The sequence below is a fragment of the Schistocerca americana genome, chromosome 7 (genome assembly GCF_021461395.2).
Source record: "Schistocerca americana isolate TAMUIC-IGC-003095 chromosome 7, iqSchAmer2.1, whole genome shotgun sequence".
Classification (NCBI taxonomy): domain Eukaryota; kingdom Metazoa; phylum Arthropoda; class Insecta; order Orthoptera; family Acrididae; genus Schistocerca; species Schistocerca americana.
In genome coordinates, this window is record NC_060125.1 from 423,092,645 (window position 1) to 423,164,733 (window position 72,089).

A 72,089-nucleotide genomic window follows, 5' to 3' on the forward strand; every position below is an offset into this window, starting at 1 on the left:
TTCATTCGGCCAACCTTTCAGTTTTCAGGAGCAGACCCACGCGCCGCCTTCCAGACGGGATACAAAACCCTCTATAGCTGCTTCTAGTAGCGTGGAGGTCACTGCCTGATGTCTTAACAGATGCCCTATCATTCTGTCCCTTCTCCTCGTCATTGTTTTCCACATATTCCTTTCCTCTCCAATTCTGCGCAGAACCTACCCATTCCTCACCTTATCAGTCCACTTAAATTTTAGCATTCTTCTGTAGCACCACATCTCAAATGCCGCGATTCTCGTGTGTTCCAGTTATCTCACAGTCTATGTCTCGCTACCACAGAATGGTATGCTCCAAACGTACATTCTCAGAAATTTCTTCAGCAACTTAAGCCTCATTCTCGATACCAGTAAACTCCTCTGACTGGCCAGGAGCAAAACTATCAACTGAAAAAGTCCCGGTTTCTAACCATGATAGACCAATCGGGCGACCGCTACGGTCGCAGGTTCGAATCCTGCCTCGGGCATGGATGTGTGTGATGTCCTTAGGTTAGTTAGGTTTAATTATTTCTAAATTCTAGGCGACTGATGACCTTAGAAGTTAAGTCGCATAGTGCTCAGAGCCATTTTTGAGCCAATCGAGGCCGACCGACCGTCGCGTCGTACTCTCTCAATGGTGTCAGTGAATGCGACATGGAGGTCTTGGCGTCAGCACAACGTTCTTGTGGCACTTGTCGGCTTTCTTGCCCTTGGAGCCGCTACTTCTCATTCAGCTCCACAAAAATGGTTCAAATGGCTCTGAGCACTATGGGACTTAACTTCTGAGGTCATCAGTCCCCTAGAACTTTGAACTACTTAAACCTAACTAACCTAAGGACATCACACACATCCATGCCCGAGGCAGGATTCGAACCTGCGACCGTAGTGGTCGCGCGGTTCCAGACTTTAGCGCCTAGAACCGCTCGGCCACCCCGGCCGGCTTCAGCTCCACAATTGACCCTACAAGATCAGCTCACGCTGTACCCACCGAGGAAAAATCCCTAGCAGTAACTGAAATGAACTCGCGTCATCTGTGCAGCAGCTAAACACGCTGACCTCAGTGCTATCGAGGCGGACATCAACCGAAGCGTATCGACTAAGAAAGATATCGGTATTAAGATGAAAGCACTCGACTCCTATGAGTGTCGATATTCTTCCGTGTCCGTACGTATGAGGTAGTGGAATGCAAATACTGGAACGCGATCGGCCGCACGCGGGCGCAGCTGGACGCGGGGGCCGGCCGTAGCTCTGAGAGCGACGGCGCGTACGTATGGCTGCCATTTTACGGCGACAGCCGGCGCCCCATATGGACCTGCCGAGTACGCCGTCGCTGCTTATCTGCCGGCAGGCAGCTGCGCGCCGCGGCGGGCGACTGCCGAGCGGCTGAATATTTCACGAGCTCCCCTGTCTCCTGACACGGCGCCGTACGTCGCTGCCGTCCTGCCCTGTCGTTCGGTGGAAAAGTCACTCCGCACCCGGCGGCCCGTCGGACAGCGTTTCCTGCTCTCACCGGTGCAGTATGTGTGCACGGCTACGACTCAGGCAGCCAGAAACAGGCGGCTCCAATGCACGGCGCACGGTGGCCACCATTCAAGGTTCGAAAGTTCCATCGAGCAAAGTGTGTCCCTGCTGATGACACCAACAGCGTGCCATTCGACGGAAAAAGCTAACGGTGCCATTTGGGTATGTTATATACATACACTACTGGCTATTAAAATTCCTACACCACGAAGAAGACGTGCTACAGACGCGAAATTTTACCGACAGGAAGAAGATGCTGTGATATGCAAATGATTAGCTTTCAGAGCAATCAGGCAAGGTTGGAGCCGGTGACGACACCTACAACGTGCTGATATGAGGAAAGTTTCCAAACGATTTCTCATACACAAACAGCAGTTGACCGGCGTTGCCTGGTGAAACGTTGGTGTGATGCCTCGCGTTAGGAGGAGAAATGCGTACCATCACGTTTCCGACTTTGATAAAGGTCGGATTGTAGCCTATCGCGATTGCGGTTTATCGCATCGCGACATTGCTGCTCGCGTTGGTCGAGATCCAATGACTGTTAGCAGAATGTGGAATCGGTGGGTTTAGGAGGGTAATACGGAACGCCGTGCTGGATCCCAACGGCCTCGTATCACTAGCAATCGAGATGACAGGCATCTTATCCGCATGGCTGTAAAGGATCGTGCAGCCACGTCTCGATCCCTGAGTCAACAGTTGGGCACGTTTGCAAGACAACAACCATCTGTACCAACAGTTCGACGACGTTTGCAGCAGCATGGACTATCCGCTCGGAGACCGTTGCTGCGCGGTGGTCTAGTGATTCTGGCGCTGCAGTCCGGAACCGCGGGACTACTACGGTCGCAGGTTCGAATCCTGCCTCGGGCATGGGTGTGTGTGATGTCCTTAGGTTAGTTAGGTTTAAGTAGTTCTAAGTTCTAGGGGACTTATGACCTAAGATGTTGAGTCCCATAGTGCTCAGAGCCATTTGAACCATTTTTTAGACCGTGGCTGCGCTTACCCTTGACGCTGCATCACAGACAGGAGCGCGTGCAATGGTGTACTCAACGACGAACCTGGGTGCACGAATGGCGAAACGTCATTATTTCGGATGAATCCAGGTTCTATTTACAGCATCATGATGGTCGCATCCGTGTTTGGCGACATCGCGGTGAACGCACATTGGAAGCGTGTATTCGTCATCGCCATACTGGCTTATCACCCGGAGTGATGGTATGGGGTGTCTTTGGTTACACGTCTCGGTCACCTCTTGTTCGCATTGACGGCACTTTGAACAGTGGACGTTACATTTCAGATGTGTTACGACCCGCGGGTCTACCCTTCATTCGATCCCTGCGAAACCCTACATTTCAGCAATATAATGCACAACCGCATGTTGCAGGTCCTGTATGGGCCTTTCTGGATACAGAAAATTTTCGTCTGCTACCCTGGCCAGCACATTCTCTAGATCTCTCACCAACTGAAAACGTCTGGTCAATGGTGGCCGAGCAACTGGCTCGTCACAATACGCCAGTCACTACTCTTGATGAACTGTAGTATCTTGTTGAAGCTGCATGGGCAGCTGTACCGGTACACGCCATCCGTGCTCTGTTTGACTCAATGCCCAGTCGTATCAAGGCCGGTATTACGGCCAGAGGTGGTTGTTCTAGGTACTGATTTCTCAGGATCTATGCACCCAAATTGCGTGAAAATGTAATCGCATGTGAGTTCTAGTATAACATATTTGTCCAATGAATACCCGTTTATCATCTGCATTTCTTCTTGGTGCAGCAATTTTAAAGGCCAGTAGTGTACATATATCTGAATATTAAGACCCAAATAACCTGGAACATCTGCCTAACATCGTGTAAGGCTCCACGAGGACGCAGAAATTCCGCAACACGACGTGACATGGACTCGACTAATGTCTGTCTGAAGTAGTGCAGTGCTGGAGGGGAATTGGCACCATGCATCCTGCAGGGCTGTCTGTAAATCCGTAAGATAACGAGGGGATGGAAATCTCTTCTGAAGAGAACGTTGCAAGGCATCCCAGATATGCTCAATAATGGTCATTTCTGGAGAGTCTGCTGGGCAGTGGAAGTGTTTAAACTTAGAAGAGTGTTCCTGGAGCCACTCTGTAGCAGATCTGGACATGTGGGGTGTCGCATTATCCTGCCGGAATTGCTCGAGTCCGTCGGAAGCACAATGGACATGAATGGATGGAGGTGATCAGGCAGAATACTTACGTACGTGTCACCTGTCAGAATCGTACCTAGACGCATCAGGAATCCCATATCACTCCAACTGCACGCGCCCCACACCATTACACTCCTCCACCAGCTTGAACAGTCCCCTGCTAACTGCAGGGTCCATGGATTAATGAAGTTGTTTCCATACCCGTACACGTCCATCCGCTCGATACAATTTCAAACGAAACTCGTCCGATAAGGCAAAATGATTCTAGTCTTCAACAGTCCAATGTCGGTGTTGACGGGTCTAGGCGAGGCGTAATGCTTTGTGTGGTGCAGTCATCAAGGGTACACGAGTAGGTCTTCGGCCCCGAAAGCCAATACCGATGATGTTTTGTTAAACGGTTCGCTCGCTGGCACCTGTTGATGGCCCACCATTTAAATCTGCTGCAATTTGCTGAAGGGTTGCACTTCTGTCACGTTGAATGATTCTCTTCAGTCGTCGTTGGTCACGTTCTTCAAAATGGTTCAAATGGCTCTGAGCACTATGGGACTTAACATCTAAGGTCATCAGTCCCATAGAACTTAGAACTACTTAAACCTAACTAACCTAAGGACTTCACACACATCCATGCCCGAGGCAGGATTCGAACCTGCGACCGTAGCGGTCACGCGGTTCCAGACTGTAGCGCCTAGAACAGCACGGCCACTCCGGCCAGCGGTCACGTTCTTGCACTATCTTTTTCCGGCCTCAGCGATGTCGCAGATTTGATATTTTACGGGATTACTGATATTCATGGTACACTCGTGAAATGGTCGCACGGGAAAATCCCCACTTCATCGCTGCTTCGGAGATGCTGTGTCCCATCGATCGTGCACCGTGTATAACATCATGTTCCAACGCACTTAAATCTTGATAACCTGCCACTGTAGCAGCAGTAACCGATCTAATAACTTCGCAGACACTTGTATTCTTATATAGGCGATGCCGAACGCAGCGCCGTATTCTGCCTGTTTACATATCTCTGTATTTGAATAGGCTGCCTCTACCAGCTTCTTTGGCGGTTCAGTGTATAAGGGGCGCGAACAGCGTCAGACGTTGAGTGATCACTACGAAGAACACGGAGAGATCACGTACTCGTGTGAAAAAGCATTATCACCAGCTGACAGTGAAAGGGGTGTCATTGTGAGAGTCAATTTGTCTAGCTGGTCGAATCGTGGAATTTCAGATTTGTGGGATAATTGAAAGTAAAAGTTGTCAGACGCTGGACTGCATGGGAACATAAATACAGGCACACTCGTCGCCAAGGTTACGGTCGACAACGTCTGCCCACCACAAGGCAGGATCGCCGTACTGTGCACCAACCACATCGTAAATCCTCGGTATCTGGGTTTAATATCAGAGAACTCCGGGCAACATTCTGTTTCATCCCGTACTACTAGTCGTAGACAAGCAGCAGGCAGCCAGATTAGAGAATTACCGTCCCACATAGGGGTATTTCATGTAAAAAGTTGCTTAAAATTACTGTTTGCTATTTTCTGTACTGTGAGACTCTAGAGAATATATTCGAAGCATAGTAGTCTACAGACATACTTCGTAACATGAAATAAAACAAAATTATGGTATTTTTATTAGATCCTTTATATCTTAGCTGCAGTACTATTTATTACTCCGATGATGCCTCCCAGTCTTGTCCATCTGAGCAGTCCGTTTCTATTGGGACTCCTCTTCACCACCGTTTTCAGCTTGAGGGTCCTGCCTAAAGCCGTCGGCACACGGACCGTGCATCCGAGAGTTGACCGTTGAGCGTGTCGAATTTCTGACGCCGTTGCGTGGAATAGCACGTTGGGGAGACTTTACCAACGTGCAGAGCAACATCTAGCATGTCAGATATTCTGAGTGCGCGTCTCAACGTTGACCAATGAGATGGCAGAACGCCACCTACGTCACATGCACGCCATCTCCCTTCAGTTCCTACTTGGAGTCGCGATATTGGCATTCAGTTGAAGCCTTACGAATATATGCCGTTTCTGAGTATAAGCCAATCGAGAATCGCTAGAAAACCCGTCGTTAATTGCGTGATTCGTTACAGTAAAATAATGAGAAACATCATATACGTGGCAAAAGAAAATCGTAACTTGCGTATTATGAGAATATACCATTTGAAGGCAACCAGACATTGAGGATCCATCGAAAACGTATTGTTTCTTAGTACAATTTGTCATAGTTAAATTTCAGTTAGTAACATAGCTGCGTTTAAAGCTTTTGGCAAATGGCAACATGCTAAGACTGGCCATTACAGGTTTGGTGTTGGTTTAGTGCAGTTAGTAGCGTTAGCGGTGCCCAATGTGTCGGCACGGTAGCTCAGCGTGTTAGGGCAGAGGGATAGCTGCTCTCTGGAATAATAATAATAAAAAAAACTGAGTGAATGGATCAACGATGAACTTGAAGAGGTGTCGTGGGACATCCGCCCTGAACAAATGCAAAGAACAATATGAGAGCAAGGGGGAAAAAAAAGAGGGTTAGCTGCCCTTTGTAATAAAATAACTGAGTGGACGGATCAACGATGAATTTGAACGGGTGTCATGGGACGTCCGCCCCGAACAAAAGCAACCAGCGCTAACGAACAAAAATGAGATTTGAGAAAACACTAGTGGAGGCTGTGGTTCGCGTCGCCTCCCCCCCCCCCCCCCCCCCCCCCCACGTAAAAAAAAATATTTTTCTAACGTTCGCGTTTTAATAGGATCTGTTACTTTCTTATTAATTCAGTGTAAGTATATACTATAATATTCGATGTTGTGTAAACAGAAGTGCACCTTTTTTGAGGAGTGAGTTTGCTGGATTGCGTTAATCTACAGGACACTTTGCACTACTTGTGCTAAGATGTTTTGCCCCTTTTTCCTTTTAAGTTTCGTAATTTGCATGTTGTAAAGGTTCTGCTACTCGGTACGAACAATGATCAAGTAAGAATGACCTCAGGGTTTTACCAAAATGCGGGAATGATGAAATAATGTTTATCTTATGTGGAGAACTATTGCAAATTTGTATAGCACTATTTGTGATGGACCTTTTATGAGCCTATTGATTGGTCATGGTACTTCCCTTTTTGCCTTAAAACATGTCTATGGATATTGAAGTTTTTATTTATGCATACTGCAGAGAGAAAAACGTGACTAGCACATAGGCAATGGAGGCAATGTGCGTTTTATTAGAGATAACGCGGATATTTTGCGCTCTCCCGTCTCGTAAACAGTGTGATTATGAACTAGAAGCAACCCGCAACATCCGCTGGAGCGCGTTGCGATCACGTATACCACATTGCGGCACACATCGTTTCCGAGCTTTCGGCAGCACGTCCAATTCGGCGCACTCAGCGTTGACGTTCGACACCACGGTCCGTATGCCGAGGGCTTAACTTAACCCATCCATCGCCTGAGAGCAGCACATGTGAAGCCTCTTTTACGAAAGTTTGCTGGTTGTCTTTAGCTTCGGTCTCATACCTCTTATTAATGGACCAGATGTCTGTAGTGCCCTGTTTATTATTTCCGGGTTACATTCTTATCGTGAGAATTTCCTGGAAAACGTTTGTCTGAACGTACGAAACTGCTTATTGCGCGCCTCGGCTGTATCTTCTTATACACTGCCTATTGGTAAGAGGCATGTTCAGTGACAGTTGGGCCATGCGCAAAAATCTTTTTTATAGTTGGAGACATAGGATGCCAAGGAAATAAATCAATATACAATCTTGCTGTTTCAACAGTATAAGTAACAAATTTGTCTATGTCTGTCTCATGTCCACTGGATATAGCATCTAGAATAATCCTGAATAGATGAGATGCAGATTCACATCTGGTATTTATGCTGTTTCAGGGTCTGCAAAACATCTTCTACCGGAATTTCCACCATTTCTGTTTCCATAGCCTTGTTTGGTTGGCATCATCTACAATTAATCCCACTCGAATTCTAAAAATTTCTTGTATGACTTTTTCGTCTCCTGAAGAATTTCCTTTTCCTCTTTTGAACTGATTTGTTACTTTTCGATGTTTATTTTATACGACAAATGCAACAAAATTTCTAAACATCTAATTGGGGCTAGGGCTGTAGAGAGGCCGAACTGAAGCGCTTCTGTATTTGCTACTTTGGTTTTTTGACAAGCTGTTAAAGTCTTCGGATGTAGCCTTGCAAACGTAGCATTTGAATTCAATGCTGTCTCTGTTGATGAAGTGCAGATCTTTGTATCTAATACAGTCTTCAGCAATGTGTGTTTTATGGATAAATCGCTCTCTGTTCATGAAATTTTGGTTCCTCGCAGTGTTTCAATTTGTCTGTTGATATAACTTATTTCTCGATTAGTAACATTAGCTGTTTCATGAATAAATTTTATTCGTGCGACTAGTAAGTTGGAGAGGTACCAAAGACGGCTGAAATGTGTTCGCACCAGAATCATGCTTGTTTACAGATTTTCGTTTAAACTGAATTGGTATGAACCATCGCAGCGTCATTTACAGATAAGTTCCAATGTATTTATGTCATCATTCGGAGAATCATTCGAAACCTCTTACAAACATAATGTTAATCGCCCACATGTGTGATTAAGCAAGGTCTGAAGTTGAATCTCAGCACATGTGGCAGACGCCTGATGGATTCGCCCAAAGAGTAACACTGCATTTTAGCCTCTTGAAGGATACTTTAACAGGTATGGACCTTTTCGTCAACTGTTCGGATTATTCCGTTTTGCTCCCTTGTCAGCGAGGCTTCCACAAGATTGACAAGGCCTGGATATATGAATGTAGTTATTGTGCTTCTAAGTCTCTACAACTCCGATCAAATGCTTATCTGTATTTGTCTCTTCGTGTAGAAATGCATTAATATCTTTGACCACATGGAATCTTCAACATTTCCAGATTCTTGGAACTTCATTTGTGAGCCATATGTTAATTATGTGTCTCCACATTTCTTTCTCAATAGCTGTGTCTTAGCTTTTTGCTGCGTCCACGAACGACTCTGATGGTCTATCAACTCGAGTCTTGCAACATGGAATTTTAATGGTATTTTGCGTCCAATTATGGATATTTTTTAAGAAAGTACTTTCAACTTCGTGAAAAACAATCTATCGTTTCTTTAATTGTGACTTTGCATAAGACAGTTCATGTGTAAGACCTTTCTTTTCTTCATCAAGGAAGGTAGAATCTCATTACATACAGCTTTCCATAACGTTCAATCTTTTGACAGCCATAACATACCGTAACAGTATTCTGGTTCGAGTATCAACGACAAATGCTTTTGTACACGCAGTTACATGAACAAGCACTCTTGTTTTTATCTTAACATATGTGATAATAATAGAAAGCCGAATCAGGTAATAATATGAATTATAATTATAATAAAGCGTGAATGAGGTGAACAATCATTAATACACTTCTGATATAATCCGTAACTGGAAAGAATAAAATAACTATTTAAACACAGATCTAGACAGATCTGAATTTTTTTAAATCGTGGTTAGCCCACAGCTGTTTTGTCACTTTATGAAACAATCAGTTTCGGTCAGAAACGGTCCATCCTCAGGTGTAATGGCCGATACTTGTTATTTAATAAAGTGATAACATAGCTGTGTGACAAGAATGATTTTTCATAAATTCCTACAAACTGTAAATCAGCACCTCCTCAAAAAACACAATTATGAATTATCTCGTTGTGAATATCACAGCGATATTGTTGTGACAATGTGCAAAATTGGCACATCATCCAAGGTGTATTAAAGTTTGAACTGACCTTTTTCCCATCACTGTGACAGGCAACTTTGCTTCCAGGCTGACCGTAATACCTTTCATCATCATCATCATCATCATCTTGTTCTTCTTGTTCTTCTTCTTCTTGTTATTCACTTCAAGCATTAGGCCTCTTTTCTGTTTCGCCTGTCACGGTACCCACCGCTTCCTCGGTTTTCCTTCACTTCTTCTCCCAACTGGCTTAATTTTTTTTTTTATTTGAAGAGGTAATCTTACTCCGCTCATTCTTTCCAGATGTTCATTCCAGTCTCTTCTATTTTCTTGTATTTGGGTGAGGATGTTAAGTGCACTCAGCTCTTCCCTAATTTCCGAATTTCTAAATCTGTCGGCTCTTGTGCATCCCTTTACTGCTCGTAGAAACCTCATCTCCACTGCTTGTATGCGACCTCCTTGACGTTTACTTATAACCCACAGTTAAATTCGGTAAACAAGCATTGTAACTGCCATTGTCTTATAACATTTCGATCTTGTTTCTATCCTCGTTTTATTTATTTTTACGTCTGTTTTTATTCCACATGCATTCCCAGATTTTGCTAATTTATTCTCTATGTCTTCGTCATATTCATATGTGACGTTACAACCTAAATAATTAAAATGTTTGAACTGTTCTATTCTTCTATTGTTGATCACAACTTTTGGCTGTACAGGATACTTCCCACTGAAATCCATTGATTTTATCTTCCCTTCTGAAATCGTCAAAAGGTGATCTTCACAAACCTTACATAATAAATGTATTCCCATTTGTAGGTAATACTGATTATCCGCTAACAGTGTGACGTCATCTTCAAATAAAAATAAAACAATTAAAGCGGGAATTACTGTTAATCTCAATTCCCCTGATAAATATCTCCTACAGTTTCCGAACTGTATCATCCAAATATACTTCTGGAGTAGAGCACTGTATGGTAGCGAAACATGGAATGAGAGAAAACCGAAACAGAGGAAAATCGAAGCATTTGAGATGTGGTGTTACAGATGGTTGAAAATTAGCTCGACTGATAAGGTAAGGAATGATGAGGTTCTGCGCAGAATCGGAGAGGAAAGGAATATCTGGAAAACACTGATAAGGAGAAGGGACAGGATGAGAGGACATTTGTTAAGACATGAGGGAATGACTTCTATGGTACTAGAGGGAGCTGTAAAGGGCAAAAACTATAGAGGAAGACAGAGATTGGAACACATCTAGCAAATAATTGAGGACGTAGGTTGCAAGCGCTACTCTGAGATGAAGAGGTTTGCACAGGAGAGGAATGCGTGGAGGGCCGCACCAAACCAGTCAGAACATTAATGACCAAACAAAAAAACAAAAAAAAAAAACAAAAACAAAAAAAAAAATCATCCAAATAAATGTTAAAAAGTGTTTGTGAGATACTGCACAGTAATCATACTCCTTTGTGGCTACAGGCCGTGTTAGAGTGTCATTTATACCTAAAACTACAGTCGTGTGTTTGTCCAGACATAAAACGTTTATTAGGTGCTGTTGATAACCTCTTTTGCTCATAATTCTCCACAGTTTCTCTCTGTTAACATTACTGAACGTCTTAATAAAATTAATGAACCCTAAATGGGTTTCCCTGTTATACTCTCTCTGCAATTCGATTATTTGTTTTATTATAAATACTGCATCTACCGTCAATCTGCGTTCCGAAATCCCATTTGTTCTTTGCCTAATAAACTCTCTGCTCCAGCCTTTAACCTCTTGTTCACTAGCATAAAATGTGTATGTGGTGTCGAGTAAGCTGTTTCCTCCATATTTCTCGCAGCTATTGCGGTCTGCTAGTTTTTAAATAGTGATGTCACGTTTGCTTGTAACCATACTTTTGGAACAGCTCCCTTTCTCCAGCACACATTAATAATTTTGTAATAGGGTGCCTCCACATTTCAGTAGTTCAGCGGTTTCGACATCCACACAAGTAGCTTTCTGTTTTTTGTGGATATGAGGGTGTCCCTTAATTCGCCCATCCATAAATCGTCTACACATCCTATTTCAAGTTCATCTTCGTTTTTCTCTGTGGAGCAGTTTTCTTCATAACACAAGTTTTTGTAATGTTCTAGTCATTTTGCTTGTTGGATGTTATATATTTGAGCAACTTCTTTTGTTTGATTTAGCATTTTCATTATTTTACAAGCTAGTAATGCTTTTCGAAACGTTTTTAAGATATAGTAACTGTGGTTTTACATGCTTCGCAGTTCGCCCCATACGATCCAAAGAAATTAATGTACCGGTATCTCAATGGCACACTCTGGAGCTACGTCATCAGTCTGTGTCATAATCTCATCGTGTTAGTATACAGTGGAGGAAATTTCCTTCTCAGCGCTGTTTTGCTTCACTCATTTTCGGTAAGTGCATCCTTGTACACAGCACGTACAGCACGCTTCATCTGACCCACTTCTCGGCTGAGTCAGCTCCAAGCTTTCTCAGTGACTCACACTCTTCCGAAGCGGAGAAACGATAAGATTGTGATGGCTGTCGTTCCAGCTCTGGAATGCCCGTGGCTGACAGCACGCCTCTGAGCATACAAATTTATTATCAAGGTTCTCTCAAGACGCCAGAAGTTTGGCTTGTTTCTCCTGACGAAAAGTATTCCGACGATCGCAGCACTAAATTATATGAATGACAGAGGGCGTAGCAATTTGCCTTGTTGCTGAGATTAGTCAGAGACAAGTAAGAAATAAATCATTTTGCAGAGCATAAATCTTCATATCTCGGTTTACAGTACTCTGTAGATGTTACTGTTTACTATGTAAATGATCCTGTAGATAACGTGGGAAGCTCATGAGGTTAGTCGCAGATGATGCAGTTGTCTGTAAGAAGGTTGTAACGCCAGAAGACTTAGAGAACTGCGGAATGACCAGCAGAGGTCTGACAGTTGGCCCTGAACCTGAATAAATGTGATGCGATGCGAATAAATAGGCGAAGAAACCCAGTACTGTACGATTATACTATTGATGACAAGACATCCGAAACAGTAGCTACCGTAAAACACTACGTCTAGGAATAACCATCAGGAGCGTACTAAAGCGGAATTAGTTCACAAAACAAATTGTAGGAAAAGCAGACGCCAAGCTGCGAGCCATTGGAAGGATTATAAGAAATGTAACTCATCTACAATAGAAGTTGCTTATAATACTCTTTTTCTAACGATTCTTGAGTACCGTTCTTCAGTATGCGAACCTTATCAGTTTGGATAGAGAAGATCCAACGAAGAGCGGCTCACTTCGTGAAGGGATCGTTTAGTCAGTGCGAGAGTGTTACAGAGATGCTCAAGAAACATCACTGACAGACGCTACGAAAGACGCGTTGCGCATCATGGAGAGGTTTACTATCGAAATTCTGAAAAAGTACGTTCCGGGTAAAGCTGGGTGACGTATTCTTTCTCACTCGCCCTGTCGCGATTTGAATACAACGACAGAATCCGAAAAAACACAGATCATTGGAACGATTCTTTTACCGGAATGATTTGGAGAGAAATAGTTTACAATATAAGTATACATGATTAGTGTTAAGAGTAATTAATCCTCCTCACCCAAATACACTTAAAATCACGTCGGTTTCTTCCTCCAGACATTTCCTATTATTAGGTAAATTATCAAAGATTTTTGTTCCTGCATATTGAACTTCTTTATGAGCCACTGAGAGCTTTAATAATGATGGTTCAAATGGCTCTGAGCACTATGGGACTTAACATCTTAGGTCATCAGTCCCCTAGAACTTAGAACTACTTAAACCTAACTAACCTAAGGACATCACACAACACCCAGCCATCACGAGGCAGAGAAAATCTTTAATAATGATAATAAAAGTCATTTTTTCCCTTTAATGTTGTCGTAGGTATGGACAACACCGTTCTTCTCACACTGTGAAGGATTGTTTATGAGGAATTTCATTAGCATTTTTCATTAGATGTTAATGAGCAGAAATATGCAAAATATGTCAGAAGGTTAATTCGTTTGTTTCCTAGATTAGTAATTACACAAAGAGCAAATGTGACTGAACTTATTTGCTTGAGAAGCTCAGAGATATGCTTCTTCCAGTTCGTGGTTTCATCGGTATGTAACCTAAAAGTTTGGAGCATTCTACCCTATTTACTGACTCCTTCTCATGTTCTACATCAATTGTTGGTATGACTGTTTGTTGTATAAAACTGAATACAGTGTTTTTGTTTTTCAAAATTTAGTGAGTGTCCATTTTCTGAGAACCACTTAATAATTCTTTGGAAAATATCATTTAAAGTCTCTTCTGTTGCTTTCTCTGTAATGTGATTTGTTATAACACTAGTACCGTTTGCAAAAAGTACTAGTTCTGCTTGTTGAATTTTAATTGGGAGGTCATATACACATATAAAGAATAGGAGTGGACCTAAAATTGAACCCTTTGGGTCTCCTTCCGAATTTTTCCCCAACCACTACAATTTTGTGCCATTTCGACATTGTTTGAATTATTCTGCGCAACTTCGTTTCTTAGGTATGATTCAAACCAGCCGTGTCTGAAGCCATCGAGTCCCTAAAACTCGGGTTTTTCTAAGATGGTAATTTGATGTATACAATCAAAAGCCGTGAAAGATCACAAAAATACAAAGTGGCGATATTTCATTATTTAAGGCTCGTAAAACTTGATCACTGAATGTATAGATTGCATTCTTAGTCGAGCAACGCTTCTGGAATTCAGACCGTTGTACGCTAAGTGAATCGTTTGTGCTTAGGTGTGTGCCTTCTTCCCACGCGCCATTCACGATTAGAACAGAGAAAGGAATAAAAGACAGTGGTATCAAAATACCCACCACCACAAACCATCAGGAGGCGTAGGGAACACAGATGTAGATTTTGATAGAGTTAGACAACATTGAGAAATCATTCCTCCTGGAAGTCAAATCTGCGTTTCATGATCATCAGCCATTTGACATGAACTGTGGGATAAAGGCGTTACAGTGTTACGTTGTATGCATCCATCTTGCTCTTGCCTTTTTTCTAACGTTATTTGCCATTCTGGTATCAGATTGTCATCTCCGGCTTTTCTTGTCTCCCTTAATTCATCAAATATGGTCCTTTTTCCATATATTACCAATTCGCTGGGCTACATTTCATTCCCATCTCTATTTCGTTTTCAGTGCGGTTATAATGATGCCTTTCATTCCATTCTGATCTCTATTTGTTTTCCTGTGTCTCCTATAAATTTGTAAACGCATATACCATACTTCGCTGAGTAACACTCAGTTTTTGAACGGATTGTGGAATGAGTTACAAGTTGCGGAATCATCATGATCCGTGACCGCTCAGTCACCACCCACAACTGTCGAAGATTGGACAGAACTGCGTAAAAGGCGCACCCTCACGATCCACTAGACAGCATCCCAGAAACGTTCAGTATTGTACAAGTGTCCACTGTATTGCGGAGTAGCTGTTGCGTGAACAAAAGGAAACCAGAATATTATTCCCACATATTCGTTCTTCGCGTCATAGGTACTACTAGTATAGCTTCCTACTGTGACAACCTTAAAATAAGCACAGCGTTTTGAAAATCAGTGCAAAGCTGAGGGAAAGACACAGGCCGTCATACCCGCAGATGAACATTGCTCGAAGTTTGTATATCTTCTACAGATTGTCTGGCACCACACGTCCAGATTACCGAATTAATCTCGTACATATGTATCCATTCATTAATATAAATTATCCCTGCTGTATTAAAACTTTATTATACAGTGCCTCGATATTTTGCAACTTATAAAGCGCTTCTTACTCGTATGATGATTGTCATTAAACCTTTATGGTACTTATCTATGAATAGTAACTCTTCCCACATTGACATATTTCCATTTGCATACATAGAAATAAAAATTATTCATCATTGCTGTTAATAATAAATAAATGTATAAAAGCAGGACAAATGCTCTTATTTTGAAGATACAGTAATGTTCTAGTGTGTGGAAAAAATCTGTGGTTAAGATCGCTAAAACTCTTTTTATTGATTGCTAGTTTCAGCTTACTGACGAGGCTTCTTCAGATCCAACACACAAAGCTGCATAAAAGTGGTGAACAATCGCACAATATGATGATTTTTCCTTCATGTGGAACCACAGTCATATAAAACTTACGGAAAAATATAACCGTCATTTGACTGTGTGATATACAAATGGCGATTATATTTTTCCGTAATAGCATAATACATTTTATCCTAAAACATCTATTTTACGATACATACTAACAAAAATTATTATTTAATTCCGTATGTATCAGCCACCAGGCATTACACATCGTCATTATCTGTTAAGCTGAATCGTTCTTGTTGTCATGTACAAACAGAAAATTTTTTATAGAGCTTAACAAAGACATACAAATTACATTTGGCAAGTGGTAAAAGCTATAATCTTATCTGAAGTAGGTCGTCATAGTTAAATCATGCATATGACAGGAAAAGGACGGGTGGGGGGGGGGGGGGGGGGGGCGGGATCATTGAAGGTAGATGGAGTTACTTTGAACTAACGACCCTTTTAGAACTTTTTGAACTGGATAGCTTGGACACAGTGATCCTTGAGTGGTAAGCAACTGGACGAGAGATTTACAAAATATTTATTAACATCAATTAAGGAACATAAATTGGTATTTAGAGCTTTCAACAGGATTGCTAGTATAATGATTTAAAATTCTGATTTGTTTCACTCAAATTAAAAAACAGTTAACCTTACTGATTGGCACCACTAAGCCACTTAGAACGTTCTTTAAAAAATAGCTAGCAAGGTTTCTTTAATTACGTCTAGGCAATAGCCAAACATGTTCTTTTTAAAAAAAAAATCGAGGTAATAACAACATACAATGATATGATGACCTAAAGCCAATGGATACAGTCTCAGATTTGCGAAGTGAGCACTCGCTGTATCGTCTCCAACAGTTATTAGTGCACGCGACTAGGTATAAGTATGCACTACAATGGTTTCACAACGCCTAACAGTCGCCCCTTTAAAATTTATTATTTAGCTGAGCCAAATCTGTGGACTACAAACATAGGTACTAGCCCCCTCAGTAAAGCGTAGGAAGTTTAAAGACAGTTTGCTTACGACGAATAAAATTTTTTACACCAAAATTTCATGAACACGAACACTAGTCCTTGGGAATTAACAACCTAAAATTTAAATCGCAAGTTGGGCAAGTTTTCCGTAAAGACCTTTTAAAATTACAAGACACATGATCAACACTGAACCAAGACAAATTACAACACACATTTTTATATATGAACTGTAAATGACATAAACTTCGGGTGCTAGCCCTCCTTGAAGTTTTCCCCAAAGCAGCCCAAACCTATGGCACAATGTGTTTATTCAAATTCCGGCACCAACCAATTTGAATACCGTAAGCGCTATTACGTAAGTAACAATAGTAAAGACGATTTCAGTTGAGATCACCAACCACATTGAGCAACACAACTGCCCGTTCCCTTAAAATTTAATGCCTAAATTGGTACTTTGAGTTTTTGTCATTAAAGAGAATGATCCTTCAGTTGGAGCTCAACTACCCAATTATGCAACACGACAAGTGCTTGTTCCTTTTAAAAATTTAACCACTTAAGTTTGAACATTACGCATTTGTCAACCAAGAGAACTTCGGAATCAAAATCATATTACCCATTCGGTTGCAAACTGTTTACCAGTGCGCTTTACTGTCAGCATAGAAATCGGCCGTCGGTAAGCACAAGCCATCAGCAGCTAATGTAAATCAAGCACCGCATTCAGGACGCTTCGTTGGTCACATATAGGGTTTTCCTGTTTCTATAACAGATAACAGAAGAAAACGTTAATCCACACTGGAACATGAAAGACGGCACCATTTCTCAAAGCACGAGCAAACAAAGTTTCCAATATGCAGTTAATATGGTGGATCAAAGAAGAACACAGTAGCAACTCAAAATACTCGTTGTGGACATTCAATGGAACACAAGCACCTACTGCACGCTTTCGCCGCTCTCCGGTGCATTAAAACAACTGCCGAATACCGAGGCGCGGCCACATCCACCGCTAGTGGTTCCGTAAAACCTCCTTACAGTGAACCTCTACCGTTGACGGCTCGCAGCTCACCCTTGAAGCGCACGGGCAGAGGGCTTTTTCTATGCTCGGAACGAATACGACCTCTGACTTTAGCCGCATCGATACAACTACACGGCTGACTGACAGGTCCAATCGATATGCACGTTAGCCATAGGTATCTCGAGTGCTCATATTGCCACACTTGTGTTTAAACGCCACGCTACACGAACAAGGAAGTAGCTGTAACACGGCTGTTAGGTAACTTGCCACATACGTAGTGTTAATGTTACACGAAAACACTAACTGCCAGATGGCACTCACTAACCAACGAAGTTTTGCGAAGGCGTGCCTCTACAGTAATACAAAGCATTGCAACGTGACGCACGCCCTACTAGGTTTACGTTATATAAAATATAAGTAAGTATGTAAAATTTCTACAATCTGTAGTAACTATATACCGAACATAAGTTGTACGTTAAGAAATACAAAACCAGAACAGACTAAAAAAAAATGGTTCAAATGGCTCTGAGCACGATGGGACTCAACTGCTGAGATCATTAGTCCCCTAGAACTTAGAACTAGTTAAACCTAACTAACCTAAGGACATCACAAACATCTATGCCCGAGGCAGGATTAGAACCTGCGACTGTAGCGGTCTTGCGGTTCCAGACGGCAGAGCCTTTAACCGCACGGCCACTTCGGCCGGCCACAGACTAAAAAAGAAGGCAAGTAATATGGTCACAACTGAAAACAGTATAATATTTTAAGATTGCTACAGTGACAACGATCAAAAAATTTTAAATCCATAATATTGAATAATAAAATCAGTAATACCGTAAACTGAAGTCTACATGCCAATTACGGTCAGCGTTATAAGTGGATTTAATTACAAACCTGAGTAGTATAACTGAGCCGTTAGATGTTACATTTAGGACTGTTACAAGGACAGAACTTCATAAATATAATCTTAGTACGTTTCACGTAGGTATAAGCTACTAATTATTTCATCAAACAACACCTCACGCGATACATGTCAAAACAGAAGTTAACTGATGAACAGTAAGCATTATTTCTGTGTATTTTGTAATACATGTTCGTGAAGTCAATTATCTACATCTACATATATACTCCGCTAGCCATCAAGCGGTGTGTGGCGGAGGGCACTATTCGCGCCAAAATCATATCCCCCCCTCCTCCCCCCTCTGTTCAACTCGCTGATCGCGCGAGGGAAAAACGACTGTCTGAACGCCTAAGTACGAGCTCTAATTTCCCTGTCTATGAATGGTGATCATTGCGCGATTTGAAAGTTGGTGGTGCTGTACATCCTCGGCGAAGATCGGATTTTGGAATTTAGTGAGCAGCCCCTTCCGTTTAGCGCGTCGTCTATTTGCAAGTGTGTCCCACCATCTTCCAGAGGACGTAGACATATGTTCAATCCAAATTAAGCTTAAGGTCTATGTGTTAGATAAACAATACATACATACCGAATAAGATAACAAAATTTTAGTGCTTCACATAAAAGAAAAAAAACACCTAAAGTTAAGTAATGTTGTAACTTGAAGTGGAGGAGGCAATTATAACCAGCATTATATGTGGTCGTAATTACGAAACCTAACAAACAAAACAAGGTTTTATAGAATGGAAGTTTTAATATAAAATGTGTTACGCTATTGCTCACCTCTTTAATGTAATTTTTTTTTTAAGCTGAAATAATTAATTTAATTTGTGGTAAGTTCTATGAGACCAAACTTCTGAGGTCACCGGTCCCTAAGCTTACACCCTACTTAATCTAACTTAAACTAACTTAGGCTAAGAACAACACACAAACCCATGCCCTAGGGAGGACTCTAACCTCCGACGGGGGCAGCCGTGCGAACCGTGCAAGACGCCCAAGACCGCGCGGCTACCCCGCGCAGCTGTAATCTGAAACTACTAATCAATAAAGGTGCTTTAGCGATCTGAAGATTTTTTTCCACACTTTTTAACATATCAAATAGGCTGTGTTCCGATTTGACAAGGTCAAATAAGAACGATGCAATGTTATACCATAGTAACTTGACACTTCCAGTTTCAGGCTGATGACGTACGCTGTCTGCAATTCTCACTCCATACATTTCGTACTCTATGGGTACTCTCACTCACTGTTGTTACAATTCTTCCTCAAACTCAGGTAGCTCAATTTAATTTCACAGTTTTTAAAAAGAGAAATTTCAGAACTCCTGATTCGGTGTTGGTTTTCGGCTTCTAAAATCAGTTCAAAGGAGAAAGTCTGGGCGTTAATTTCCTCGAAAGAGAACGGACAAGTGATGCACCTCTCCGTTGTTTCTCGCCATCTCTCTAATTACAGACAACACAGCTGGCGAGTGTAAATACGGGAGACCAAGTAGACTGCAGAGCAACGAGCGAAGCGCTCGAAGCACTAAAAATGCCGAGCGAGAACTGTAATGCTGAGTAATTTACCGTATTTCCTCCACAGCTGCGAATGAAAATTAATTCAGAGCTTAGCTTCGCAAGGACTTCTGTCTATGGCGAATTTGAAATCAACCTCGGTGTCACACTTCCTTACGAACATACACTGTTTAGTAACTGTTGGTAACCATTTCGCTCTCTGTCCAGCAACAAAGCCCAAGAATTTTGGTATCCAATTGTACAGCTGCAGTCATTCACACGCGGTCATCACAGTAATGAAAGCATGTTATCGACGTATTGTGTTTGTGAAGTGGCAACAGTGAAGAATCTGCGTGTTGCTACCCTTGTTCGTTAGCGTAGTGACGGAAGTTACGGTGTGCACTGGGCTCATAAATTTGTGATATGTTCGGCCTTGTAATTAGCTCTAAATTTTTTGAACGGTAGAGAGCTGGTTGGGGGAATGGTAAGGTACTGTGGCCACAAAATAAATAGTACTAGAACAGCAATTTATTAACAAAAAAATGAAACCGTTTACAATGATAAAATGAACAGTTAAATACAACCCTTGATACACGTGAGATTAAGCTGAAATTAAAAAACAATACAGGTCGCCCAACGTAAAGAGTCAAAATGAAATTATCAAATATTTCAAGTACTAAGCAGTTGTTCCAAAACTGTAAATCGTGCTACGACGTTGCTCGTTAGCAAATAATTCAAGGTCATCAGCTGACTATACTTAGCAACTGTACAAACAGCTTAAGGGCCAAGTGACAAGTGTCTTCCACGGCAGAGCCGAAATAATTTAGGTTTTGAAGCAGTGGTTAACAAAGAGCTGCAGGCCAATAATAATCCAATAATTATTTTTAGCAACTGCGTAAACGGCTTTACGCAAAATGAGAAATATCGAGCATGGCGAAGTTATTTTAAGTACTACTACTTTACATACGATTTTCATTGAGAAACACGATCCCTCGGCCATAAAGGCCAGTTTACCGGTAGCACCAACTAAATTTAAGAGGACAGAATTACATTAAAAGGAACCTTAATAGCATTTGCTACAGATACAGGGTAACAGAATTAACACCCTGCAACAACGTGACAAATTTACAATTGTTGAATAGCTTCAGGATTTAAATAAATTAGTAACCATTTTAGAGAGTTCTTGGCTTAAACACAGAGAGATTTACAGCGGAATGGTCGACCAAAAACATCGAGTTAAACATATACTTAAGATCAGAGGGTGTAAGATTTACTCAAACGGAATTTGAAATACATCAGTTGTATTAAGTCATACACACTTGACATATACAACACAAAAACAAGGCAAGTACTTGATTTCAAAGATTACAGGAAACTAAACAGTGGGAATAGTCGATCAAATATGCAATGGAATCAACTAAGCCCGATGGGCACAAATGGTAAATAAGCAAATGACTAGATAATTATTACACAGGGGACAGGTTTGGAATATAACAAATAACAAGTTACATGGATTTGGAACAATCAACTGGCCAGCTGTCTTACGAAAATAGATACCATCTGCACAGATGTATAAGAATTTCAAAGTCTAGTAAATGTCACCTCACTGATCAAAGGATACAATAAGGCCCTTGATAGATAATGCATTAAACAATGGCTAATCTGTCCTGTACACGCACAGACAAGCAGAATTAAACACTATTCCAGCTAAATGTAAAACATCATTCCATAAAACAAATTTGAGAAGCACTGAAAGCGTTAAACGGTATTCTAATTAAATACAGATCTCCAAGAAATTAAGCCAATTGGGCAAGAAATAAGAGCTGAACACTACTGTAATGAAATGCCAGACCATCAGCGAATTAGAAGGCTTTCATAAAATTCACGTTACTAGACAACACGTCAGGTAGGTAGTTAACAGTTCACTTTAACAGTAAGTACGTGAAACAGCACTTTAATAAAATACAAGGCACTACAGAGAAAGCTGGCAAGTACTGCGTCTTGAGCACACAAACTACACAGCCACACTGCTCAGTAATAAGGTGAGTAGACAACGAATCAAACTCTAATACAAATTTGCCACAAATCACCGAAATATGTCCAGACAACCGGACAGATAAGGTACAACCTAGAAACAAATCGAAATGAAAAATGGTTCAAATGGCTCTGAGCATTATGGGACTTCTGAGGTCATCAGTCCCCTAGAACTTAGAACTACCTAAACCTAACCAACCTAAGGACATCACACACATCCATGCCCGAGGCAGGATTCGAACCTGCGACCGTCGCGGTCGCGCAGCTTCAGACTGCAGCACCTAGAACTGCTCGGCCACCCTGGCCGGCTGCTGATTCCAAACGGCACACTTTGTTTTGTAACCAGTCTTCAAACGCGTATGATATGACCCACCACGATTTTCTCCTGTACCAATGTCGTCCTCTCAGAGTAGCACACACATAATGTTTTCCATTACTTGTCTCCTAATCTCTCTCTATCCCTAGAATATTTGACAGCTTTCGCTATCTCTAACACTACGAAATTATTATTACCTGGTGTCTTAATAGATACTGCGCCTTCTATGTCTACATCTACATGTACGTACATACTCAGCAAGCCATCACGCAGCGCATGGCGGAGGGTACCCTGTTCCACTGCTAATCATTCCCTTTCTTCTTCCACTTACAAATGGAACGAGGGAAAGACGACTGTCTGTATGTTTCTGTATGAACCTTCACTTCTTTTATCTTGTTTTCATGGTCCGTACGTAGTCGCAAATACCAGTTCTCTAAATTTTCTCAGTTGTATTTCGCGAAAAGAATGTCTTTTTCCCTGCAGGAATACCCATTTGAGTTCACAGCTCATTTCCGTAATACTCCCATTTTGATCGAACTTACCGGTAACAAATCTAGCAGCACGCCTCTGAATTTCTTCGATGCCTTAGGTGACCTCGTTCAGATTCCAAATTCGCGATCAGTACTCAAGAACAGTTGGACAAGTGTCTTCTGAACATGATTTCCTTTGTAGATGAGCCAAACTTTCCTAGAATACTTCCAATAAACAGCGGTCGACCATTTGCCATCCTTATAGCCTACCTTGCGTGTTCGTTCCACGCCACTTTGCAACGTCACGCCTTGATATTTAATACGGCTCTGTGGCTCGTGGTAAAGTGTCAGACTACAAATCCGAAGGTCTTGGATTAAATCCCCCGTTAGTCTTAGGATTTCTATCCGCCACTTATCACTTTTTTCACTTCTGGCAAGGTTTGTTGATGTGAAAAATGTCGAGCTGCGCCGTGCTTTCGAATTCACGCAAAACTGTAGGTCTGTCTATAACTGGTTGGATCAGTCAGTTCGAAGGTCGGAGGAAGGCAAGGGTACACCACCTCCTGTCTTTGGCTTGATGGCAGCTTTACTTTACTTATTCAATCGAGCTGACTCTGTCAAGCAGAACACCACGAAGACTGTATCCGAACATTATAAGATTATTTTTCTCACTCATCTGCATTAACCTACATTTTTCCACATTTGTCAGCATTTATCTCACCAAAAAAATCCTGTCCAAATCATCATCCAGTACTGACATTTTCCAGTAAACTACGGCGTCATCGACAAACAGTCTCAGATTGCTGCTCACCCCATCCATCAGATCGTTCACATATACAGGCAACAAGAGCTGCCCGTCACACTTCCTTGGGACACTCCTGACTATGCCTTTCTTTGTCTGTGTTGAAAAAACGGCAATGTACTGGTTGCTATAAGAAAGTCCTCTAGCCACTCACATATCTGTGACTCTATTCTTTACGCTTGGGCTTTCAATAACATTTTCCAGTGTGACATTCTGTCAGCCTGTTCGCGGAATTAAGAATCTGCCTGTTCTCATTAGCGTCTTTTTTTTTTTTTTTTTTTTTTACGGTTTCTGATGCACAGTCTCACTTCTCGTCTTAACACTTCACTTAATTTTCAGTCCTTCTGTAACACGACGTTCAAACACTCATACTATTTTCTGATTTTCCCACTTTTAAATAACGCTGCTTTACAGACGTACATTTTTCAGAAATATCTACCCAAAATTAAGGCATATGTTTGATACTAGTGGACTTGTTTTATTGGGAGGTTAAATTTATTCTCGCTGCTGAAGAGAGCGCGGTAGTTGTACTAGTGCACTACAGCGGACAGCGACACGATACCTGTTTAACGATAGAAAATGGCTCTAAGCACTATGGGTCTTAACATCTAGAACTTAGAACTACTTACACCTAACTAACCGAAGGACATCACACACATCCATGCCCGAGGCAGGATTGGAACCTGCGACCGTAACGGTCGCACGGTTCCAGTATGAAGCGCCTAGAGCCGCTCGGCCACACCGGCCGGCTTAACGATAGAAACATTAGGCTTTCAGATCTGTGAGTGATGAGTAGAGTAAAAAGGACAAATATTTAGCGCCTTTCGGTCTTTCTACTTCTCGAACAGCACTTGCAGGAAGTGTTACTCTTCTGCTTTCGTGTCAAGAAATTTGCTGGAGAAAGTCATCGTTTTGCAGTGGAAGCATATGGAGAATACTCCGTGTCAGAAACAACATGTAGAGACTGGTTTCGACGGTTGAGAGATAACATACTCAGGTGATAAAATGCGTCCTAGTAAGCGTGGTGTAGCATGAGCTGCTGCAATCGGGTGAAATGCTGAACGCTGAGTGCTACGAAGCACAGATACTCTATTTGAGGAGCGCACTTCGCAGTAGGCTCAGAGACATGACGAAGTCATTCTGCTTCGTGGCAGTGACAGACAACACGTAGCTTTTCTGAGCAAAACTTCACATCTTTGAACGCTCTCAGAAACTGGCACCATGAGTGGATCACCTAAAAAAAAACTTTTTTTTTTTAAATCGAGAAATCTATTTTCACCCGAAAAGTGGTTATAGCTACTGAAAGAGACTACTTTCAGTAAGTTATCTTATCCCACTCTATTTAATCAAACATGTTTTTTGTGCTCAATAAACAGCGAGAATTAATTCACGTACCCAATAGTTTACCTGAGCTACTCTGCGTTTTATATGCTCCTTCCTTCGTTTACCATATTTTGAGCATGTCGCTAATGTCATTTCGCCTCATCTTCAGTAATTTCCTGTTTCTTTTATTCGTTGTCAGTCCTACGCCGTGTGCGGCATCTTTTCATTTCATTTAATAGGTCCTCGCTTTCACAGAGGTTAGCAATGCCATTAGCGAATCTTGTCACTGATATACTTTCGCCCTGCACTTTAATCCCACCCCTAAGCCTCCTCTTTATTGTTCCTTCAACGTACGTTTCTCATAGTAGAGGAGAAAAACTGATCCTTTGCTTATTCCCTTTTTAATACAAGCATTTCTCTCTTAGTCATCCATTCGTATTGTTTTCTCTTGGTTCTTATACATATTTAATATCACCCGCTCTTCTCTGAAGCCTACGTCAATTTTCAGAGGCTTTCAGTCATACTGCAGCACTTCAACTGTTGAACAATTTTTTCTAGATCAACAGATATAATGTGTGTTTAATTTCTTTAAGTGTTGCTTCCATCATCTAGCGTAACGGAAGTACTGCTTCATTAAGCTTTCATAAGCCAAAGCTGGCTGTGAGAATAAATTGGAACACCCCCTTTACTTTTACTTTTTCCCATTGTGTTACTTTATCTGATCTGAAACGGCGTCTCCATATTCTATCTTGAACTTCCTGTTTAAGCCATTTAGGTAATGGTTAAAAATTATGTCTGGTGCGATAAATATATAATGATTCTAGGCAAAGTCTGCGATTCTTACACGTCGTATACGAAATAAGTGATTCTGATTGACACAGAATAGTACAAAGACCCTCGGAAACCTGAGCGAGGTATGGAAGTGGAGAGTAGCACTAAAAAACTTCGTCTGCGTACAAACAAACAGGGATCTTGCAATTTCATTGATTTAATCATTTGTCCGATTATCACGGTGAATACGTATTATTATTATTATTATTATTATTATTATTATACAAGGTCCAGAACAGGTGCAATTTTGTGTTTTTCCGAGGGTTACTATTTGTTTGTTCCGAAAATTATACATATAGTTCGTTCAAATTTACTTGTTTGAATACTAGAAAATATTGACGTTGCGTATATGTTTACTTTACGTTGCGTTGTACGAGAGCCATCCAGAAACTAACAGAAGTGTTGGTCTATCGCGGCAGTGGGCGGGGTTGCAGCAGCCATCATGGTGCCATAACGTTCCCATACTCGGTATGCATCCACGGTGGTAGTGTGGGGTCTGTGTCTCTGTTTCATGGCTTTCTGTGACATGTTAAAATGTGCGCTGCAATAGAAAAACCTGCCACTTGCGAGGTGCGTTCTGTGTTTAGGTTTTTATTGGTAAAAAACCTCTAACCAACTGAAGTATAACGCGACCTTTATGATTTGTACGGAAAAGGAATAACGAGTGAAAGCTTGGTGAGACAATGGTGGATTTAACTCTAAAATTGGTCAGTCCAGTGTTCACGATGACGACCGCTTTGGTAGGCCTAGCCATGTGGCAGGCGGACTGATGATGAAAATCAGCAACAAAATTCATGAAAATCGTCGTTTCACATTTGTGAAACTTTTGAAACATATTTCCCAAATTTCACGGAGTTTGGTGCACGAAGTTGTGCCGGAGAAGCTTTTTTTATGCTAGGTGGCTTCCTAAAATCATTAGATCACAGAAAACATAGACTGGCTGCAGCATTTACCTTCCTCGAAGATTACGAGAAAATGGTAACAAAGATAGTGATCGTATTGTAACTGGACTGGTCTTGGTTGTAAACTGTGAAACAAAAAGGCAGTCGATTGAACTAAGTCACAAATTCTCCCAGGAAACCAAGGAAGCGTTTGCAAACACTGTCAGCAAGAACAGTTACTGAGTTTTGGAACTCTAAGGGATTGATTGTGGAAGATAGTAGACCCTCTGGCCTCTTCATACACTTATTGCGGGCCATCAAACCAGTCTATCTTGAATTTCTAAAATACGAATTTGCATACATTCAAATTAATGTCATTTCGCTATTACATTACACTGTCATGTAAAGTAGTTAATCGTATTGAAATCCCTGGGCTAGCAGGACAGAGTGGATGCTGTTATATTTGTGGAAAGGGGTCAAAATAAGTTACTGTCAGTTGCACTCAACATATAAACTTTATTTCTTACAACACACTATCACACAAGCGAGAATCAAAAGCTCAAGGTATTAACGAAAGACCTCCTTTGATTTAATTTTGATCGGCTGAAGGTCACATCGAAACCCGAACAATCTCACGGCTTAAAGCCCAGACAAAGACATTTCTAACTTTTAATTTAAGCTGGAAAACTCGGCTGAAGGCCACATAAAAACTAGAAAATATTTCTTACAGCTTAAGGCCTAGACAAACTTTTTCAACTTTTGATTTGAAAAGGCTGAAAACTCGGCTGAAGGCCACATACCAAGTTGAAACAAATTTACGGCTTAAGGCCTAGGTACAAGGAATTTTCAATTTTAATTTTGAAACGCTGAAACTCGGCTGAAGGCCACATACCGAACAAGAATTTTTATTTTATTTTTTATATACAGCTTAAGGCCTACGAAGAAAAGCCTTGCAACCAACAAGATCAGTCCTGCTCCGCCCAACCAGCAAAACGATAACAAGATGTCAATAGCACAACGTTCTGGATACTGGTGCCCAATCCAGGCCAGGTCAGAATAAACGCCCAAAACTACCAACAGCACCTCAACCGTCGAACTGAGCCGGTGTGGCCGAGCGGTTCTGGGCGCTACAGTCTGGAACCGCGTGACCGCTACGGTCGCAGGTTCGAATCCTGCCTCGGGCATGGATGTGTGTGAAGTCCTTAGGTTGGTTAGGTTTAAGTAGTTCTAAGTTCTAGGGGACTGATGACCTCAGATGTTAAGTCCCATAGTGCTCAGAGCCATTTGAACCATTTTTTTTGTCGAACTGGACGGCGTGGTGAACAGCATAAACACGACGAGGAAACTATATTGCCTAAAACTACGTCAACGACCAGGGCAAGTCACCGGAATGTCAACGGCCACAAGGCAGAAGATACCACTGGTACACTTCATTAATGAAGGAATGAATTAAATTAAACACCACACAGGAAGACGGCTGCAATTCTAGCCGACTTCAATGCACACACGTTGTTGCTTGCGGGAATCTCTCAGAAAGCGACGACCAGGATCAAACGAAGAGATGTGATAGCAGTTGCGGCTTGGTAGTAGGTTAAGTGAGCATTCAACTTCAGTGTCCAAGACTTCGTAACGCTCGCAAGAAGCGCCTCACAACTCCAACTGCGCGTGCACGACGCCAGCGGCTCCGGCCTGACTACGCGCCACGGAGACTTCCTCGCTGCTTTGCCCCAACCGACCGACTGCCTCACACACGGAAACGGTCAAAGACCAAATACATGTAGCCCGATGAGACGACCGACCGTACGACCAACCCACGGCCGTTTCTGCTCCAGTCTCCTTTCGTCGGACAGTGTATGTGTGTCCCCAGCGGTCGGCAAGTACTGTCTGTCAGCACCTCACTGGCGCTTCATCCCGACGCTGCTGCGTGCCCGACTGCAGTCCTGGTCCGTCTCCAACTGACTTCCAGACACACGACGACCCAGAAATACTATCGGTCGCTCCAGAGATGGCAGGATAGTGCACTTATCGATAAGCGCTGCTGCTGCCGCTCATGGGCAAATAAGGCAGAAGTTAGTGACGCCAATAAATGGAATAAGAAAACGAGGCGGTAGTACCATAAAAGAAGATGACAAACAATAAATGGCATGATCACGAGCCGCGCACGGCTCACGCATGTTATGTACCGGCATGTCCATGATCAGGAGTATCATGCACGTATATTGTAATTCTGTTCATTTCATGTAACAGATGAGCGGGAACTTTTGGGCTGTGAGGAGGCCAATTGTTCGCAATAGAAGTAGGTGGGAGGACATCCGGTCACTGGGTACTGCGGACGGAGTGTCGACTCTGCCTGGAGGCTTTCTCTTTTAACGCCCAGTCTCAAGGGCCAGAGAGACGGACGGTCGCTATTTTTACAATGGCTGGGGTAGTTTACTCGCGAAAGCCTTGTGTTTAGGGCAGGAACGCTCCAGCTCGACACCACGGCTGCGCTATTGGTTGGGACGTTTCGGAAAAGTGGTCTTCGAGCACCGCCGGATAGCAAAAACAGAACGACGCCACAAGTCGCATCCCAATTACCATATTCCGCTGGCACCCGTCGCCAGAAAACTTCCCGCACAAAGCCCTGTCAGAGGCTGTGTATGCTGCTCGACTGCTACGTAAGCACACGTTTGCAGTCACCAGCGAAAAACGGCGGGAAGGAATGGCATTGGCGCCTATGCTCACGGAGTACGGTAGCGGGGCTATGGACAAATTTCTTGTACGGCCATAATTGGCGAAAGCTTCGTTTATTGGCGACGATTGGCCGAGTTCTGGCACAAGGAGAGCGGTCGCTATCTGAGCGCGGGCCGGGATAGAATTTTGAGAGGAGCTGGTCCCTGGCCGCCGCAGGAGTCGGTGGCGTACTTTGCCGCTCGTGCTGCAGAGTAATTTTATTCTCAGTTTCACTTGTCCGGCCACGCGGACAAACACTTAGTTTTTTCGTGCTCAAGCCTCGCTCGGTCTCCAAGGCGGAGCACATCTGCATGCAGCGGAGCAAACCACGAGTAGCAGCCGTCTTGTGAGCCCGCCGCCTTGCGCCGTACTGCGGTAGTATACGCAGCTTCGTCCTTCAGGGTTTCAGATGATTTTCCAGCCTCCCAAAAGTCGAATTTACTTTTCTCAGCAGTTGCACTGGAGAACCTCTTCGCCTTCTTAGTTGATATCGTGGAACTGCAATCGAGTACCCACTTTTTTATTGATTTTATACATTTCACCTCTTCTCTTTGCTCCCCCTTCGGGAGTAGTAGAGAAGCACATGAGATTCCATCCAGTGTCGTTTGTACCAGGTTCTTGCAGACATCTTTATCAAGTAACGGCTCTTCACATGTTTAGTTTTTGTTAGTAAACATGGTTGTTCCTTGTACAAATTCATAATCAGTTTTGTGTTCCATTTAAGGAAAATAAATGTAATTGTCAATTTTTAGAACGGCATTTATCTGTTAACGGTCGTACTCACCAGTCTCCTTTCCCATTAGCATGTTTGGAGGAGAACTTTGGTCAGTTAATTTAATGAATAAAGTATACGAGAAGACCCCACGTAGCGTTTATATCAGGGCCGTTATAAGATTGCGTTACAAACCTTGTGCAGTTTCAGTATAAACCCACTTGGGTGTGATTTGCATAACATCGTGATTCTGCACCCTGACTTCCAAGCCAGTTAAGGGTCACACAATAGTAAATATGCGGCTAGTTTCCGGTTCTAGTTGACTTCCGCGAACACATTAATTCAGAGAGGAATTGCCACACACTGACAAGGTTAAGGCAGACGATACAGAACAAGCGTCGAAGAAAACTTAGCGCAAAAGTTGTGTTTTTTCATGACAACATTCGTCCACACACGACCAATCGTATCCGAAAGCTCGTACGGGGTTTTGGATCGGAGATGTTTGATCATCCACCATACGGCCCGGATTTGGCACCGAGCGACTACCATTTCTACCCAGCAATGGAAACATGGCTCGCTAAACGAAGCTTTGATACTGACGCCCGACTGCATGCCAGTATAAACCAGTGGTTTCAATCGGAGGCGACAGATTTCTACAGAGACAGTGCTGAAAAACTTGTGCTTCAGTCTGATAAGTACCTTAATTAGAATGGCGATTATGTAGAAAAACATCTTAAGAGTGTACCTTTGAAATGTATATAATACAATCCAGTTTTTCCATATTGTTAATTTTTTATTTCAGAACGACTCTCAATTTCTGGATAGCTCTCGTATATCAAGATTTGAATTCATAATTCTGGTTCATTCGTCGCTATGATATCGCTCAAATACCGGGTAGCTATAATAGAACTTTCGCTACTTGAGAGAGCCCGCAAAAAAAACATCTGGTGGGATGTTGGCTACCTCCCTCGTGTGTTACTGTGCCATCGATAATCTCTGTCTTTCAGGTAACCTCACAGCCAGAAACCATACGGATTTCAATGTGGTGTTCTTTGTGGTCACGCAGTCTGTTACAATCAGCTAATGATTCGGTTGTCTCCAAATGTGTAAGAGCCCTCACAAGCAATGTGAGGTGGTGCTCTGTCGTGCGTCAAAACAGCTGAGTCCAAAACACCTCTCTCCGATATAGCAGGGTCACGTGTTGCCAAAGCAGATAATAGTAACGTGTGCCTTTGGCGCTGCATGTCTTGTTCCTCTCAGTGCGAGTTCCAGCTACGTCATCCCGTCAGCACTGGCGCCTAATGGCAAGCCATGACACTAACACTACTAACACCGCATATCCTGCAGCGCACAGTGTGAACATCATTCCTATGAAGTTGGGTACCCCTACGGGAAATAGTTTTCCATCTACACAGGCTCAACTAGCGGAAGTTTAATTATAACCACCCTGCATGTTGTAGCACATCATTAATAAATATGAGTTGCCTTAATTTGGACTGGTAATTATTACACGGAATGGCCACAAGGACAAAAGAGGATATTAGTTTGCAAATTTTTCCGTACAATATGAGTTGCTGTGGTGTCCGCCCCCGCCCCCTCTCCCATCTCTCCTTCTGTCTCTTCCCCCCCCCCCCCTTTCTCCCTCTTTCTCTCTCTCTCTTTCTCACACACACACACACACACACACACACACACACGCACACACACATTCACACACACACACACACACACACACACACACACACACACACACAGATTGGCGCATATGATATGATGAAAGTAATAGCGAGAGAGGTGTAGTATATCTCCTCCTTTTATTCAGATCCTTTTGAACAGATTTTATTCTCTGTAGGTGACTGTCTTTGGATCAAATTGAAATGGTTCAAATGGCTCTGAGCACATCTGAGGTCATCAGTCCCCTAGAACTTAGAACTACTTAAACCTAACTAACCTAAGGACATCACACACTGCCATGCCCGAGGCAGGATTCGAACCTGCGACCGTAGCGGTCGCGCGGTTCCTTACTGAAGCGCCGAGAACCGCTCGACCACAGCGGCCGGCTTGGATCAAGTCCCACATAAAAATACATTTTATTAGTTAATTCCTGTGTCACCTACCATGTGGGACAAAGGATAGCATCAAATATTTAAACTTTTTATCGTCCCCTGTAGATGGGATTCTGGGAACGTATAACGTATTTTCGATTGATAAAATACAGATGACACGAAATATGTGTTTGAGTTACCTTATCTTTTGTTGTTTTATTTCATCCTGAGCATTTATAACGTTCGAGGATGCAGGCCTTTACAACTTTTTATATTTAAATGTTATTTCAGGTCATCTAATTAGCCTACTGAAACAAGATATGGCAGAATAGCGTGAGCTACGGCAGTTAATCGAAACATAAGTTGACCATTGAGGATATATTGTTATACGAGGCTGTAGGCTCCCATGTACTAAGGCTACACACACCGTTTTCAAATTTTTAATCTCTATATACCAAGAATAATAGTTTACAGCTTTATCTGGTAACAATGACCATAACACTGATATAAGTTACAGTAATAATATTTATGTAATAATTTTTTGACGTACATATTTAGAAAAACAGTTATGTAATCCTTTTATTTTTATAGTTTTCATACATTAAAAAACAACGTATAAAATTGTTTACATTGTATTTCGAAGACATAATCTTATGTTCTGTAAGACTGCTGTCATCTGCTGGCGCCTCGAAACACGTTGTATTCCTCTGCAGCCTGCAGTCAATTGTGTGGTTCGAGTCGTGTTGTTGGCTACATTAGTTTTTGTCGTATTTGTGTCTTGCTGTACAGTACATGAACCCTGGATACGTATCATGGTGTTTTACTTCCTTCTAAACGCACATTCACTTACGTGTTTGCTGTTATTGCGCTGTTTCTACGTACAGATGGTGTAGTACATTAACCACTTGGTAGCAATGCAGCCCTCTACTCGATAAGTGAAATGGTGGATATGATATTCTCCTATGGTTTAGCAAATGCCTCATAACAGTTTTCTATCGGATGTCAACAACGATAAAACGTGAAAACATTTTATACGAGTGTTATGTATTCTGTTTGTAACTGTTGTGCACTGTTCGCACAGCTATTCTGTTATTGTATGACGAGATACGGTGCCGCCGAATGTCGTCTCTATACGGTATATTTACTTTGAATTTGTAGGCACTTTATGTTGGTATGACGTTAGAATTTTCCATAATTGTGCATTTGTATACATTACAGTTGTGCCTAATCAATGTGAACAGCCGACGAAATGGACTGGCCCTGTAATTTTTTTGCTATATAAATGATCTGAAGATGGCGATTTAATTTCGCTGAAATTAGTAATTATTGTGTATTTTTATAAGAACTGGGCGAATAAACTTCTGTATTATGAAGAGCAGTCGTGTTTAGATACTGAGATCGCCTCCAATACAGCTGACAGTGTCAAGTAATCATCATGATAAGTCCGTAAGAGACACTTCGCAGATACAGGAATCCCTTCTCGCCCCCAAATGCCAGGCAGTCACAACCTCAGTGTTGAGAACCTCTCCTCTGACATTCCTCTGATGCTTACAGCTCTGTCGATTCTGTCTGTGTTAAGGACGGCAGCCGGCGTTCTCATGAAGAAATTCACAACACTCCGGGATACTGTGGCACGCCACTGTTAACAGAAGGATTCACCATCCGCGGAAAATATTTATCTTTATTCGAACCGCTGAATCAACCAAATATTTACTCCCAGAATTTAAAAAATAAATTGAAATTCCACAAATAAAAATTCCTTAGAACAATTTATATCTTGTGAGATGTAATTTGACAATGACTGCACAGCGTTGCTGTATGCGGCAAGTTACACCTGCATACCAGAGAGGGAGTCAGAGTTGGACAAGTGCCGTTTATCGGCAGCGTTCTACCGTCAGGTATGTGTGGAGGAAAAAAATTTATAATACAAGGGAAGAGTCTGTGATTGTAGTGAAACTTAACTAATGAAAGTGAAATCGGATGTGAGTAATCAGGAACGGTAATTTGTCGTATATGATGTGTAAAACAAAATTTCATTAGCTTAATAGTAAGTGTTTAAATCAAGATGAACAGTAAACTAGTGTCAGTAAAAAAACTATGAGGAAAAATTGATTATGAGGTCAACCACAGTGAGAGTTGTATTGAAACAAGAATGAAATGTGGGAATGCAGACTGGTAGTGACAAGGGAAGGTCACGATATGTTGCTGCACGAATTACATTCAGGCATAGCGCAATTAATAGAGCAACAAAATATACATACACCACACAAATTATAGCTGCCATGGACTATTGGAACAGGAGATTTCAGTCGTCAAAGTGACGATGAGAATACTGTGTGAATGATTTACTGCACAAATGGATTATTTGAAACAAATAGTCAATAATATGTCGTGAAACACTCTATAACAGAGTTTACTTACTTGGGTACACCATCAGAGGCAAAAGGAATGGAAGTCAGCAATAACAGTATGGTCAATGCATAGACAGTTCTCACAGTGTGCACATTTGATGGAAGCGGGAAACGCTCTTTCGTTATTCCTTCTTCGAAGCAGTACTACAAGGGTGTTTGAAATACGCCAGGAAAGTCTTTGGTGTAGACTCACTGAAAGAAAATGCAAATTTTATTAAGTTGGAGAATCGTGCCGCTGAGAACTGAAAATACACAAACATTTGAAGGAGTAAGAAGTGGTCTCTATGCCACATGTTAGTGTCATTGTCAGAAGATACCATAATTCTATCTGTGACCAAATTCACAAAACTTTTGTATGAGCGGAAGAAGAAGAAAACGACGGCAGGTTGCACAATGCTTCTGCACTTCCCTGGAATCATCTTCTTGATGAATTCAACACCTTCAGGAACTGTAAAGTTGTATAATTTGTCATCTCTGTTGGCTGTCCAGGAGACAGTCAAAAGAAGGGCTTTAGATTTTTCTTTTGTATCTGGCCACATTACTTGCTCTAGGAAAACTTTTAAATGTTTCTTCGCCGTATTAGTAGGTTTGCTAGCATACGCCTTGACGTTCGGTAAATTTATGATCATAATTGCAGGAAAATGGCTGGTGTGCTCAGATACAAGGACGGGGTAGTAGCGTACCATCTATCGTTGAGACTATGAATCCAATCGCACCAAAGACATGCTTTCTTCCTTTCACTGCGAGAGTCCGTCCAGATCGTAATTCTTTATCAAATCTTGATTGGTCGGCATTAATTATTTGATCCGGTGAAAAACGTTTTTCCTCAATGATAGGCGAACTGGTAAGCTTCTTGTTGAATATCGGCATCCCATTCAGCCAACTGCTTGCTAATTTAATTTTTCCACAGACAATTTTATTCTTACATTTAAATTTCTGTACCCACGAGTTGGAAGCACTAAACTACAGTGAATTGTGAGGGTCAACTCTTTTCTTTATTTTCAGTGCCTCGATTCTCAGTCTCTTTATATAAAATGATCACGTAATTCACGATTTATCATATCCTGCGGCATTTTTGTATTTGTCGAATGACGTTGTTTTAGCCTGTTTTCAGAGTTTTATATGACAGTCTTACTCTTTATTTTCCTTTTCTGTGTCAACAGTATTGCAATTTCCAGGTGTGTTGTCATATCAGTTGCTAATCCAGCACGACACAGACTGGGAGGATCAACATATCAAACTTTTCCTCTTGGTTGTTTTGCCATATCTTGCACGCATCAGCCAGACATCCTTCTGGAAACTTCGTTCATTTTCATGAGTATGATGGCTGCCTGCCTCGAAATTCGCCACTAGTGACATTGCTTCATCCCTCACTGCCATGGTAGTATCATCTTCTTCACCTGATGCCTTTTGTCTGACGCCTCCATATCTATAGAAAGTGTAGTAACCTCTGCAACTACGGCGTCTTCTTCTGTCAAATGTTCATTTATTTCTTTTTCTTCCCCTGTAGGTACGTCTTCTGCAATATCAAAGTACTCCACCAAGAGTTTCACAATTACCACCTGTCTCATTGTCCAGGATGAAACACTATACCTGTAAACACACTTCCACAGCAGAAAGATAATAAGAGCTGCTCCAACAGCAAACACGACCCCACCTGACATATCGTGACCGGTGTGCCGCTTGCAGAGAGATGCATAACTGGAGAGCTTTAGAAGAGGAGAGAATCAGCCCCACCTCACCCTCCCTCTCGTGTCAAGACCGATGAATAACGGATAAAACTTTACAAAGTGTTTTTCCTTCTACTCAGTAACAAAATAAAAATAGTTCTGTTCTATTACCGTGACCTTCCTTTGCGAGATGCTTATCAATGTAAAAAGTGAATTACTGCATATAGCTCCATTTCCTAAAATTAATGATTTTAATCTTCTTCTTCACTTGGTAGTATACGTTGTCCAATTTCATATTTTTCAGATCTTTTTTTTTGGTTTTCTGTTTCTTTTTTCCTGAGGGCTAGTACTTGTTTCCAATGACAGGAATTCTGCCTTCTTCCACATGTTTAAAACGTTGCTTGAGTCTCTTCTTACACTGTTCGGCTTTGCCTTTTAAGTTAAATATTCCTAATTATCCTCGTATATTCTCATTTCTTGTAAGATCCGCGACCGACCAAACTTTGAAAGGTCTTAAAAATCTCATTTCGGCCTACTGTATGCTTTTATCTCTCTTTTTTTGAATCCAAGATCACCGCCTTAGAGCAAGACAGGCACAGCCATGGTGTGGTAAGACTTTAAATTCATGTCTTTCCTCGACTAGTTCTCTACCGTTTTATTTATTGTTGCATATATGTGGTGAAATTTATTGATTTCGTTCTGTATACCATTATCCTTATTTAAGCTTATGTTACACTGTAAATATCTAAAACCAGGTACTTGTTCCAGTGCCTTGACTTCAATAACTACATTTGATAGGACTGGTTTTTTTTCCGACGTAGGTTTAGTTGTACTGGTGGATATTTTCGGGCCGGCCGCGGCGGTCTCGCGGTTCTAGGCGCGCAGTCCGGAACCGCGCAACTGCTACGGTCGCAGGTTCGAATCCTGCCTCGGGCATGGATGTGAGTGATGTCCTTACGTTAGTTAGGTTTAAGTAGTTCTAAGTTCTAGGGGACTGATGACCACAGCTGTTAAGTCCCATAGTGCTCAGAGCCATTTGAACCATTTGATATTTTCGGACTGTAGCACCTCACATAACCTGTTAATCGGTACACCGAAGGTTGTAAGTTCGCTTCCTTGGTCTGTATTAAGACGACATCATCTGCATACAGCTTGATTTACAGATGTTGGCTTCTATTCAGTTATACACTGAGGTGACAAAAGTAATGGGTTAGCTATATGCGCATACACAGATGGCGGTAGTATCGAGTACACAAGGTATGAAAGGGCACTGCATTGGCGTAGCTGTCATTCAGGTGGAAAGATTTCCTACATGATTATGACCGCATGACGGGAATTGACAGACTCTTATCGCGGAATGGTAGTTAGAGCTAAACGCTTGGGATATTCCATTTCACAAATGGATAGGGAATTCAATATCCAGAGATCCACATTGTGGAGAGTGTGCCGAGAATATCAAATTTTAGGCATTCCCTCACCCCACGGACAACTCAGCGGCCACCGGCCTTCACATAACGACCGAGAGCAGCGAAGTCTGCGTAGAATAATCAGTGCTAACAGACAAGTAACTCTACGCAAAATAGTCACAGAAAATTTAATGGGCTACGGCAGCAGAAGGCCGACGCGAGGGCCTTTGCTAGATAACACTACATCACCTGCAGCGCCTCTCCTCATCTCTTTACATATCGGTTGGACCGAATACGACTAGAAAACTGTTGACTGCTCAGATGAGTCCTGGTTTCATTTGGTAGGGGCTGATGGCAGGGTTGCATTGTGGCGCAGGCCCCACGAAGCCAGGGACCCAGGTCGTCAACAAGGCACTGTCCAAGTTGGCGGTAGCTCCATAATGGTGTGGGCTGTGTTTACATGGAATGGACTAGGCCCTCTAGTCCAACTGAATCAATCACTGTCTGGAAATGGTTATGTTCGTCTAGGAATTTTTACGGATAAAATGCACCATGTCACAAGGTCAGAGCTGTGCGCGATTGGTTTGAAGAACATTCTGAAGAAGTCGAGCGAATAATTTGACTACCCAGATCGCCGGACATGAATTCCATCAAATATTTATGGGACGTAATGGAGTTGTAAGTTCGTGCACAAAATACAGCAGCGGCGACACTTTCGGATATTGTGAACGGTTATAGAGGCAGCATGACACAATATTGCTGCAGGGGACTTCCAATGACATGTTGAGTGCATGCCTCGTTCAGTTGATGTATTACGCCGGGAAAAAGAAGGTCCATTTCGATATTAAGTAGGTATCCCGTTAATTTTGTCTCCTCAGTGTATACCTCCGGCCGAACTTCCCCGAAGGGGGCCTCCCGACCAACGATGCCATACGCTCATTTCCATTTACCTCCATGTAAGAGATTCTTCCACTTTCCTATGAGATCCGCGATGTAGATGTTAAAGAGTGTCAGTGACAAGCTGCATCCTTGCCTTACGTCTTGGTGTATTGTTACTATTATTACTGTTGTTAATAATAATATTATTTTAATCAAACGAACAATCATCAGCCGGCCGGAGTGGCCGTGCGGTTCTAGGCGCTGCAGTCTGGAACCGCGAGGCCGCTACGGTCGCAGTTTCGAATCCTGCCTCGGGCATGGATGTGTGTGATGTCCTCAGGTTAGTTAGGTTTAACTAGTTCTAAGTTCTAGGGGACTAATGACCTCAGAAGTTGAGTCCCATAGGCAGGGATGGCCGGGCGGTTCTAGGCACTACAGTCTGGAACAGTGCGACCGCTACGGTCGCAGGTTCGAATCAAAAAAGTGGTTCAAATGGCTCTGAGCACTATGGGACTTAACAGCTGAGGTCATCAGTCTCTAGACTTAGAACTACTTAAACCTAACTAACCTAAGGACGTGACACACATCCATGCCCGAGGCAGGATTCGAACCTGCGACCGTAGCGGTCGCGCAGTGCCAGACTGTAGCGCCTAGAACCGCTCGGCCACACTGGCCGGCAGGTTCTAATCGTGCCTCGGGCATGGATGTGTGTCATGTCCTTAGGTTAATTAGGGTTAAGTAGTTCTAAGTCTAGAGGAGTGATGACCTCAGATGTTAAGTCCCATATTGCTCAGAGCTATTTTTTTTTTTTTTTACGATATTTCATTCATGTGCATAAAAGTATCTTTAATTATTTTCCTCGCATAAAACGCGAGTCATAATTACGTTAGAATGGTAAGCTATTGTAACCTCCCCCTCACTTATCGACCTTAATGGCAGTGAAAAATTAAACCTCGTGTACCTAATGGAAATTTGGGAAAAGCAATCGTCACCGAAGTTAATCAGTCGGTAAAGAGGGAGGAAAGGGTTACATCTAAATGAAAGGAAAAATGCAAATGAAACCGGAGGAAATTAATTTTAAAAAGTGGTAAATTTAATAAAGAAAGTAAATGTGTGGCCGTTACGTTAACAATTAACTAGCGGTAATTAGATATTTGAGATTTGGGGGAAATTACGGTCGCCAGTCTTATGGACAATTGCTATAGTAACTGAAAAAGAAAGGTTATTACACATATAATTAGCACTAGAAGCTTAGCAATTGAAGGTTGACACGTGTAGTGTGAAAACTGAAAGTTTGTCAGAAGTAATAAATTTCGCTACACTCTGACTTAATTTAGCAAAAGAATTAATCAAATCGGAAAATTGAAATTTAATTTAGTTACTGAAATTAATAGTGAGCTTTGTTTCTGAAGCACATCGAAATTCAGTAAAATACGGTTAGTCTTGGGCTACCTCAACAATCATTTCGAAAGCTACTTGAATCTACCCAATTTAGAAATAAGAGATTTAACTTTGAACTAGAATTGAATGATTCTGAACAATTAACAATAGTAAAATTTAGTACGTACCAAGCTGAGCTGCAGTCACAGGCAAGCTCAAATACGGTAACAAAACTCGCACTCTTAATTTGTGCTTGTGTAACCTAAATATTGTAGCCAGCTATGAATACTTTAACTGAACTTTGAAATTAAAGCAGTGAAATCGAATGATATTACTTTAATGCTGGCGATTGAATTTCAATGACACTCGGTTTCATTCCGGAAAAGGAAGGGACCCTGCTTGGTAATGCAATTGGGACAATGAGCAACAAAGGTTCATGCTGCGTTGCTGTAATTTAGTGAGAAACATTTAACAGCTTGAAAAGCTGAGGTCTGCCATATAGTTCTACAACTTTACGTGCTACCAGTCTTCGTTGTTGGTTGATTGAAGATTTGAAGTCGTCGATCGAGGAGGTGGCGACAGCCACTCATTGTCGGCCGTCGCTGTTGCAGAAGCTGGATGTTGGCGCTCCTTCTTCTCGACACGGTCTCCAGCCGAAACGGGCTCTTGATGTGTGCCAGCAAACGCTACCCGCCCGCGACACCGTGTCAGAAACTAACATAGCAAGTCGAGCGCAATTACATGCTGCCAAACCCCGAAAGCGCGGCAACTCGTGGGAGCGTCACACAACACACCTGCTCAACCGCACCACTCCAGCCAGACTCTGCTCTGCCCGCGCTCCACGCGGCCGAGTTCACACTACCAAAGATCCTAAACACTTTGGTTCTCCACACGACCTATCGATGTATTCGTTCGATAGCATAGTTTTCCCTAGGCAAGACCCAGCGTAAAAATACAAACAATATTTACAAAACAAACCAATTATACATCGACATATATATATATATATATATATATATATATATATATATAGTAAAACAATTACAATATACAGAGGCACAGAAATGTCATATATTCAGGTAACAAAATAAGGAAAGAATTTATAGTACAATAGATGGAAATAGGAGGATGTGCATTTCCGGCGTTACACTATTCTGTAAAGTGTCTGTGTCTTGCTTCGTGTGCGACCAGAAGGAAGAATCACTTTCACGGTAAACAAGCTCCGTGGATGACATCCTACAGTGATACGGAACGCTGCTGTGACCACAAGGGTGGGAAGCACAGACGGACATTTTAGTGCATGACGGCAGCGCAGCAATGTCACCGCGTGGCAGATACACCCACTGCTGTGTGTCGGGTGATGTGATGTGATGGTTCCCGCTACGCGTCACGGACTGTCCCGCCGGAATTCCGCACCAGGAAAAGAGAGTGCCGGGAAGTGGGCAGTCAGCCGGCTGTGGCCCCACCACGCCAGTGCTTCCTAGCGACTGAGCCCAGCACATGGAGCCACTTAACTGGCGCGCCAGCAACTGGCTCTGCGCAGCGTCCACTCGCGCTGAGGCCACCGCGTCCAGTGGACACGAGTGGCAGCACACGCAACTCGTACGTCGTGCGTGCGAGTGCGTGTGCGTGTGAAACAGAGAGAGAGCGAAAACTGAGGAAGACCTGCGCAGAAGTATCGGCCAACGGTATGTCATTATCTAATTTCGCCACTTTCATTCTCTTACTGATTATTTGCTGATACACTTTCCATTTTTCTAACGCGGCCCGCCTCGATGTCATAATCTTCTGATCTTTGTGATGGTGCAGCTTCAGTGACTCGGAAGTGGTCATCACAATAAAGGACACACGTGCATGGACAAGATGTTTCGTGAATTGATAGCACTGATCATCCGAATGCTGCGACTCTTGTTCGTTGCTGCAGTGACGAAAGTTACAGCCTACACTCTGTATTCAGTTCAGCAAAACAAATAGTCATAGTAACAATTGAGGGGCTTCTAGTACAAAGACTTATTCGAGATTGAGCAGTATAAATAGTTACCTAATATACAAGCATATCTTAATAGGATGTGCTTTGTTTTTACTGTCAAAAATAAAATTTTGATAAATATCTGTAGGCGCTCTTCCCATAAATCAGCGACCGTAGGCGATAATGAGCAAACATTTCTTATCAGAGTTATTTTACCCTTCCGACCACATTGTAACAAGACAGGATTATTATTCTTAATGATCGAGGGACCTTCAGAAAGGAATAAAAATAAAACAATAAAAAGTAATTTGATAACAAACTACAACTATACAAATGAAATACATAGTGCCCTAAACTAAACTGAAGGAGAAACGTTGCCCTGGTATTAGCTTTGAGATAATCCTACAGATGCTCGGTAAAATACTCTGCATAATACGCTGATTAATTTTAAACACTTTCTCGGTAAAGGGCATATAGACCTATAGAACCTTCTACCGGAAACTGCCTCAACTGATATGACACATTAATTGGAGTCAGTAAACATGACGGAATGCTGCAGATATTTGATTGTAGTTACTGCCGAAAACCTGGACTGGAAGAAGCATATTATTGAGCTGCACAGACAATTAAGTTCAACTACTTTCGATCTTTGCATAATTGCTAGTGTTGGAAACAAACTGCAGACGAACGTTATTATACTCACACTTGCGCAGTAACTGATATTACTGACGCTCGCCATGTCTGGTGGCACACGGCTAATCAGAAATTAGTTCTTTAGAATATGACCACAATCAATATTATCTTTGGAAAAAATGGATAAGACAACAGGTTCTCTGTTCATCGTAATTAATATAAGCTTTAGATTCTTGTCTATGTAGTTGCTGTTCCAGATAAGGTCTAATTCGATTATATAGCATTATTTTCTAATTTATTCTGAAACTCTCGTTAATACGAGGGTTGGAACTTTAATAATGACAACTATTTATTTACAGCTCGTACAAAATAGATACGTGTTTCAAAGTTTTACTGACCTTCAAAGTAGTCACCAGCATTGTGTATAACCCGTTGCCAGCGATGTGGAAGTCGTAGGATACACTTAGCAGTGCCTGCTGTGTTGACAGTTCGAGCGGCGCGGTCTATTGCCCGACGAATTTGTAGCAGTTCTGAAGCGAGTGCTGTGAAGTTTAGAAGTCGAGTTGAACTCACGAGGGCTGAGGTCAGGGGAGTGCAGTAGGTGGCCCAGCAGCCCCATCAGTCAAACAAATCAGTAACAGCTTGCACTGTACGTGCTTGAGCATTGTCCTGCAAAATGATGGTCAGGTCCTGCAGAGAGTGTCATCACTTCTGTCTCTATGCTGTTCATTTTTGGAACACAACCTGGACCAGCTTACATTGAATACAGGATTGAAAGAAAGCAACGTTAAGTAACTGTTGTTAGAGGGCAGTGGTAAAAGGGTAGGGAATAATTGACCTGGCAAGATCATAGCGTTGTTTTCACACAGTTGAAACGTCACTTTGCTCCATTCTCAAAGCTTCCCTGGCACGACAAATCAAACGAAAAACTACTCCACAGATTTAATCGTGAACATTTATCAGCGGAACCCGATTAATTCTGCCCACTGCTAAACAAGTAAACAACACGGGTCGTCAGTCTCGCTTTGACTCGCTAGTCTCGCTTTGACCCGCGACTTTGACTTTCTTACCACTCCAAAGTCAATAATTCTAAGCCTTCTAACTATTTACTTCGAAGAAAGATTCTCAGATCTGGCCACTGGACAGGAATATGTACACCGTTTACACTTTAGCGCCCCCAATCTGTTTCTGATCACTTTCGCCGATAATCACTAAAACTAAACTCGATCCGAACAGGCCTCGGAAGGTCCAACGGTACCGACGGTCCGCCGTGTCATCCTCAGCCCATAGGCGTCACTAGATACGGATATCGGGAGCACGTGGTCAGCGTACCAGCATAGCCGTTGTCTGTTTTCGTCACAGGAGTCGCTACTTCTCAGTCAAGTAGCTCCTCAAGTTGCCTCACAAGGGCTGCGTACACCCCGCTAGCCAATATCTCTCGGCAGACCCGTACGGTCACTCATGCAATTACTAGCCAAACCCGAAAGCGCTCGAACTTCGTTGATCTGTGGAAACCAGCGTTAGCACTACGACAAGACCGTTGGCGCCGACAATGACCATAACCGCAAAGCAGGAACACAGTTCAGTATCAGTAGTGGAAAAGTCACTCAAAAATCACCACGCTCAAATTTACATGGCAACAAATGAAATTCATTTGTATCAATTTACCTTAATCTGGTCGGTCACTTTCATCCAACGACCCTTCCACCTAGCTAATGTCTTGATTCTCTGCTCTGAAGCCTTCTTTTGCTAAACAAATCTACTCTCATTAATCCGCAACACTCACAGAGGAAAAGCAGTGAAGTGTCTAAAGGTACAAACATCATAAATAGAAGTTAGTATCGAACATATACTTCGTTAGGCTGGCAACAAATAGGTAAACATACCAAAGAAGATGAAACAGGTAATGGAGAAGCAATATTTACGTTGTGAAAAGCAGTCTACGATGAAATAGTTGTATCGAGTGACAAAAGAACAATAGTCCACCACAAAAAAGAGTGAGAAACATGGTGACCAGTGTGTGGAAGGCGAGAACACAAAGATGTGATTACATTGCAGTGATAAAAGTGCGACCTCCAGACCAGATGTGAGGAAACGCAGATCAGCAAATCGTAAGTAATTACTTTTTTACAAAAAATCACGAAGTGAACTGTTTGATAATGTGTGACTAACAAACCTGTATCGTTATAGATCCCACTGATGATGCCTTAGAACAAGAGAAGTCGAAACGCGTATGGGATAAATAAAGTAACTAGCAGCAGGAAAAGGCAGTTTTATTTTCAGAACACGTATGTCTAAAGAGAATTCGACGTCCGCGCACGGGAACGCACTTTCGAATGCACTGCATCTTATCAGTAACGGAGACGCAACTTCGTTAATCACGAAGGGCCAGAGGATCACTAACTCCTCACTTACGCAGTGGTAAGCACTTGAAAATGCAAACTCTGCCACAGAGGGTTCACCGCTTGTCACGTAAATCCCGCGTAGGTTCGCGGCCGACTCCGCTATTTTGCAAATTCCACACTGCTCCACGAAATTATCTTGCACATAGGCCTTTCAGCCAATCAGGAGTATTGGCATTCTCATTAGCCATCCCCTGATCCTGCTTATAGCTGCCTCCTGGCAACACTTTAAGATTTTTTTTCCGTAGCGGAGCTGAAGACACAGGCCGCCATGGGGAAATTACAGTCCCTGTAAGCCAGCCATGTAGGCTCGGGCCAGGACCCATTTAGGAAGATTAGAGAAAAACGGGCTTATCAGCTCCAGGCTGAAGAAAGCCTCCTTACCCCAGAACACAACCCTGTCGTAGACAACAGCCAAAGCAAGCACACGCAGCACGGCCGGAAATGAGATGTTACAGGGCGACACAGAAGACCAAGGAAAAACTAAACCAGGACGGCTCGACAAAAATTTGTTCCTCATTCTTCGCAGTACCAACGTTCATACCGGTTGGTTATAATTGAAGTTCAGCTACTCACAGAGGTGCAGTGTGGGCTGCAATTGTCGTATGACAGCTAAACTTGATAGGTTTGCTAATGCGAAGCCGATTTACGCTGGAAAAAAATTAGTTCAAAAAATGGTTCAAATGGCTCTGAGCACTATGGGACTTAACATCTAAGGTCATCAGTCCCCTAGAACTTAGAACTACTTAAACCTAACTAACCTAAGGACATCACACACATCCATGCCCGAGGCAGGATTCGAACCTGCGACAGTAGCGGTCGCGCGGTTCCAGACTGAAGCGCCCAGAACCACTCGCCCACAACGGCCGGCAAAAATTAGTTCCAATTTTGCCTACCAAGTGCAATTCTGCTGCTGTGAAAGCAAGAAAGACGTCTAGAAATGTTTCCATACGTAATGGATTGCAAACGGGAGGTGGGTAGAAAAAATTAAAGAAGTGAGAGAGGCTCAACGTTTATTTTACTATTAACCGCCGCTTACACATTTTGTTCAATATGAGCATCGGAGACGTCAGCGAGATGAACATCCGTAAAACTTCGTGACCAACAGTTTCTCGCAACAGTTGCGGTGGATCTCAGATTGCTTCCATATTTCTAGATTTCCAGAAGACTTTTGCCTCCGTTCCTCACAAGCGACTTTTATCAAATTTGTGACTAGGAATATCGTATCATTTGTGCGACTGGATACTTGATTTCCTGTCAGAAAGGTCACAGTTGCTAATAATTGACGGAAAGTCATCGAGCAAAACGGAAGTGGTAGCTGGTGTTCCCCAAGGAAATGTTATAGGCCCTCTGCTGTTCCTAATCTATATAAACGATTTAGAAGATAATCTGAGCAGCCCCCTAAAATTGTTTGCAAATGTTGCTGTCATTTACTGCCTCGTAAAGCCATCAGAGGATCAATACCAATTGCAAATTAATTTAAATAAGGTATCTCTATGGTGCGAAAAGTGACAGTTGACTCCAAATAACGAAAAGAGTATGGTCATCCATATAAGTGCTAAAAGGAATATGTTAAAATTCAGTTACAAGATTAATCACACATATCTAAAGTCTGTCAATTCAACTAAATACCTAACTACTACAATTACGAACAACTTAAACTGGAACGATCACACAAAAAAATGTTGCGCGGGAGGGGGTCAAAGGCTTCGTTTCATTGACAGAACACTTAGAACATGCAACAGGTCTACTAAAGAAACTGCCTACACTACACTTGTCCGTCCTCTCCTTGAATATTCCTGTGCGGCATGGTATCCAGATAGGATTGACAGAGGACATCGAAAAAATTCAAATAATGGTAGCTCGTTTTGTATTATTGCGAAATGGGGGAGAGTGTGTCATAGATATGACACGCGTGTTGGGTTGGCAATCACTCAACCAAATGCGTTATTCGTTGCGGCTAGAACTATTCATAGACTTTCAATCACCAACTTTCCCCTCTCAACACGCAAATATTTTAATGACGCCAACCTACATACGGGGAAAATAATCATTGTAATAAATTACGAGAAATCAGAGCTCGTACGAAAATATTTGAGTGTTCGTTTTTTCCGAGCGCTTTCAAAATTGTACGGTAGAAAGTCTGAAATGGGTTCGATAATGCCCCTGCCAGGCACAGCCATTTAAGTTCGAATAGCAGAGTAGACATATCTGTGCAGATATTTAATGGATGTTACTGTTTCGTGTGACTGATCGCCAATCGTATAATGAAACAATACCAGGTCTTTCTGTCAGATTATATGCAATGTTCCAAATTTATTTTTACTTTCAACAACCAATCTCCGCACCAAATGCCGATCATCTACACGCCTTCCCGCATTTCGCTACAGTTTTCTGGGGTTGCGATCGTGTGTATTATTTTTTTTAAAATCAACGTCCCTTTTTCTCAACACATACTAATCGCATACGGATCAATGAGGTATCGTTAGAAAGGTGATTTTAACCAGCTTCTGACATTGCATTCCGATTTTGCGCTAAAACTTACTATTTGTGGAAAATATTACCTTAAAAGAGACTTAACCGTCATAGGCCAAATGGCATCCTGGATGCCGAACTTCACACCTATATTTTACGACGCTAACTTATTAATCACACATAAGAGACTCTCTTTTCATGTTATCGTATTACATATACCATTTTCTTTGTTTTAAAGTCCTTCCTAACTGAATAATTCGTATACAGCACTGTCATAGATTCTCTTCCCGTCGCACAAGCAGACCCCCTAAGCGAATACACTTTCCGAAACAACAAACATATTTGTCATTGTCACCTTGAATTTTTACCTATCGCTGCTACTACCTAGGATTCTTACTGTAATTGAAAATGTTTGTCGAGTTAAAGTTATAGGTTATGTGGCTCCACTGACAGCCCATGATCTCTGCCCGTCACACAAGCCGGAACAAACATTCCGAACATTTTTAAACATATAGAAATGTCTGTACAAGGATGTATCATAAATTCATGATTATTATTTCACGTTGTTCGGTTCATTTTTAAAGACGTTTTCTCTTCAAATCCACAACTACCCTTATCATATCAACTACATATTTCAAATACTGTCATTATCTAAAACTATAGAAGTGCGAAAGTTTCGCACGGCTCCCCTTGTTTCTCTACCTAAACGTAGAACAATAGTGTCACGTAACAGTGTCATAACAGTGTTATGGATTTTTCAAATTTATCCTCTAGTTTATTGATATATATTGTGAAGAGTAACAGACCTTCAATACGCCATGGGTTACGCTCAGAGCTACTTAACAAGTCTGAAAATTACTCTCCGTCAAGAACGAAATACAGTGCTCTATTTGCCACGAGTTCTTCACTCAAATCACAAAGCTGGACTGATATTTCGTTCAGTCGTATTTTGTTCATGGGGCGACGATGCGAAACTGTATCGAACGCATTCCGAAAGCCAAAAAACAGTTCATCAACCCGCAACGCGGTATCTACTACTTCAAGGGATATTAGTTCCATTGTCATGCGCAGTGTCCCAGACAGTGTAGGTCCTGCAAAAATATCACTGGTCTTTCTCTCGTCAGAAGGTGTCAAGTAATAGATTACTTTTTAACATTCATTACAGTTTAAAACAACATGCTAAACGGTTAGCGAATGTATCAGTTAGGAGGACACTGCCCTAGGGATGGAAGAAACTTTCTTCACTGATATGTGACTGGCACGGGGAGGAGGGAGGTGGTGTGCGGGGGGGGGGGGGGGGGGCGTATGGCGTCAATGTCCTGTTCAAACGTCTGTACCGCAACACGTGGAGGGACAGCGTATGGCACTGTCGATGGTGACCCGCCGTCCGTCGTACGAATATTTGTTCACGGCGCCATTTGAGAGTAGTAGGCTGTGTTCTGGCACAATACAAATACAGCACTCTGGACAGTCGTCCACATGACACAGATACACACCTGGAAAGTCATGATACACTGACGGAAAAAAATCGCAACTCCAAGAAGGAGTTGTGCGTGTTTCCACACCTGAAATATGATGTCCATTGAAATTCCACGCGAGTCGCCTAAAAATGGCGCTAGTAGTGTCATTATGAGGATGCAAAACAGGTTTGCTTTAAATAAGCGTTGTAATGTTCGTGAGCGTGACGTTTGTCAAGAATGCCTTCAATGCGACAAGGACTCCGTTATCAATATCTCACTGCTGTGAAGAGGTCGTGTAATAGGGCTACGAGAAGCTGGATGTTCCTTCAGAGATACTGCCGAGAGTCTTGGCAGGAATGTAGCCACTGTACATGAGTACTAGCAGCGGTGGTCACGGGAATGTACGGCCGCAAGAAGATGGGGCTGCGAACGGCCACGTGGCACTACAGAGAGGGAAGGCCATGGTATTCGGAGTATGGCTCTGGAGCATCTGCATCTGCTGCAGCAATCTGAGCAGCAGTACCACCATTCTGACACAACGAATGTTGTAAATCGGTACTTCAGGGAAGCTCCGAGCCAGACACCCTGTAGCGTGCGTTCCACTGACTCCAAACCACCGCCATTTGCGACTTCAGTAGTGTCAAGTGAGAGCTCCTTGGAGAGCAGAGTGGAGGTCTGTTTTGTTTTTCTGATGGAAGCAGATTCTGCCTCGGCGCCAGTGATGGCCATGTGTTGGTTAGGAGGCGGCCTGTTGAGGGCCTGCAACCAACCTTTCTGCGTGCTGGACACACTGGACCTATAGCTGGAGTTATGGGGTGCGATTTTGTATGACAGCAGGAACACTCCTGTGGTTATCTCGCGCACCCTGCGTACAAATTTGTTCGTCATTCTGCTGACTTGACCTGCTGTGCTACCATTCATTAATGGCATTCCAGGAGTGTTTCCCAACAGGATAGCGCTCGCCCACACACCGCTGTTGTAACCCAACATGCTCTGCAGAGTGTTGACATGTTGCCTTGCCCTGCCCAATCACCATATCTGTCTCCAATCGAGCACATGTGGGATATCATCGTACAATTCCAAGTCATCCACAAACAGCGTTATTTCTCCCTGTGTTGACCGACCAAGTGCAACAGGTATGGAATTCCACCCCACAAACTGACATTCGGCACCTATACAACACAATACCTGCACATTTACATGCTTGCAGTCGACATTCTGGCTGTTACAACGGTTATTAATGAACCAGTGTTTCACATTTGCAAAGCGCTTACGTTAATCAGCGACCTTGCAATGTTAATCACTTATATACGTTACCGTGACAAAGGCATTCCCGAAATTTCATTGTTCTTTATTAATAATTGTTTGGTGTTGCGATTTTTTTCCGTCAGTGTAGATCGGAGGAAGGTAACACAAAACCACCTACACTAGATATTTATACACTACGACAATTCGGATTCCGTTATAAAATATTCATTTCCTGGGTATGTAACTGAACCTTTTTAACTGTATAATCATTATCTTCATTGCCATCAATTCTTGTTGCTCCTGCTTAAGTTTTAAGCATAGGCGAAAGTTCTATAGCTGGTTCTGGTTTTAGTTCCTTACCTAATTTATTCCTCCCTCTTGTACGCCTTCTCCAGTGAAGTATTTGCGAGAGTTTCGTGGCCGTACAGGCTCTCTGTGTTTGGCCTCTTACGTTCTAGGTCCACAGCTCTTTGTGAAATGCTCCATGTAGTGTTACTATGGTATGTCTGAAACATCTCCACCACTTTCTTCAATATTTCTGTTGTTAATGAAATTTGGCCTAAACACTATATTACCTTTTCAAATCAACATCTCAGTTCATAAAATAAATCCTAAAATACGAATGTGCTGTATACAAATTTAAAGCTATTTACTTCGGTCCAGGAGGGTGTTTATTATTCAAAAACATTAATTTTCGATAACTTTCCGGCAGCCATAAAAACCTGACTTCCTAATAAGGTACAATAAAAGAAAAGATTAAAAGATTTGTTGGTAAGTGTAATGTGATCTTACGCAATTAAGTGTATAGACAGTGATAAATTCGGTATTAGCTTTTAAACGAAAATTCTGTAACATTTTTATTCATTCCACTTCCTTGAGGACTATTTCGCTTCTTTTGTAAATATGTATCACGCATTTTTGTTTTTGTGGCATGCTGTACGTCCATGAAGATCTCGTCAATATGAATATACTGAATGAAAAATATATCTATCCAGGCCATCTGATCTTCATAAGAGGATGAATCAAATGTAAACAGGATTTTTTTAAATAAATTTATTTAAACTTCGGTAAAATTTAAATCCAAGAACTTATTTTTATAGGTAGTCTGTTGAATGGGTAGCACATTTTTCGCAGCAGACAGACAATTTCCTGATCCCGTTTTCGTAAAATGGACGTCACTGTGACAGCCGGCAGGTGTGGCCCCGCGGTTCTAGGCGCTTCAGTCTGGAACCGCGTGACCGCTACGGTCGCAGGTTCGAATCCTGCCTCGGGCATGGATGTGTGTGATGTCCTTAGGTTAGTTAGGTTCAAGTAGCTCTGAGTTCTAGGGGACTGATGACCACAGATGTTAAGTCCCATAGTGCTCAGAGCCATTTGAACCGTTTGTGACAGCTGCCAGAGGCGCACGAGTAGTTGGATAGCGCCATCGTCGTCAAATCTGTGTCCTCCGACTGCTTCCTTTAGTGGTCCAAGCAAATGAAAATCACAGGGCCATAAGCCCGGACTGTAGCGTGAATGTCCTAGTGTGGTCCAGAACATTTCCTGAATTGTTTGTTGAGCTCGGCCAGCTGTGTAGGGTCGAGCTTTGTCATGAAGCACGGTCAAGTTCCTCATTCTGACGGTATGCACATTCTGATTGGTCCAAAAGTTGGCAACATTCCAATGTCCATGGAGAAAATCGATATTAAGAATTTATTTAAAATCAAAACGGCTGTTGCAAGAGCCTGCCCCGCAGAGATACGGTTTTGGGTTTTGATGGGTGCAAATGCGCCTTTTTTGCGCCATTCCATGCTGCTTTTTTCGATTCCGAGCTGTAACTGTGAACCGACGTTTCATCACAGGTCAAAATCCAGTGTAAAAAATGTTCCCTGTCAGTCTGCTAGCGTGTCAATAGCCGTTTGCACACCTCGAGAGGGTAAACTTTGTGCTCTGCGATCAGAAAACGAATCACGCCCCTTGCGGACACTTTCGAAAACCAAGGCTGTGAGTAATGATCGTCAGAGTACTACAGAAGCTTATGCCAACATCATCAGCACTTCCAGTAGCTGCTATTCGGCGATAGTCTTCAATAAACTGGCCAACAATGCGAACATTCTCCTCAGTCATGCATGTCCTCCGTTAACGTCGGTGAGCTGCAGTCTCAACTGTTTTCCGACCTCGTAAAAACTGTTTGTGCAATGCATGCACTTGAGTCCCCGAACAGTGTAGCAAGTCTTTTCCGAATTTCGGACTGTTTTACGCCTTCTGTTTTAAGAAACTTGATTATAATGCGTTGTGCGACAGATGACGGTACATCGTGCTCTGACTAAACAAACGGTACAACGTTCTTGCTGTGGGAGCTATCGGTAGAAATGAAATCAACATTGAGCAGAGATCTCCGTTTACAAAATGGAGCGAAAACAAAAATTCCTGTTTACATTTGATTCTCCCTAGTAATAGCTGATCATAAATAAGCATTTAAAATACTTTTTGCCATCACATATTTATTCCCAAACACAATTGTTTTATGAACACTTGATGCTGGAGTGACATGTGGCTGCTTTTCGAGTATCACACGCTCGGAAGAAAAATTTCACGATAATAAGTATTCTAATGATGTTACAACGTTTTCATATTTAGTTAGTTGGATAACTGCCCTATCAGCTGTATGTGCCTTATGTTTAGTGTCTTCTTCCATTCACTTGATTTTATGTGTCTACGTTTCCCAAGAGAGACTAAAACTTGCTTCTAATGCACATCCGGAAATATTGAGATGGTGCCTTGGACAGAGACTATGTCCCAACTCCTTAGTCTTATTTGTGTCCGCCCCCGGTAGCTGAGTGGCCAGTGCGACAGAATGTCAATCCTAAGGGCACGGGTTCGATTCTCGGCTGGGTCAGAGATGTTCTCCGCTCAGCGACTGGGTGTTGTGTTGTCCTAATCATCATCATTTCATTCCCATCGACGCGCAAATCGCCGAAGTGGCGTCAAATCGAAAGACTTGCACCCGGCGGACGGTCTACCCGACGGGAGGCCCTTGTCACACGATATTCAGTATTATTGGTGTTGATCTAAGACTTACAACTTTCGCTTTCACTTGTGTCCATTTGCTTTCAAACGTGTATAAAGCAGCTCACAGAAACTACGAAGTTTCGATTCTCAAAATAAATTCCCTGTGCCCATTTCCTATCCGTTCACTTGTCGTCTGGGTATATTTTCATTCTAGGGATAAACAAGCAACCTAAAAGCAAAAATAAAATACTAGAAATAAAATATGTGGTAAGGAGCGATTCTTCGGATATATGAAGCTAGAAATTAAATATTGGTAAGGTGCGATTCTGCTGGGTATACGTATGTTATGCATATTACACAGGGATAAATAAACAAGATAAGAACAAAGTATTGATGTTCAATCTAAAAATTAAATATGTGACAACATGTGATTAAAATTTAAATGGATACGAAGGGTAGCGATCACCTTAATATAACAGGGCAACATTTCAGCACCAGTGATATCAAGCTACAAAAAAATTTAAAAAATTAAACTTTTTTAAACTGATGCCTGTATGCATACAAAATTTTGTTGATGGCATTCTAAAAATTACTCACTGCCTGGGAAACAGTACATACAAAGGAATACCTTTGAAGCTACTGACAGGAAGTAAATTCCGTTTCCTCCCACACTGTTATTCTGTCGACACACACACACACACACACACACACACACACACACACACACATATTCGCGCACACGCAAACCGAAAGAGGAGGGAAGGGGGAGGGGGAGGGGCAGGCTGTGTGGAGGAGAACGGAGTCCAATTGTGTGTTTGTTTTCTATATACGCACTCTATCAAAAAACAAAGCGGCTCTAACAATTATTCCATATCGCATTGTTATCTTTCAATTTTTTCGCGGAATTCTCCATCATTTGTTATTTCATTATTTCTGGTTTTCACGGACCTCCTAAAATTATTTGTTGAATTGTGTGGACTGACATACGCATCATAGAGTAGGCTTAAGCCAAAAATAACTTCACACGTCTGAACAGCTGAGGTCAACTTACTTATATTCTGCGGCCAGAAGTGGCCAAGTATTTGATTGTATGTGGAAATAGAAAGATATTCCGAACACTTGATTAATGTAATTTGGTGCCTCTATCAGTAAAAGTTGAGAGAAGGAAGACTAACAAGAAGAACCAAGTGGCTGTAAATCGGGGATCAAAATAGGATTGCCGATAGAAGAAAAGAGGAAGGTGTACCAGGATTTACCTACCTGTCGATGGCGAGGTCATTAGTGACAGCACAAGCTCGAACTGGAGTAGAATGGGGAAGGAAATCAGCCGTGTCGCTTTCAAAGGAACCGTCCAAACATTTACTTAAAAAGGAAATCTCGAAAAACTCAAATCTAGATGACCAGATAGATATTAAAACTTCGTTCTCTGGAAGACGAGTTCAGTATCCCTCAATAGCGCAACTTTGCTCGGTTGATGCCCAGTATCACTATAACTATGCAACACAGTGGTGAAAATAAATGTGGCCTATTGCTCCATCGTCAATACTGGACATACTGGGAAACAAAACCGATTTTTTTGTGTCAGGTATAGTCATAAGGAAACAAACATTTCAATTTGACGAACACAAACAAAATAACAAAAACAAAGCCCTACAAACAATTCCACTACAAACACTACTGTTTCTTCTTACTGTCGTCGTGCATAACACATTTTGTATGAAATAGGTGGCCCTCCTCGTAATTAAAAAATGGTTCAAATGGCTCTGAGCACTATGGGACTTAACAGCTAAAGTCATCAGTCCCCTAGAACTCAGAACTAATTAAACCTAACTAACCTAAGGACATCACACACATCCATGCCCGAGGCAGGATTCGAACCTGCGACCGTAGCGGTCGCGCAGTTCCAGACTGAAGCGCCTAGAACCGCTCGGCCACTCTGGCCGGCCTCGTAATTAAGGAGACACTTTTGAACGCGGTTAGTCATACTCATTACCAAATTCTCCAAAGCTGCCTGAGGGATATATTTTCCGATTCCTCCACAGCAGCCTCTATGATCTTCTATAAGCTTTCTGATGGAACAAGACGATTACAGACTGCGTGTCTTAGCATGATCCTCGAATTCTCAGTGCAGCTGAGATCTAGAGAATATGGGGCCATTCCATCCGATTGACTCTATGCTCCACTAGGAAGGTGTACATAAGATTATGACGATTGATGGGTCCATTGGCGACCATCAGCGCCCAATCCCGTTCCAGTATGGTCACCAAACGGAGCCACAGTGCGTGCAAGGATGTCGTCACGATCACCTCAGTCATTCTACCATGTATTGGCACAACGGTTGTCCTGCGGCTATACATAATTCCATCCCAAAGCATGACTGAACCGCCTCGATAAGGGTCGCGGTCTACGACACATTTAGTGCGTAAACGTCGTCCTCGTTGCCTCCACACAAGAATATCAGTATTGCCGGGTTGCAGACTGATACAGATGTAACCAGAAAAGAGCGTTTCCCACAGCTGCCTATGCCACGAAGAATGGTTTCGTGCAGATGCGACACGAGACCCTCTCCGACGCGGAACGTAATCCCTGCTTGTAGAACCTGCTTCAAATCGTTTGTTTTGACGCCTGAACTATTTGGAACTGCCACGGTAGACGTGTAGCATTGCGTTGAAGGATTCTGCTTGCTGTCATATGCAGATATTGGTCCTGCACACCTGTTTTTCTTCCGTGGCCACTTTTGTGACGATCCTCAGCCGGTCCTGTCGCTAGAAACTTGTTCCAGATTCTGGAGACATCACTTTGACCCACAGCGACATTCGCTACGACGTCCACTTGTCTCATTCCCTGCTCAATTAGAGTGACCATACGGCCCTTCTGATACGGCTATTGTTGTACGAGCCATTCTTAAGCAACACAGACCTCGTAATGACACCCATCACTGCAATGTTTACAGATAACAATGTTGCAATAGACTGCACATATGGCCCCTCCTGGTAGCATCGTGGACTACTTTTTCAGCTAGAATTGCATTAAAAACTAAGCAGGGCATCGATATCATAACGTATTTCTGAACCACAACATTCAATATTAAAATTTCGGCAACTTGCAACGTTTATTTTGACCAATGTATTCACAGAGATACAATTTTAAAATGGGGATGTGATTTTGACTATCTTTTTCTTTGCAGGTTACCTTACTGCCGTCTGTTTTATAAATTTTATCGCAGCCAAACATTGATTTTAAACTGAGCTGTGAACGACCTAATAAAAACATATTCCAGTGGTACTAGGCTGGAGATTACACACCCACGAACAGTAGACTAGATCTTCAGTTTTACAGTACTACGACAATGAATTACGACAGTACAGCGACCTAATTGGTCGTCCTGTGAGATACCCAGATTTACAGTCAACCCCAGTGTGCAGCCTCCACTCTGGCTCACTCCCACAGTGACCTGCTTATGTACGCACTTCACGTTCTACAACCAGAAAATTCTCCTGAATTGGTTCACGAGACTATCTTACTAAGACTGTTGGCAGAGCAGAGCAAGGTCCAGGTGCTTCTGTTTATCAATGCAGCGCATCTTGTGGCTCAGTGACCCTCGAAGGCAGCTGTTCTCAAACCGTGGGGCCCGAACCCCAGGGGGACACAAATGATGTGCAAGGGGGACGTGGCATTTTAAAAAGAACTTCTTAGTAACAAATAATTGCGTTTACCTTTTCCTTCGAACACAGAAGATGCCGTTGATCTGGGTTGAATTTTGTCCGCCAGACGCGGTCGACGACAATGAAACCGCGGTCTTATTTATAGCATATTTTGAAATGATCGGGCGAGCTGGGTGACGTCGGTCATCGGCGGAATCGCCCGTTATCGGCTGCGCTGTGACTATAGCCTCAACTATCGCGTGCAAAGCAACCCTTGGCTCGTGTGACGCGACGCCTCCTTACTGTCTTTCAGACTTCGTGAGGAAGACGTGGCTGCAGTATGATCTGTTGGTGGCAGACATGAAGGCACGGGTAGCCCATCAGCTGGCGAACTGGCGGAGGGGAGGGAGAGATACCCCACAGGCGAAGACGAGAAGGTACAGGGTGATAATTTTTGGACAGTACGAAATAAAATCGTCATGACTTCTGAACAGTTTGCGTTAGGACGTTCAAACTGCACGGTTGACCGTGAGGCATGATGGGAATTAGTATTATGGTTTGGTTTAGCGACGAAGCCCACTTTCATCTGGATGGGTTCGTCAATAGGAAAATCGGCGCATTTGGGGGGCTGAAAATCCGCATTTCGCGGCATCAGAAGTCTCTTCAGCCTCAACGGGTGACTGTGTGTTGTACAATGTCCACTCATGGAATAATCGGTGCGATGTTCCTTGATGGAACAGCAACTACCGAACGGTACGTGAAGGCTTTGGAGCCGGCCGGTGTGGCCGTGCGGTTCTAAGCGCGTCAGTTTGGAACCGCGTGACCGCTACGGTCGCAGGTTCGAATCCTGCCTCGGGCATGGATGTGTGTGATGTCCTTAGGTTAGTTAGGTTTTAGTAGTTCTAAGTTCTAGGGGACTGATGACCTAGTAGTTAAGTCCCATAGTGCTCAGAGCCATTTTTTGAAGGCTTTGGAAGATGATTTCATCCACATTATCCAAAGTGACCCTTATTTCGACAAGACGTGGTTCATGGAAGACGGAGCTCCACCCCATCGAAGTAGGAGGGTGTGTTATGTTCTGGGGAATACTTTGGAAACCTCGTTCTGACTCTGGGGTACCCAGAGACCACTGTCATGGGCCTCGATTGGCCGCCATATTCTCCGGATCTGAATTCATGTGACTCTTTTTCGTGGGGCTATATTAAAGAAAAGATATATAGCAATAACCCCAAAATCATTGCTGAACTGAAAACAGCCGTTCAGGAGGTCATCGGCAACATCGATGTTCCGACACTTCAGCTGGTCATGCAGAATTTCGCTATTAGTCTGCGCCATACGATCGACAATCATGGCAGGCATATCGAACATGTCGTAATTAAATCCGAATATCTGCAGTGACGTTTACATGTTGAATAAAGTGTGTGCACCCCGCAGTTTGCAACTAATTTACGTTTTTATTCCTATAGTTCAATAATTGTCACCCTGTATGATGAGAACTACTTTCTGCTAGGCTTCACGAAAACTACAATGAATAGTGAATACCATTTGCAGGGTGTACTTTGTTTAACCATTTTAGCTGCTGATACCGTGAACCCTACCAAGTTAAAGAGGTATCTTGAAACCAAACCTCCTGAATTAACAGGAAAACCGAAAGAACTTTTGTCAGGAAACTAAATGTTTCATCATTTACCCATAACAACTTTTCTAAAACGACGAATGTGACTTCTAAGGCCATTTCAGCTTCTTACCAGATTTCGTATAGAATTTCTAAACGCAAGAAACCACACACGATTGAAGAAACTATGGTTTTACCAGCCGCGATTGATGTCGTATTAAGAGTATTTGGTAACTCATTTGTTCAGCAGTTGAAAAGTATTTCTGCCTGTAATGATTCAGTGTGTATAACTTAATCAGTAAATTGCTTTAACAGTTGTTTTACGCTTCAAGTGGTCGAAGCCACTGATCTTCATAAAAATGCTCATTTGACTGCTTATGTTCGTTTCGGTGATTTGTTTAACATTCGAGAAGAATTATTTATCTCTGAGCCGATACTGAAAACCGCTACAGCTCAAAGCCTGTAGAAAACGATCTATATCATTTTGAAATGATCGGGGGAGCTGGGCGACGTCGGTCATCGGCGGAATCGCCCGTTGTCGGCTGCGCTGTGACTATAGCCTCAACTATCACGTGCAAAGCAACCCTTGGCTCGTGTGACGCGACGCCTCCTTACTGTCTTTCAGACTTCGTGAGGAAGACGTGGCTGCAGTATGATCTGTTGGTGGCAGACATGGAGGCACGGGTGGCCCATCAGCTGGCAAACTGGCGGAGGGGATATCATGCAATAGATGCAGTGTAGTATGCACAGATTGATCTCGTCATTGCCTGGAATTCGCGGTGGATTGCAAGCGAAAGTTAAAGCTGTAGCTCCGGATGCTTTAAAGACTCATTGCATGACACATCGGGAGGTTCTGGTCACTAAAGAATTTAGCCTACGTGTTCATGAAGTGCTGCAAACGATTATAGAAACAGTTAATACTATAAAGCCAAAACCTTTAAATTCAAGGCTGTTTAAAGTGCTATGTGAAGGAATGGGTGCTGAACACGTTCAGCTGCTGTTTTTTTTAGTAATGTTCGATGGCTTTGCAGTGGCGAAGTACTAAAAAAATGTTTGGACTGAGGAATGAGGTATTGCGTTTATTAAAGGACTCTATGACAGACTGTTTCAGCAACGGAGATTTCCTTTTGCAAATGGCTTACCTCACCGACATTGTTGAGAAACTAAATATTCTTTAACGCTTCACTGCAAGGTAATCAGGCAACTGTGCTATCTTGGAATGAAAAAGTAAAGGTGTTCATAAATATATTAGAGCTATGACAAAAAGGATTGGAAAGTTAGATATGTCTCCACTGTAGTGTCACTGTTAGAGAAACAGAGAACAAAGCAAAGTAAATATTAAAAAATGACTTTTTTGTTAATGAAATAATTATTTTTTTTTTTTGAGGAGGGGGGGACGCTTTACTATTCTTCCTCGTGCAGGGGTGAGCAAGGCTGGGAAAAGGCTATCTGTGAAAAGTCTTCAGTAATAAACCACAGCCGAGCGGTTCTAGGCGCTTCAGTCCGGAACCGCGCTGCTGCTACGGTCGCAGGTTCGAATGCTGCCTCGGGCATGGATGGTGTGATGTCCTTAGTTAGGTTTAAGTAGCTCTAAGTCTAGGGGACTGACGACGTAATACGTTAAGTCCCATAGTGCTCAGAGCCATTTGAACCAATAAAGCACAGTAATTACAGATGTACAGAGTTTCAGGGAGAGCATAAGGGAACAATTGACAGGAATTGGGGAAAGCAATACAGTAGAAGAAGAATGGGTGGCTTTGAGGGATGAAGTAGTGAAGGCAGCAGAGGATCAAGTAGGTAAAAAGACGAAGGCTAGTAGAAATCCTTGGGTAACAGAAGAAATATTGAATTTAATTGATGAAAGGAGAAAATATAAAAATGCAGTAAATGAAGCAGGCAAAAAGGAATACAAACGTCTCAAAAATGAGATCGACAGGAAGTGCAAAATGGCTAAGCAGGGATGGCTAGAGGACAAATGTAAGGATGTAGAGGCTTATCTCACCAGGGGTAAGATAGATACTGCCTACAGGAAAATTAAAGAGACCTTTGGAGATAAGAGAACTACTTGTATGAACATCAAGAGCTCAGATGGAAACCCAGTTCTAAGCAAAGAAGGGAAAGCAGAAAGGTGGAAGGAGTATATAGAGGGTCTATACAAGGGCGATGTACTTGAGGAAAATATTATGGGAATGGAAGAGAATGTAGATGAAGATGAAATGAGAGATACGATACTGCGTGAAGAGTTTGACAGGGCACTGAAAGACCTGACTCGAAACAAGGCCCCCGGAGTAGACAACATTCCATTGGAACTTCTGACGACCTTGGGAGAGCCAGTCCTAACAAAACTCTACCATCTGGTGGGCAAGATGTATGAAACAGGCGAAATACCCTCAGACTTCAAGAAGAATATAATAATTCCAATCCCAAAGAAAGCAGGTGTTGACAGATGTGAAAATTACCGAACAGTCAGTTTAAAAAGCCACAGCTGCAAAATACTAACACTAATTCTTTACAGACGAATGGAAAAACTAGTAGAAGCTGACCTCGGGCAAGATCAGTTTGGATTCCGTAGAAATACTGGAACACGTGAGCCAATACTGACCTTACGACTTATCTTAGAAGAAAGATTAAGGAAAGGCAAACCTATGTTTCTAGCATTTGTAGACTTAGAGAAAGCTTTTGGCAATGTTGACTGGAATACTCTCTTTCAGATTCTGAAGGTGGCAGGGGTAAAATACAGGGAGCGAAAGGCTATTTACAATTTGTACAGAAACCAAATGGCAGTTATAAGAGTCGAGGGACATGAAAGGGAAGCAGTTGTTGGGAAGGGAGTAAGACAGGGTTGTAGCCTCTCCCCGATGTTATTCAATCTGTATATTGAGCAAGCAGTAAAGGAAACAAAAGAAAAATTCGGAGTAGGTATTAAAATCCATGGAGAAGAAATAAAAACTTTGAGGTTCGCCGATGACATTCTAATTCTGTCAGAGACAGCAAAGGACTTGGAAGAGCAGTTGAACGGAATGGATAGCGTCTTGAAAGGAGGATATAAGATGAACATCAACAAAAGCAAAACGAGGATAATGGAATGTAGTCGAATTAAGTCGGGTGATGCTGAGGGAATTGGATTAGGAAATGAGACACTTAAAGTAGTAAAGGAGTTTTGCTATTTGGGGAGCAAAATAACTGATGATGGTCGAAGTAGAGAGGATATAAAATGTAGACTGGCAATGGCAAGGAAAGCGTTTCTGAAAAAGAGAAATTTGTTAACATCGAGTATAGATTTAAGTGTCAGGAAGTCGTTTCTGAAAGTATTTGTATGGAGTGTAGCCATGTATGGAAGTGAAACATGGACGATAACCAGTTTGGACAAGACGAGAATAGAAGCTTTCGAAATGTGGTGCTACAGAAGAATGCTGAAGATAAGGTGGGTAAATCACGTAACTAATGAGGAGGTATTGAATAGGATTGGGGAGAAGAGAAGTTTGTGGCGCAACTTGACTAGAAGAAGGGATCGGTTGGTAGGACATGTTTTGAGGCATCAAGGGATCACAAATTTAGCACTGGAGGGCAGCGTGGAGGGTAAAAATTGTAGAGGGAGACCAAGAGATCAATACACTAAGCAGATTCAGAAGGATGTAGGTTGCAGTAGGTACTGGGAGATGAAGAAGCTTGCACAGGATAGAGTAGCATGGAGAGCTGCATCAAACCAGTCTCAGGACTGAAGACCACAACAACAATCACAAATGGACGCGTTGCAAAACCTTTCTTCGCGAATAAATTCAGTATAATTTGAATATTAATTTCGATGTGACCCCACTTCGGCTACTTGTGATCTTTATTTATAAGATAATATTAAAAATTAATATGTGACTTTTTAATCTTCCATGAGCTAACTGTTGTCCTGAAGCCAAGTGTCAAGGGCAGTGTTCTTTGAACGGAACCTTTCAAGCACGAAAAATTCCCAAGTGGATTTAACTGTTACGCTGAACGTTATTGAACATATTTTCCAACAGTTCTTCTACCATGCCTTCAAAATGCCACTGAACGATCTTTAGGTGCACCGGTACTGCCTACAAAAAACTCATGTTCAGGTTCGAATCCTATTCTGGTTCTTTGTCTTAGTGTCTTCTGCTTCTTCTCTTTACGCTTTTGGCGATTTAGGGACGACGTAAATTAATCTAATACCTATTTCTACATCCTGCACTTTCTCGCTTTCCATAAACCGTTCATCTTTCCCTTTGCTCCGGCCGGTGCGACCGAGCGGTTCTAGGAGCTTCAGTCTGGAACCGCGCGACCGCTACGGTCACAGGTTCGAATCCTGTCTCGGGCATGGATGTGTGTGATGTACTTAGGTTAGTTAGGTTTAAGTAGTTCCAAGTTCTAGGGGACTGATGACTTCAGAAGTTAAATCCCATAGTGCTCAGAGCCATTTTTCCCCCATTTGCGTTTTTACTCCTTTCCTTCATCAAGCAACCTTTATTATTTTCCTCTCCTACTTCTAGCATCCATCGAACCCTTCTATCACAGTACGAAACAAAATTTCACTTTGAAATGTGTACTCTGTTAAATCTATTTGCGTCGGGCTTTTTTTAGGGTTCTGTAACTCAGTTTGTAAAAACGGAACGATACTTTGCGCCGTTTCCGAGTTGATTAGCATTTGAGTTACCCAATGAGGCCGTTGGACACGCCAGTTGAAGTGGCCCGTCCAGAGACGGTGTCGCCAACCGTGTACGTTGTTTGGTTTCCTAAAACAGAGCGAGAACGCAATATAAAAATTGGGCACGGGGCAGGAGTAAGGATCGAAACCGAGCCAAAGACTGAGCGCCCTCGTACGCTATCAGCAACGCTATGAGGACAACTGACACTAATTGTATCTGGCAGACCGACTGAATTTGCGAGCACAACGGCCTGATTCGCCACCTTTAGTGCTAATTAAGTCGGTAACGGCGCAACGTATCGAATTTTTTCCTTAACCATCATTTGTCATCACAGCCTACCCCGCAACACCCTCACAGCCTTTTCAGGCCGCTCACTACCATCCTCTATATATTACGAAGGCCGGTATTACACTATCATATTTTCTTTGACGGAGTTTCTGTTCAAATAAAATTTGAGGTTGTAATAAGGAACTTTGTCAAAGTTAGGCATTGGTCACATTTTCTTTGGTCAAATGTAGCGCCTCACCTTGTATTTGGTCATAGAAAGCGTTCGTCTTCTGTTTTCTGCATGGCGAAATGCAACCTTTTGTAGCGCTAGATTCGCTGCAGTTGTCGACCATCTAACATTTACCAATGAGGCTTCGAAATTTACATGGTGCGTCGCACCTACAGTGAAACTGATAGGAAGTTTTGAAGCAGGTGAAGCACTGTATAACTTGAGGCATCCCAAATACATAACTGGACTAAGGAGAAGCAAGTGCGATAAAGAAAATTGCTGAGGCAATTAGCCACGAAGTACGGCCAGGCTGTACGACCGAGGATAAAAAGAACATCTACCATTTTTGTCGAAATAAAAATATTTCTTAATGGCTACAGTATGTACGAAACAGTTACTTGCCCTCAGATATTCCTTCTTCAGTGCTTTATGAATAGCTTCACACGTTTCTGGTATTATTTTGTCAATGTGCACAGCGGCATTCGAGTGCTGCACTAAACCAGAGTAGCTTTCCCCTGTTTCAAGAAATCACAGTGTTACTTTAAGTCTCTCTTTTGCGGATATAGAATTTCTGAGGTGAGTGTTCTGCTAAGTAATATGAGGAGCCACTTTCTTGAGAAGATATTGAAATGTACTCCCGTCCAGTCGCAAGTAATTTTCATGCGCGTTTACGCCCTCGACTTGCAAGTCGCGTAACAAATGTTGGACGCTTTTAGCATCTCGCTGTGAAACCCAAGGCTTCACCCAGTTACATTTCCTTTTTCTTTTCTCTGCTGCTCTTCCAAACTGAAAACACAGTACAGTTGTGGTACACACAAATGCAGTGCAAAGGATGTCTTAGTCTGACATTCTTAAGGAACTAAGTCAAAGATCTTTGTCAAAGAAAATTTGATGACAGTATAATACCCCTATTTGCACTACGTCAGTTACCTTTGTGAAAGAAAATGTGATGAATATTTGATCACATTTCTTTGTCAAAGAAAATGTGGTAGTGTAATACGGGCGTAAGAGAGACTCACGTAACTGGGAAACCGGTTCCTACAGCAGGTTGCCTAATTAACGGACTCCAGTAGCAAGAAAATATTTTCAGTATTTTGCGTGATTATTGACGAAGTATAAAAATTTAAAATGCTATCACAATCTACTCATTACGAGTTATAATCTTCTGTTAAACGTTTAACACAATGAGGCAAGTATTACAGTTAGAAACTGTGTGTGCGTGTCTTGAGGCAGCGTAACTGATTCCGTACCCGGATTTTATTCTTGGAGTATTTGAGCATGAGAGCGCTTTGAGACTTCCAACCAACTTTAAGCGTAATTTCAAACCTTTACGAAACTTTTTCTCACTGACACGCCCCGCCAAATGATAAAGGAAAAAAAAAATTAACTGTTCATGCAGTAAAACTTCTGCATCAGACATGAGATTTTAATTTAGTCTAAAAAGGAAAAGTGGCAGCATCGGTCGTAAGAGGTTTGATATAATTTATTACAACAAATCGATTTCAGTCACTTTGTATGACTATGTTCACTGAAAATATTAAGGTCTTGAACACTCATGTACTAATAGCACGTATTACAACTTCAACATGTCGTCAGTATAGAAGAACATAGCAGCCAACGAACAAATTTCAAATTCAAAATTTATTCGTTGGCTGTTATGCTATACGCTTGGAATTCAGTTACTTCCATGCGATAGCAAGTCACTCTTTATTTTATAAGGTGGGGGTTCGCACATATCAGATTTTTGTGGAACGAGGTCACAGATCGAAGAAGTTTAGGAACCACTGCTCATTGGTATTTCGAAATATACCTACATGACATCACACTCGTACGATGCAGCAACTAAATTATCTGTTGGAAACAAATATATCTGTTGAAATTCAAAATAAGTTAATAACATAACACAAAATGCAGACTAGAAAGACAAATGAAGTTCACTGAAAGCTTTCTCGTTTGAAATAAAGAAATATTCTTCCTATCGCAAAGCTCTAACGAACTTCTGAAAGACTTAATTCCTAAAACAAGCAATTAAGACATTAGAGATTTATGATAAAGAACATACGATGTTTTGCAAATGTATCTGAAGCTTACAATTGTATTGTGCACCACAAAAAGGTCACTCACATGTTTCTGTAGATATTCGATAACTTTTATCATCAATTGTAAGTCCAGCTCCGCTAAATTTCCTCTCGCTGGAGGCTCTAGAGAGAGGTGAACATAGAAATTCTCTTTCCACTTGCTGCAGTTTGGGATAAAACGCTGCTCTTGACTTCCATCACTCCAGAAGTGACAGTACCTAGTTTTCCTACCAACAGATACATGGAAACTCTATGGAAAGTCTTCTGTTCCTCTGCCCACGATGCAGAGACACTCTTCTCACGTTTTGAAGCCGTCGATGCTGAGGCTTCGTTTTCTGCATGACATTCTACGTATAATACAACATGCCTGCAGGGAGGAAAATATACGTTATATTACGTAGCTGCTAATAAATTTGGTGCATTGTTCACTTTAATTTATGTCTTTTTACTATTACACGATCAGACGCTGAGATGTCACTACTGATAAAATATTTACTTAGCATACCTAAATAAGATAGCATTTACCTTGAAGTACAGCTTATCTGGAACGCGCTGCGGTGCAAACTTCCCCTCTCTCAGCTATAGAGAGTTGCTTTAGATGACGCGCCCGTAGTACCAGAAATAATGCAAGGAAATGCATTCACTTTATTTCCATTTTTTCACGTAAAATATTTCCAGCTCTCGCCGTCAACAATGCTGTTTCCCACAAATTTTTGACAGTACTGAGACACACCGGATACTTTAAACACGATCTCTTATAGAACACCGATCGCTTAAAATATTTAACAAAAATATAAACTTTATATGTTAATAAATGTGTCGTTTTACATATATGGGAGTAATTATCTTGCTGTACGTAGCATTCTCACACAGTGTTCCTGAACCTTATACATAGATGGCACTAGCAACTGCAGCGTCGGACCACTGTCGGCTCCCATAGCCTTGAAATACTTCGTGAAACTGAATTAATATGTCAGCTACCTGATATCCCAGTACGAAAACAAGATTTTTTCCAGAATTCAGGTAAAACGTCAGCAATTTGTTAATGCCGTATAAACACCCATTTTAGCACAACACACGCAAGTATTCCAGCGAGTCTCAACGTGCTATTTTATGGTAAACTTCAACTGTGAGTCTTCCACATGGCCAGTCCTTTTTTAATAAGTTACGACATTTTTCATTCATTCCAGCGATGGGTGAACGATAGGACAATATTCCTGCAATCATATATCCTTAAGGGTGTGGCTGCCGGTGCTGAGGGGCTGTCGTGGGGTTTCCTACCGTGGGGTTTGCTACCGTGGGATTTCCTACGAGCAGTGGCGCACTAAACCTGTCAGAGGTCCGGGCCGGCAAAACAAATTGAGGCTCCCCTTGCTGCCCCCTCCCACCCTCCTCATCACCCTGGAGTTCTCCGAGAGTTTCAAACGCAAACGGAAGGAAATCCCACATTGCTTATCATCTTCATTTTGTGTCGTGATAATTTACAAGGCATAACTTTATTTTGCGTAACACTTAAAGTCATTGATCTCGTAATCTCGTTGCTATTATTTAATAGCTATGTTGCCCCTTCTACGACAGAAATCATTACATGATTTCTGTTGTTCGAATCTATTATTTATGTTTCGCAACCAAGTCCGCATAGAGGGAGCGGGGTGTATAAAAATGAATCCCTTTTTCCCAAACCAAAAGGAAGTCACTGTCTACATAAAACTTCGTTCAGTGCATGGTGGAGGGTACTTTACTTCAACAAAAACCACAGTGTTGCTCCGATCTTGATGAAATTTTGTACATTTGATCTTCAAAACAAGGGGAACATCACCGTCTACGTGAAATTTCATACGGTGTATGGCGGAGGGTACCTTACAACAGAATTACACACCGTTTGACTGATCAGCTTGGGAGTTGGCTCATGTATGTATGTTTTCGTGGTGAAGGCATTTATACAAGCCAACGTATGCTGGATGGCGGAGGGTTGGCCTACCTTTAAATAAATTTAACATCGTTTCGTCAGTCAGCATGAAAGTTGGCAGATATACGTATTTTTTCATAGACGGGGAAAGGGGAGATGGCATGACAGAAGCGGAGGAGGAGATATACGGAGAGAGGAGAACGTGATAGGGGCGGGGAAGGGGGAGGAGGTGCACCCAGAGAAGTGATAGAAGCAGATTAAAAGAGAGAGGGAGCACCAGGTAAACAGAGAAAGGGGGAAGGTGGTGAATGACTAATGGAACACTGTAATAAATACATAAATTAGGGGTGTTATTGTGAATTTGATGTACTATTAGAAAAAACGGAGGAGGCGGTGGACAGAGATGGGAAGATGGATGGAGAAGGAGAGGAGGATGGAGAGGAGGAGAAAGTGTTGTGAGAGAGGGGGGCAGATGGAGGAGATGGGGGGAAGCAGGAGGTGGATAGAGAGACGGGATAGGACTAAATGGACAAGAGAGATGAGGAAAGAGGGGATGAACTGACATAAAACTGGGATGAATAAATATCCGGGCAACGCCGGGTTTACTGTTGGTAATTAGATAAATATTTACGCTACAATGGGCGTGTTCATCTGAAAGAAATTACAGAATATTTTCCTGTAGTTAGACGCGGCGTATAAAGTCTCGATAACTATAATGTTGTTCTTGATGTCTACAGATGATAAAATTCGTTGCTTAATGTAGATGACTCCACCAAAGTTCACCTATTTGGAATTTCATCTTTATAAAATGAACTGCATAATAATCAGCTGAAAAATGCTCCTATTGGAGCACAATAAAGGCAAATATGATCGTGTTTAAAAGACTCTGACAGAAAAGTGGGCAACCAGCTGTCTGAGTCCTCATTCCACCTTCTTCACCAAAAATTCTGGAAGTTTCACAGGACGAGTAACCATGTTATGTAAGAAATTTTCCAAGTGAAATTTCACTTTTGTTGCGTTAAAAATTCAATAAACTGCAGATTTTGCATTAGAACTTTAGAAATACCATTAAAAGCGTACTTTTGTGAATGAGATAATTAGTTTCGTATGACATATATAACGAAACTCCAGAATCGGCAAGTTAACTTTGCGAGATTATTGATGCTGGTAAAATGTGTGCTGTATTCACACATACCGTTTTGAAACAAGAATATTTTTAAGGCCCACAGAAAATACCAGAATTTTTAACACAGAACATCACGGTAAATTTTTTATCATCCAACTTTTCGAGTCTCTAGACCCCGTCCGTGGTGATTCTCGTGTTTCCGACTACAAATAAATATCGTAACCGTGAACTTTCCAACTGACATGAAAATAAGAATATCCCTTTACATTTTATCCAGGCTTAGGACTGGCTATGCACGTAGTACATAGGCATGTTTAAATGTTTTTTTTTTCATTTTATTTATTTTTTGTTGTTTTTGTTGTTATTGTTGTTGGTTATTTTTTGTTGTTTTTGTGGTTATTGTTGTTTATTTTTTGTTGTTATTGTTCAACATTACAGTAGCAAACTGATAACCTATTTTTATCAATCGAAATTTTTTATTCAATTTTTTGTAAAAAGGCTAGAGATTTTAAACACCTTTTTAAACCTGAAGAGTCTTCATACGTTTTCATAATGTCTTTTAATCTTTTGTCAAGATCTATGTACCTTTTCTTTCTTTTTTGAAGAGGTAGGCCAATGGAATCTTTTTTAATTTCAAAAATATCATTCACTGCCTCCTCCTTCAGCTTTTGAATCAGAAAGTACACATTTGGATGTTTCTGATTTATTGAGGAGGTCAGTTTTCTGTGCCAACCTTCGACAGCATTAGCCGTTCTGTGTCGTTGGTTAAAAACATTCCACATTCCAATAGGTATATTAGGATTTTCCATACACTGATCAACTGCGATTTTCTCACCGTTGGGCATTTGTTCCATTATTAAAATCCACGCTTCATCGACAGCGTTAAGTGGAAGATGTGCCACTGCAGCACACATGCGACAAAACAATCGGACTTCCTGCCTATCCCTATAGTCTTCCGTTAATCCCAGTTCCTGTATCTTCTTCTACAGACACTTGTCAAAGTGAAAATTACAACCGGAAAGTAGTGTTTCAGGGAACACTGAATTCATTGCTTTAATTGTAACCATTTCAAAATCTAGCACTGCAGTTTTTGGTGGCTACCCAGGCATCTTAGATTTCAATCCAGAAAAAAGTCTTTCATATGAATTTCGACTTTTGTCTGGCAGCAAAGTAAATAAAACAGGAAATATCTTAGTTGCCTCTTCTGTACTTACGATGTCGACATGGATTAAGTACAGTTGTTTGAACTGTTTCGAACAGCTGTCAAATGTCCCATCCATAAGCACAGTTTCATTGTCACAAAGGATTTTCTCTGCTTCTTCACAAGCAAATACTAGAAGTCTCTTGCCTGGAACAGAGCCATCATCAGTCTTAAAAAAACTATTACTTTCCGTTAATTTCAAAAGGTCTTCGCTAAGGTGAATTTCCGAACTACAGCCAGGGTTCTGGGTTGTCCCAATAGCTCCTCTTCTCGCCTTACACAATTCAGTCTTGGATCTGTCATAATTCGGAATATAAGCCACGAATTCTAATCCTTTATCTTTCAAATCTTGAAATTCCAGCTTAAAAATTTGGGCTACAGCCACTGTCTTTTCTTCACGAAATCTTTTTCTGCAATTATGTAGTCTTTTCTTTATCTTCACATCTGTTTTGTCAGGTGGACAAGAATGTTGCTGTTGAGCAACGATTTCACCATTTGCAATTTTTAAACGGCCTTTGCGCCTACTACTTTCATAAACTACGCATAACCAGTTCGTATATTCTTCATTTTTCCTATAAATACGGTAGCGATGATCATCCTTGATAACACACGGCCTCCCTTTCGTTGTTGTTATCACTTCCATCGTGTACACTGCATAGAACAGAAATCGTATAGGAAAACGCACGGAATGAAAGCTATCGACGACGACACTGTCTGAGAAACGGTGACAACACCTGCACTGAAGGTGAGCGACTGTGGTAGACAAGCAGTGGGGGAGGTTCTGTTCGCAAACACCTCGTTAGTGAACCGGGTGATTGGGACAGCTTCGCTACCTGCTGCACCCTTGTAGGAAACCCCACGCTAGGAAACCCCACGTAGCCGCTGAGGGAGTGGTGGTTGTACGGAAGGCAACAATAGTTCACTAGTGCCTTTTTCACATTTGCCCCCCTCCCCCTCCATCGGTAACAAACGTAACCCTCAGTAGATGCCTTTTAAATATCCCTAACTTGCTCATGTTATTTTCAACTTCGTCCCGTACATCTGAAGTACTTTTCTCTGTTCAGTATTTTATCCATCTTCAGCGACTGTATTTCTGTTTATTGACAACCACTTGTACAAAAGACACTGTAATTCCTTTTAATCGTGATTTTATTTCAATACACAGTGCATTTCGAGCTCTTGGCTTCAAGTCCTTTGGCAGCGAACATCGATTATTTTTCCAGGTTTAAGTTAATTCTGGTCCTCGTAAGATTATAAAGGTATATTACAAATTGGGCACATTGTGAATGTAAGTTTACAAAACTAACACGAATCGAAAAGTAGCTTACTGTCTCCAGTGGTAGATACATGGTTTTCGATGCACAATAAGAGTCAACATGTTTACGTACATATATACACTTTTCGGTCCACAGCACATTTGTAAACACAAGTCAAAACAAGCTCAACAGTTTCAAATGCAAAGGTGCTGCATTTCTACAAATACATACTTGTTATTATTTCAAAGGAGATTCAAAGCCATTATACTATTATTTATTGAGAATATCATTCACAAAACAAACATTTTTGAATACATGAAATGTCGATTATGTTATCAAATGGTTACACTAATAAATATTAGTTTCTTTGGGGGGGAAAAAACTTGAAATTAATGAGAAACTGTGGCTGCCGAACTGTTCATTGTACATGTTTGCAGAAGATTTTACTTTTTGTAACATTATTTCTAATTGTTCTAGTAGCTCAAGTTGTTTACCATGGTTACAGTTAGTATCATGTGTGGAAAGTTATCCCTGTTTTGCCTACGTAAAATGCATGGAAGCTCTTACAGTGTAATTTACATTTTCCACTCGTCCGTTAGTGGGGTGATTGTGTTTACTGTGTGAGATAAATGGGGTCCAAGTTTGTGGTTTGTGTAGAGTGATATATTAATGTTGGAGCTGCTAAGTAAGTTAGCATTCCCTATTTGGCACAGCATTACAAAAAATTGCTATCTTATTTAAAAACACCAATATTAAAATATCATGCTACACAACCTTAGACACCACTTACCTCACAAAGAAAGCACAAAGATACCAATAACAGAACATAGTGCAATATATTCATTACAATGTAACAGCTGCCCTGCATTTTACGTAGACAAAACAGGAAGAACTTTTCACACGTGATACAAAGAACACATTGATGCTTTTAGACTTAACCATTTTGACAAATTCACTATAACCAGCCACATATACTTTAACAGACACTGACTGACAGCCGGCCGTAGGAGCCGAGCGGTTCTAGGCGCTTCAGTCTGGAACCGCGCGACCGCTACGGTCGCAGGTTCGAATTCTGCCTCGGGCATGGATGTGTGCGATGTCCTTAGGTTGGTTAGGTTTAAGTAGTTCTAAGTTCTAGGGGACAGATCACCCAAGTCCC